Raw genomic sequence first — 70407 nt, forward strand, 5'->3', positions numbered from 1 at the left:
ATGCCAAATAAAATGTTAAAATGCAATCATTTTGACCCACAGAGGGACATCTTACACAAGTACTGAACCTTCTGGTAAACATTTTTTTTGATCATACTTGGCACTTTTGCTAAAATGCGGTTGTCAATGAAGGAGTTTGACATGGAACCGTGTTCTGCTGCATTATGGCATTGATATTTTTAGACATCTACAGACTTCCACCTCTAGAAACCATACGGTTGTAACAGTTTGTGTGTTTTGCAGACAAAAACAAGATATTTGGGCAAAAATATGTTTATTTGATGAGGAAGGAGTGACACGAAAGGAAAAAAAAAAAAGCTTTGGTAACACCTCACATGACATTTCTAGAGGTTTTGAGGATATGCCCGTAGACCGTATATATGCACAACAGTAGCGACATCATGTGGGCTACAAGACAACTGTGAAAATTGAGGTTCGGTTTGGACGGACATTGCGTAAGGAAACCCCGGGACGAGAGACGGAAGTGCTGGTCACACGTAAGCGGAATGGGTTTAATGTGAGGTCCCACCATGGACTGTATGGGTCCCACAAGATACAAGTATTACAGCTTGGCTTTCTAATACTCTGTCAGACTCTATAAGTGCTAAACATTGTATTAGCAGATGAGATTATTTTTCGCTGATGTTATTTTTCAGTTAAACATCTCTTTTCTTCCCCTCGCCCCCCGCCCCCCTCAGTTTACATTCATGATCAAGACAGGTCAGCCCCCCCTTTTCACATAATTAAGATGAGAGCAAATCTTCGTGGCAAACATGGCTACAATAAGTTTATTTTTGTTTATTTTAAGTTTATATATTTTAAGAAGTTCACAGGTGTAACATCTCCTTCAGGTCCGAGAGTGTTTTCTTCCAACACTGTACCAAACTCACTTTGTTCCCTCATAAAGGAGCAAAAACTTCTTCTTCCGTCAACAAGAAAACCATCATTTTAAATATATTTAAATACATATATTTTTAAATACCACATTTATAGGTTACCACATTGTAGTCAATTACTTTACACAAGTATTTTAAAATGTATCCAAATTTGACCTGTTCAAATATCACCTATCAAAACGTGTCCGCTCGTAAGACGTCTTTCCCCGAGGAGTTCTCTTTCTGCGTTTGCTGACTCTTTGTACCGTCACAAAGACGGAAGTACGCACAAGAGAATCATCTCACTTCCGCAAATTACTCTTCGGACCAGTAAATCTTCGTTCTTTCTCGCTGCATATCTCCACCGACACCCGGCATTTGTAATGACCGAGTTTCGGTCCTTTTTTTTTTTTTTTTTTTTTTCCCCCTCTCTCTCTCTCTCTCAGTAGGATGTAACCGTACAGCGTTTGGATGGATCCGGCCTCAGTTTCGCGTGTTTTCAGAGCACAGAGCAAGTTCGTCTTTCGGGCTTCTTGGTTAGCCGACGTTAACGTTAGTAACGTAAGGCTACAGCTAAACGCAGCTAGCGCGTGCTATCGTAAGGCGATGGAGTAAAGTGGCATCAACTTTAATTTAGTTTACAGTTTTGTAGCCTGATGAAGTAAGTTCCTACAGAGCTATCTAGCGGTTTTGAAAACTAGACGGGAATCTCGGCTCTCCTCGCTTTCGAGTCGCTTCCAACAAGCCCGTTTGGCTCAACTGCCCCCCCCCACAAAAAAAAAAAAAAAAAAAAATGATGGACTTCGATAACATATTGGACATCGCCTCGCAAAATCGGGGCCTCGGCACTGTGCAGGTGAGTTAAAGGATGTGCAGGTGAGTTAAAGGCTTGTCTCTCGTGGCCGATCGATGAGGACCAGCGGGGACGCCGCGTAAAAGCGCAAAATGCGGCTAACCGCTAACCTGCAAACTCATGACCCTGCCTGCCGGGATTTGAACACGTTTGCAAACCAGGATCTTTTAAGATCAGTATGCTGGATAAACAACAACAAAAAAAAAACCATTCATACCTCCTGTAAAATAAAATGTCAATATTATAGAGACTGTGCAGCTTCTCCAAATTCACAAACCTGAACTTATCAACGTGTTGTTTGTGTCTCTTTTTTTTTTTTTTTTTTTTTTTAAAAAAAAGCAAAAGCAAAAGAGGTACAGCTTGCAAGCCGGACCACCCAAAAAGGACCCGAAGTCGAAAGGTGTAAATCCTGCTGCTGTGAAGGCGCTTCTGAAGAAGCAAGTCATTGACACTAAAACTAAAGGTACCAGTGACAAAACGTAGCTGGTTTTTTTTTTTTGAACATATTGTACACTGTTCTTCATTTATTATGTCGATATTTGTCTACTTTTTTTTTTTTTTTTTAATTTCCAGAACTGGAAATGAGGAAACAGAAGGATGAACTATTAGCCAAGAGGGTTGAGTTAAAATCCGATCGTAAAGCACGAGCCATGGCGTCCAGAACCAAGGACAATTTCAGAGGCTACAACGGCATCCCGGTGGTGGAGCTTCCTAAGAAGAAGAGATCAAAACTAGAGATGCAGCAAGATAGTGGGATGGATATGGAAAGATTTAGGAATAACTCGATTGACCCAGAGGACGATGAGGACAACTACGAGTATGAACAGACGGATTCGGAGACGGAGCCGGAGCCGGTGAGACCGGGGAGAACCACAAGTGTCGGTGGGAACGGCAGCAGCAAGTCATCTTTTAAAAAACCCAGTGGGCCGCCCAAACCCGCTCACATGAACTTTGCCGACTTACTCAAATTGGCAGAGAAGAAGCAGTTTGAGCCAGTTGACTTAAAACCCAAGTTGGTGAAAAAGGAAGGACGGCTTCGCACCGCTGACGAGATAAGGGAACTGGAGATGGAGCGCAAGGCCAAGAGACCGGAGAAAGACAGAGACGGCAAGTCTCAGTCTACCTCCGGTTCAAGTCGAAAAAGCACTTTAGAGAAGGAACAGAAGAACTGCAGACCGCAAAAGAACCCTCTAGAAAAGCCAAGTCTTCCCAGTGGTTCAGGGAAGAAGTCGCATCCAACACATAGCAGCGATAGAGGCTCGTCTTCTTCTAAGCCGTCTTTTAATGACAGAGAACGAGACAGAAGCAAGACGTCTCACAGCGATAGAGACAGACCCAAGACGAGCTTGTCCAGTTCGTCGGGTGCCATAAGCGGTAAAGTTCCTTCAAAATCTACATCATCTCAGGTTTTAGCCAAACAAGGGGGCCCCAGGCCCTCGTCTAGCCACAAATCCAGCACCTCAAGTGACCTTAGCTTTAAAAAAGAAAGCTCATCATCACTTGAAAGAAGAGCGTCAGGTATTCCTGGAACCAGGCCCTCTGGTACAGCTGTCACAGGCCAGAGGTCTCAACACGGCAGCTCCCAACAGACCAGGCCCAGTCAGGGCAGCTCTTTCAAGCAAGGACCAACAGTTGGAGGCCATAAGACTGGGAGGGGAGAACCGCAGAGGCCTGGAATTAATTCTGCAGTAAAACCCGGTGGTAATTCAGGGATGAGACCTTCGGGTGTCCCTCCTAAGGCAGCCGGTCAACCTCACGCGAGGCCCGGAGGCTCATTCCAGACAAAACCTAGCAGTGTGCCACAGGCCAGGCCTGGCGGGAGTGGCCTACAGGGTCACCCCGGAGGCAGCGGATCCCGTCCCCCGGGGATCGGGCCGGGTCGGCCGGGGAGCGGAGGAATGGCACCGGGACGGCCGACTGGCAGCACGGGATCAGGACCCGGGAGACCCAAGTGTACTGTGGTGTCGGAGACCATCTCGTCCAAGAATTTTGGCGGACCCAGGCCGGGTGTCCCCCCTCGGCCAGGCATGCCACAGAGGCCCGGGATGGCACCTCGGCCAGGAATGCCACCCAGACCTGTGATGAACAGACCACCAGGTAAGAGCCAGAGAGAAGATAGTTATGAAATTATTATTTATGGACCTCGTGTACTAATTTATAGTCATAGAGCACATTTCAGTACAGCGTTACCAAGTGCTCACGTCCAGACAGATGAAGCAACTAACAAGGACAAGACATTAACAGCGGCACTACTAAACTCGTACAAAATTAAAACAATAATCATGTTGATATTCCAAATTGTGGTGAGACAACAAATGGGATAAATATTAAGACCTTAAAGACATAAGTGAATTCAAACTTTGGCCCAATGTGCTTAACCGATCGGGGGTAAATCCGAGCTGCTACGCAACTCGAAAGGAGGCATTTTGAAAAAATGAAGCCGTTTTCTATACGCGTATTTGGTACATTCTTTTAACGAGAGCAGCAAAAACAGGAGCGGACATGTTTCCTGTCTTCCTCAAGCACGTTGTCTGCTGCTGGCTGGTTGTCATGACATTTGAGTCGGCACATTTTTATTCAGGGAGAGAATAAGTGGTTATTATTTCTTGTACTATATCCTTTCTTTTTGCTATTCCATCAAAAAAACATTTTCCAAACAGCCAGGAACAACAATCGGAGGGTTTGTTTGTGTCAGCAACACTCGGCAGCCTTTGTCTTCATTTTGTGGGTCGGAGTGCATCAACCTTTCTCGCAGACATAAACAAAACGTTATTTCAGGGTCGTCTGCCTTCTCGTGTCAAAGTGACTTTTTTTTTTTTTTTTTAAAACTGGAGTTCAAAAGCAGAATTCACAAATCCCCAGACCGCCAGTTTAAACGTTTCTTAAGCGCCCAAAGCACACGATACTGAATTATTAAGGTCTTCACACGGTATGTTTATGTTCAAGAGGGAAGAAAGACAAATAACGTCCGTGTTTACCACCCAGGGGCGACGTTACCACCCATCACATCTGCGTACAAGAGGAAATATGAGGACGAGGAGGACGAGGACTCAGAAATGGATGATTTTATTGACGATGCTGGTGATGAGCAAGAGGAAATTTCCAGGCACATAAGGGAAATCTTTGGCTACGATCGAAAGAAGTAAGTGTTGTCCCCCGTATATTCTGGTCATTTCACTCAATCGTGAACCAAATTCTAAACTCTTTTAAACTCCTCAGATACAAAGATGAGAGCGACTATGCACTTAAATTCATGGAGAGCAGCTGGAAAGATTTGCAGAAAGAAGAAGCCAGAAGGTACAGTCTCAAACTCTTGTATTATATATATATACATATATATATAATACCTTTTGTTCACAGAGTTGTAGCATTTGCCTCGTTTATAATGTATTTTTTGTTTGTATTCCTGTGTTTTCGCTGCTTTAGCCTGAGAATGGCCGTGCAGGAGGATCTGGAGGAGGAGAAAAGAGATGAAGAGGAACTGAAAAGGAAAAACGACAAGAGGAAAAAAACAAACTGAAACTGAAACTTCATTTCCATCGAGTTGACTAATAATAACTTTAAAAAAAAAAAAGAAGAAATAGTCCTTGTGTCCCCCTGAAAGATGGGACAGCCGGTCTACCGTCTTAACACACGAAGCCCACTTTGGTCCATGTTGCTTTTATCTCTGCTTCTTTCTCTGTGTTTGGACAAAAAAAACTGAGTGCAGTGACATGCGACTGTCTCAACAAGAAGAATTTTTACAAAAAAAAAAACCCCGACTTGATAAAGACAAAATATGCACAAATCATTCAGGCATTATATTATTTATTTCCCCCACTGAGTGCAGGGTTTACAGCAGTCCCGATCTGTAAGACGAGTTGAGCTGCGAAGACATCAATAAATATGGAAGTGTGATCTTTTTTTTTTTTTTTTGTTGGTCTTACAATAACATACCATGTCAAGTGTTTAAAAACAGGCTATTTTTGAGCAGATGATGTCGTTGCATATTTTTCCAAACAAACTTTGATTGTAAAGTCAGTTGAAATATGCAGAAAACATTTCCATTTGATAACTTGTGTGTCTTGTCTTTAAAAAGGATTTGACAGAAACGATTGCATAAAGGCTTTTATTTAATTGTCTAGTTTTACTTCCGAGTTTCTCAGTCTTTGACAATCTTAGGAATATATAATAGAGTTCAACTACAAATGTCATCTGTGGCAAATGGTGTGATTTTTGGTTATTAGACAAAGCAATGAAACGTTTTCTTGCTGTAAATTGTGTGGAAAGCGGTTTAATTGTGTTTTTTTTTTTTTTAAGTAATTCACTTGATTGAAAGAAACTTACTGAATGGTGAGCAAAGTTCTGGTGCTAGATTGGATCAGCAGGAGAAATGCTCTGCTTTGTGATTGGTGACGTTGGGGGAGGGGGGGGGGGGCGGGTGAAGGTCCTGATGGTGTTAGTTGAGTGACATCCAACCAATCACAACAGGATAAGAGTTTAGCGTGCATCCCTCCGGCTGATCCAATCTAACACCAACCTGATAAACCTGATAACAACATTAGTTTTAGGCACTGGGTGGAAGAAATATGGAGATCCTTCACGAAAGTACAGATACTGTGAGAGCAAAGAAGAAAAAGAAAAGTTCTGATTCACAAATCTGTTTGTTTTTTTTGTTTTTTTTTATTCTCTCATCTTTGATTTTTGGTGAGAGATTGGATCATTTGAACATGAAACCAGGTGAAAAGTTCAGAGGGGGGGGGGGGGGGAAATCACTTGATGGTGCTGTTAACAACTCATCTGCAATGTGACCCCGACCCCACACTGATTTTTTTTTGTTTTTTGTGAGAGGTCAGATAAGAAACAGGTTAGAAACCACCGGTTTCATATTTAACAAAGTGTGGTATTTCAAAAGTGTAATGGTGTCAAATCTTCATCTTAAAAGTTACTGAAGCGAGTAGAAATGTATTGAAGTAAAAAAAAATACAACAAATGTAGTAGAGGGGAAGTATAAAGTAGCACGCAAGTAAAATACAACCACCTCGTTGTTGTACTCGAGTACATGTACTTTGGTACTCTCTACCGCCGACGTTCGCGTCAGGCACGTTGAGTAATTGCGGGGCCTTTTGTTCCCTCACGGCTGGCCGTACCTGACGTCACAGATGGGCGGGGCCGGACTGCTCCCCTCGCTTCGCTGCCCCTTGAAAGTTTGCGGAAGTTTTTTTTTTTTTGTTTGTATTTTTTTTTCCCCCCAGCAGAAGCTGAAGCCGACCGTCAGGAGGGTAAACATCTGGGGAAACGGCGTCGCACTTGAATAGATGGACCTAACATCAGAGAAGATCCAGCGGATCCTCTCCAAGGTGCGTGTTATTTACCTCGGTGACCAGCTTTAAAAAGCTCTTTTAAGTTAAAAACAACAACAAAGGAAACAAAAAAAAACCTGATCTAGAAAACGCAGGCTGGTTCACGTTAGCCGCTGCCAGCCTTCACCGACTGGCCGAACCAGCTCCGTCACTTCACGTGTTACCGAGAAACCTTTTAATGACGCGAGACGAGGACGGTGTGAAATCAAGATAATAATAATAATAATAATAATAATATCTGATAATCAAGAGGAAGCTCGTTTTCTGTCGTCTTCACTGACTCCTCTAACATCAACCTAAAATAAATTAATTAATTAAAAAAACAAAACGCTTTTAAAAAAATCTATTTGTGTGTAACTGAGGAAAATATTCTACTTTTTTACTTTTTATTCCACTTTATAATGCTTTGAAGATGAAGATTGGACACAATTTAAATCTAGATTATCTAAAAGATAAAAAAAAAAAAAATACAACACATTGTTAAGAAATTCAAACCAGAGTGAACAGCTTCATCAAATAATTTCGAATAATGTTCAAATGATCCATTAATCTGTAGATGATTGATTTGATGATGTTTGATCTTTTAAAAATGTCTGAAGATAATGGTACAACGTCAAGCCGTATTTCCCAGTAATCACTGATAAAAAAAAATTCATATTTTCCCTTGAATATTAGTACAAATTTCACGATGTGGCTGTTGAGGAGCTGCAGAAAATCCACCGGGTGTACCCGGGGCTGAAACCATCCACGGGCACGTACAGTGAGTCGGTTCACTCCGTCTACCTGCTGTAGACTTTCACCTTTTTGTCTTGTACGCATAAAAAAAAAATATATATATACCGATGGCATCTATTTTGAATTTACAGCATACAATGACAGCACCCAGAAAGATCTTGTGAAATTAACTGGTAACATTCCTGTCCAGTATGAAGGTGAGGCCCTCTCTTCTCGACCGATTCGTTTGTCCGAATTTGGCGAGGTCGTTTATTTAGTGCTGATTCTGCGTCCCTGGTCCCCAAGGTTGCTCGTACAACTTCCCCATCCAGCTGTGGCTGCTGGACTCGTTCCCCTTCACTCCCCCCATCTGCCTCCTGAGACCCACTTCGAACATGGTCGTCAGAGAGGGAAAGCACGTGGACGCCCGGGGACGCATGTACCTGCCGGGGCTGCACAACTGGGATCACGTAAGGCCTTAATAAACCTTCTGGGTGAGATTTCAGATTTCAAATTTCAAAGACCAGCTGCTGTGTGGTGTTTTTTTTGTCATCAGTTTTTGTTGCTCCGTTACAGCCCAAGTCGTCCGTGGTGGGTCTCCTGAAAGAGATGATCGCCAAGTTTGAGGAGGATCCTCCGCTGTCCTTGAAGGCCGGCAAAGACGGCAAAAAAACCCACGACCTCCTGGCGTTGGTCTCCGATCTCCAGATCAATGAAGGTGCTCGACTTGACATGCAACTTTTATGATTAATGATCAACGATGAGAGAAGTAAAACGTTAACGAGCTCGCCTCGCGTCCGTTTCAGGTGGAACCGGACATCACGATCAAACGATCAACAAAGTCTCCGTTGTTGGAGGAGGAGATTTAGGGATGGCTTCAGTGATGAGCATTTTATCAAAGGTAGATGTTTATATTGTATTTTAGTCGATGTTGTATATTTTCCCAGCTTCAATTAAAATGCCAACACTTCATTTTTTTTTTTATCTTCTCATCTAGTGTAAAGTGGATAAACTTGTTTTCATTGACGTCGCTGAGAGTTCCACCAAGGGCGGCAGTACAGACCTGGAGATTTTCGATCTGCCCAGGGTCGAAGTGTCCAGAGGTACGTTCACGCTCCGCACCGTCGCGTAGTAATAAAAGAGGGGCCTCTTGCCCGAGTCACGTCGTGGGGAAAAACGGCTCTAAAGACCGAAAGAAAAAAACCCCACAAAACACCCACTGTGGTTGTCCAAAATTAATGCTATTATGGAGAGGATCGAACCATCTCTCCGAGTTTAATGCAGATTTGTCCCCAGCTGATACGGTGAAGATAGTCGTGGTCTCATCATTTTCCAAACCATTTCCAAATAATCCTGAAACGGAAATCTTACAGGAAGCAGCTCAGTTTTCAGAGAGCGTCGTTTGAAATTTACAACCAGGCGTTTGCGGCTTTTGATTTAATTTCATGTGACACATGCAGACACGTGTTGACTGGCCCAGATTGAGTCACATGACCTTGAAAATAGTCTTTGCCACAGATTTTTTTGTTGTTGATTTTTTGGTGAATTTATTGAATTTAAGAGCTAAATCAAAGCAACATGATGATCAATAGATGATTAGCACATGAATAGTGATAAGGTTATTACTAGGTTTGCTTTCTCGGTCATCACTGCTGTCAGATTGTATAAAAGGTAGTGGACCGGCAGTTTACTTTGGGACTGTGCTTGATGACTCGCCTCTCCGACAGCTGTTTACTCATCAGGGATTAATCCAAATTTAGTTTGTGTGCTAGAAACAACAAAGTTTGGATTGTGTGTGCGGGCGCGAGCTGCTGATGACACTTTCCCCTCTCGTGTCAGACATGTCGGCTTCGGCAGGCTCAAGGGTTGTCGTGGTAACTGCGAATTCGTGGAGCAACGAGCAGTCGTACGTCGGCGTTGTTCAGACCAACGTCGATCTGTACAGAGGGATAATCCCAACTCTGGCGCGTATCAACCCAAACGCTGTGATGCTGATTGCATCACAACCAGGTTGGTAAACATAAACAAGACTCTTTTCTATGGACTTTACTCAAGTCTTTACCCATTTTGTATCATCGCCTCCGTTTCCCTCTCCTCCTCCTCCTCCTCCTCCTCCAACATCAGTTGACATCATGACCCACGTAGCCTGGAAGCAGAGCGGCCTGCCTCCGACACGGGTGGTCGGAGCAGGCTGCAACCTGGACTCGGAGCGACTCAGCCACGTCCTGGACATCAACTTGAATACTCACAAACTGGCCTGGGTCATAGGGGAACTTTCAGACGACAAAGGTGAGTCAAAAAGACTCACTTCAATATTTACGCGAAGCCCCCGTGTTCCACTGACAGTCAGGCCGAATCACCGACTCAGCATTTACACGGGCCACTCTTTCGCCCTTTACACAAATGTCTCATCTGCTTTACTGCCCCGTGACCCGTTTTCTTTTAAACGGCGGCCATTGTCCTCTCGTCTGTCCTTTTTTTTTTTTTATTCGTTTCGTTTTGAATTGTATCAGTCTGACCACTAACGCTGCGCGACCTGCTGATCTCGTGCGGTCTCTTTGTCATTTCAAGATTCGTGACGGCCGCCTGTAAATGATGCACACGAATTGAGATCATCGGTGTTTTTGCGTTGCAGTCGCCGTGATGAGCAACATCAGCCTGAGCTCCAAAGGCCAGCCGGAGATCGCCCAGGGGTCCAACGCCACCAAACCATTGTTAGACAGGTACTGGCAATGAGTGTTTAGGGAATTTTGAGGTCAGTATTTCAACCTGGACCCCGATTTGCCGTCATTTTTGGATCAAAGTGACGAACGAGGACGACGGTTTATGAAACCGGTCCAATACTGGGGCACAGAGGGCTGCAAAACATGCTGCAATGCAACTTCTTTGAGCAATTGCACCCCCGTAAATGTACCTCCACTTAAAAGCGCTCGTTTTTGCAGCTGACCGCTCAGACCGAGGACACGCGTCCGACACCACGACGACAAAGATCCCCCAATCGAGACGTCTCCGCGAGAGGACATTACCGTCTCTTGACTTGGGATCCTTTCCGTCATGTTATCGGACGAGTACGTTAAGAATCCCGAGCTTGCCGATGGTGAAAACAAGCACTTTAAATTGGATGTGTATTGATGGGGTGCAATTTTCCCGAAGTATGTTCTGCAGCTGAAGAGCTGTCGCTCAATAGCGGACCAGTTCTATATGTCGTTGGCACTATTTGTCACTCGGACCCGACACGAGTCCAGGTAGAAAATTCCAAGATGTCCCTTCACGACACCCTACGATTTTGGAAACTTGTTAAAGATTCAGTCGGCGGGAGACGAACAACACGGGTGCATCTACTTGACCGCGCTCCGACACGTTACGTAATACATATTTTTTTTTAATCTATTTTTCTGATGCGGATTTTTCCTTTTGTGCCCGCAGAGCGTTTTCGATGCTAAAGAACAGAGGCCAGCGGTCCTGGTCCGTCGGGCTCTCCATCGCCGACATCACAAACAGCGTCCTGACAGACAAGATGAAGACGCACTCCGTCTCCACGCTGGCTCAGGTAAGCGCTACCGAACGTCTCGACGTCAGAACGGCACATCGACGCTCGCCGTCATTTCTTCTGCCGTGCGAATGAAGTCGGATTGGTGCGTGTTGCGTTTTCTTCAGGGCTGGGGGGGCATCGGTGCAGAGGTGTTCCTCAGCCTGCCGTGCCTCATGGGGTCGAATGGTTCCACGCGCCTGGCTGGAGTGTCGCTGGGACAGGAAGAAGACGCCAAACTCAGGGACAGCGTCGCCTCCCTGTCCAACCTCATGAGTCAGCTCAGGATGTGAAGGACAAGAGCGGCGCGTGGACGGTGGACGAGCTGAAGTGGCACGGCGTTTCAGTTTTTTTTCGATTTACCCTGAAGGTTTTAAGTTATGGACAACGCTTCTGCCTTAAAATATGTATAATTAAATGGCGAGGCTTGTCCCGACATTGTCCTCGGACATTGTGCACTAAATCAATAATGATGTACAGATTACCTTTTGTACTTGAAATGATCAGGGCTATGAGAAGCAAAACTTGATACATGAAGGCAGTTCTAGTTTTTGGAAGTCCTGGAGTTTTCTGCAGAAGCATTTGAAGAAACGTGACATTCACAGTCCTGGATAACTGCGTGTTTGTCAATAACAACTTAAGTTTAAGACGTGTGTATTTTAACCCTTCATTATTTTATTGGAGAAAATCAGGGTGGTAGAGAAAGTATGAAATATGCATGTTGTGTATAAAACAAGTTTTAAATGCCTCAATATTTAAACCTCCTTTGCACCTATTTTTGTTCACTCTGTAAAGACTTTGCACAGCTTGATATGAAACTATCAAAGGTATGTACAGGCAGAAGGACTACAGGATTTTGTGGGCGTGCAATAAAATACATGAAAAGGAATGTGGATCGTCTTCGTGGAAAAGAGAAACGTACAGACAACCAAGGTTTGTCTCTTTTATAAAACTCCAAGCGGTTGCAGAAATGCACATAAGCTTTGGTCTGAGCACCGATCGTGCCGATGTAAAGCAGATCCGTAAAGAGAAGGCGTGTACACTTGGTGGCCAGGTCACATGTTAAAATATACTCCAGCAGGCCAAACGTACTTGTTTTTGCCTGTATTTCATCCTGAGTCCAGACCAAAGTTTTTTTTAACTTGCAACTCTCGTTGCAAAAACGAAACAAAACGACACTTACCGAAAACTGCAAAACCTGTTTGTCGTGACAAACGTCAGTGCAAAAAAACAAAACTGATGTTTAGACGCGATATATAATGTCATATGTACAACTCAAAACAACAATATAAACATGTTCAGACTATACAGTAGGTCCTGGTACAGTATATTATGGCTCAACTTCCATTGGTGAAGAACTTTAGCTTCGAGCAATTAAATTAAAACTTGACGGCGAGGTCTCTGCAATGGCTCTGAAAGATGTGAACGAAGTCGTGTGTTTTTCTCTTGGTTTGTAACAGTCTTGATGAAATATGGGATTCGTCCTTCTATTCTACGCTTAACTTTGCTGTATTACGTGCACATTCATCAACAGGCCTTATACATCATATCTGTGGGCAGAAATAGTTACTACATAAGCATCTTGTCCCCGGGCGTGTGCTAAAAATGCCAGGACTTCCATTCGGAGCTCAACTCCCAACAACCGTCAAGCTGTAACCCGTCTGACCACTAGATGGCGCTGCTCTCATTAAAACCAGCCCGTGCCGTTGGATTTCTACAATAAAACAGTCTGAGCAAGTCTGTGCCATAATATGTTTCCATTAAATCCTCATTTTAGTATTACATTTCTACCTCATCACCTTGATACATGCATGTACATATACACAGTACATTAGTGCTGCGAAATCAAGTATTAGACAAAAAAGGTACGACACAAAAATATTCCTTTGAAAAAGACGGCGTCCTAATATAACAAATTCAAAACAAAAAGCAGCAAAATACCCGCAGACTACCCACAGCTACCTGCCTGGTGAACAGCTGACCTGACCAGGGTTCAGGTTAAAGAAACTCGCCTCAGTATATACACATATTGCACCATTCTTCGCTGCTGCTTTCAACTTCCATCAATTCTTTTAAAAAGTTTGCATCCGCACTGCGTTTGTGCGACCCGGTTTAGTGGTCCTATGTTGTCGAGTATTAACCTAAAGGTGCCGTTAAGAAACGAAGTAATAGTAACAGTCTCTCACTTACGGTCTGACATACTGTTAAAAGACGTGCGAGCCCGCTCACAGTTGACGTAAGATTCAGTATGAACGTATAGGCGGCGGCTGTACGGTGATCTGACCTGGCGGCTTCGGAAAGCCCTCGTGTTAAGAGTCGCTACCCTCGGTGCGCCGTGATGAGCTTAAGACACTTTGTTGGAATAAAATGAAGATGAAGGATTGGTGAAGTGCACCGCTGATGTGAGGTCTCCTTGTTTTGTTTTTTTTTGTTTGAATGCGTCTCGTTATTTTTTTTTTTTTTTACGTCGGATTGAAATCGAATGTGGTTTTGTGTACCGACAAGAGCGGGGACGTTAAAGCGCTCGCCGTTTGTGCAGCCGACAGGAACGCAGACGGCGGTATTAAAACAGAAGTTTGACGCTGCTGCCCTCACAGAGAAGGTGCGAGAGTCACAGAAATCTGCACGCATGAACGGACGAACTCCTTACACACACGCGCTCGCGCACGCACACACACACACACACACACACACACACCTTTGACAAACTACTGGCCTTTCACCCCTGACTGGCTTTGAAAATGAATCAAGCTCTGACAGGGAATCAATGTCACGTCGGCAGAATCGGTTGGACTTGAATTGACCCTTTAAAAGGTCACCGATTTGGGGAGCTGCTGTCCACTGGGAGGCATCCTGCAAAAGTCGGGGCTGGATCGAACCGAGGGCACCCCGACCGGTGACTGTCCCGGGGACCTGGAGTGACCTGGGGGAGACCCGGTGTACAACAGTGGTGCCGGGAAGGCAGAGTGATCTCTGGGGCCCCTGGAGAAAGGCTTAGAGTAGCCGGGCGACATGGCTCTGTGTGAGTCTGAACAGCTGGCAGTGGTATACTGGAAGGGAGCGAGTCTGTCGGCAAAATTAGCCGGAGGAGGGGGAACGATGGAATCCTCCACCCAGCTGTTCTCTCCCTCGTAGTCTGGCTCCTTGGGCAGACTGGGGAGAGCGCATTGGGATGGAGGAACAGGGGACGGGGAAGGAGGGATGAAGACCGGAGGTGGAGGCAGAGGGTAGAGAGTAGGGTCATAGTCTCTGTCGATGGTATTTGGTGGGTTGCTGTGCATGCCGGGACCTTCCTCGGGAGTGGAGGCCAGCAGCCTCTCCAGGTAGCGATCGTCTTCGTCGGCCTCGGAAAGGTTGTCGTACTGGGAGGTGTTGGAAGGCCGTCTGTCTCCCGCGGACGCCGGGACGTAAAGAGAGACCGGGAACTTGTTCGGCTTCGGTGGAGGGAGACTGGGAGAGGAGGGGGATGAGGAGGATCCTGTGAAGGCACGGTGAGGGGAGGGTTTTGAGGGAGGAGGTTTCGTCTGTGTGAGGTCGACAGGCGGGGGGCGGTTTTGGGCAGTGTTTTGGAGATAGCTTTGTTTGAGTGGCGAGCGGTGAGGCTGAACGAGGGGAAGGAGAGCGGCGGTGGTGGGTCTGTGGTCCAGGTCCAGCCCCCGGGTGGGATGAATCACCGTCCAGAGGCCTTTGGTCACTCTGCTCAGGGTAAAACAAAGGTGGCGGTGGTAGATCTGGGAGGTTCATGATTTCATCCTCAGTCTGCATGGTTACAGTATCAAAATCAGAGGCCTCATAGGGTGGAGGCCAATCCATAGGCTCTTCGTGGATCTCTGGTTTTCTGGGCTGGTTTTCCTGTATCCTCACATCTTGGCTGACTTCAGGTAGAGACTCTTTCTCATCTCTGACCAACCCTACTTCTGCACAGGATTTGTTTGCTTTTGGAGGCATCGGAGGTGCCCTACAAGGCCTCGGAGAAGGTGTTCCTTCTGTGTGGACCACAACTGGGTCTGGTGAAAGCAAACTAGGTGTGTTTGCCCTGGAGAGGCTCCTTGAGTCCTGGGGTTCTGCAGGAGAAGGGGCCTGATGTGGGGTGATGCCATCTGTTTGCTGGCTCCCTGCATCGGGCTGGCTGTGAGGTTGCAGTTGTATTTTGACCTCCAGATGAGAATCTGGCTTCAACGGCAGAAGGAGGACGGGTCTCTCTTGACCCAGAGGCATCTTTGGCAGCTCCTCTGACTTGGCTAAAAAAGGAAATGGAAAATGGGAAGGAAAAAAAACAAAACATACTTTAAAATGTATCGGACAAAGAGGTGAATGAAGCTTGATATTGTGAAAATATAACATAATAGAAAATAAATAAGTAAAAGAACATAGTTGTACCTGGAGGAGGTTGGTCCAGCTTTTTACTGCGCAGATCCGACATCGCAACCTGTAACTGTTCAACCACCACATCATCAGGCAGGAAGAAAGAATCCGCCAGCTGCTCCTGAAGAAACTCCCTCAGGTCCTCTAACTGAAGCTTCTGCAGGCGCTCTGAATAAACACAAAGAGAGGCGAGTTAACCCGAGGATAAATAAATATCGGGTATTCTCTGTGATACGGTGAACTCTGAACAGATATTATATTGTTAAAGGGAGTGATTTTACACAAGTCTTACTTTGAGACACCAAGTAAAGATTGTTAAAAATAAATAAATAAATAAATAAAATAAAATCAACCAATATGCTGAGACGATGTTTAAGTATGCATCCAATAAAAAGTCGGCTTTTGATTCTTCTCCACAGCAACCGGCCACTCGTGTTATGTAAGCCATCCAGTTAGGAGGCAGCCAACCGAGAGGAAGCGTGCAATGTAATCCCCACAGTAGCACTCACTGGTATAGCAACAGCAGACACGGTTGTATCTGGGCATAAACCTGGTTTGTCTCATTCTGCACGGCACGGCAAAATAGCGTGATCGGCTTCATACTCACTTTTGTGCAACTTGAAGGTTGTATAAGCCATAGCAGTGAGCACCTTCTCCCCTTCCAACACGTAGATGTCCCATAAACGCAGGGTGAGGGTGAAAGGAGTCTGTTAAGGAGGACGCAGGAGAAGACAGTCAGTCTGATCAAAAAAAAAAAAAAAAAGTATAAAAGCAACCCAGATGTAAAATGAGTGCTGCACGGCCATGTACGGATTAACGGGACTCCGTTCAAAACAGGGAACATCTGGAGCGGGAACATCTATGTTTGAAAAGCCGAGGAAATCCAAATACTCACTCTGTCAATGAAGCACTGGAGAAACCATTTGGTGGTGTAAATCCCGGTTGTCATCTGCTCCTTGTCCTGTGGGGCAGGAATTCATCAGAAACCGTCTCCATGGGAAGTTGCTCCTCATCATTTGTTCTCACTTATTAAATCTCACTTTCCAAATACGTTGGGCTCTCGGGAGCAGCAGTAACATCCTTAACATGTGGTCTCGTGCAACATAAATTAATCAAATCATGAGAAATGGCCGGATTAAATCAAGCACAGTCCGTGACCTCCTGAGCGATCAAGCAGCTCGGTGTCTCTTGCACGGACGGAAAGCATCGGTCATACAGAAGTGCTGTGACTCACCAGGTGCTTCTTTAGCTTAGGCAGCATTTTGGAGAGGATCAGCTCATGGTGGGCCTCGAAGCGGTGCAGCTTGGGAAATCCCGGGATGAAGAACCCTGGTGGAGAGAAAAGAATAACTCAGCAGACCATAAATGGTGTGTGGTGATGGCAGAGGCTTAGAAATTGCAAATGAAAGATCATGTCCCTTCATGAAAGAAGTGATAAAGTCACTTAAGGCCACATATATATATATATATATATATATATATATATATATATATATATATATATATATATATTTTTTTTTTTTTTTTTTTTTTTTATTAATTTTTTTGGTATCCTTTTCAGTAAGAACAGTTATGACCTAGACAATAATCAGGCCTGCTTCTTGCGGTCTGTCTACATTTCTTCCTCTGTCTCACCGTGCATGGAATGCTTGCTGTTGGTGAGGAGCTGGGATAGAGCCCAGAAGGCATCTTCCTCATTCAGGTACATGAGCAAGATGGCGGCGATCTGACTCATGCCCTGGCAGTAGCTGACCTCCTGGGGGGAACACAGGGGAAGAAACAAGCTTCAGTTAAACCGAAGGAGCAAATTAAGGGAACTATTCATAATTTAATAGAGCGCGCACGCACGCACGCACGCGCACACACACACACACACACACACACACACACACACACAGAGGGCAAGAGATGAGGGGAGGAGACCGCCTGGATGTCTGATGTAGTCTGAAGGCAGACGGTGGAAGAGTGTGGTTGTACTGCACAGGAGGAGATGCAGCTCTGGTATTATAAACACCAGAACCAAAAGGTTTTTCAAATATTTACAGTAGCCGAACAAACATTGACAGTAATGTCAAGCCTTTGCCTCGAATTACCGTCAACTTGACTCAGCAATGATTCAGTGATTTACACTGAAGTACCCCTTGGCCGGCACAGATACGTATACACAGACGCATACTTGGTATTTGTCCATATTAAGGCAGATTTATTGTGCGGCTAGAAGTGGAGACTCCAAAGTATCCTTTCAAGGAAATACAAATAGGGTTACGGTGAGTTTAAACTACACATTCTCCACATTCTTCTCTACCATCACATAGCCTAAAAGGACAAACAAAGCCCCCCACCCACCCACCCCAATCGCTCCCTTGCTCTTTCTCTCTTGGCTCTCCCACTGACCCAGTTTCTCATGAGCAGTGTGTGAGAAGAGAGGAAAAGGGAAAAGGAAAAGGCACATTCCCATTTCCTCCAGCTCAAACACCTCCACCGCACAGGAATTGAGTGCAGAAATCAGAAAAACACATTGGCTGTGTTTGTGTGTGGCGTGAAGTACTGTCCAAAAGAACCTCTTTTGGTGGGACTATTTCTAGCTTTTCCAGCTGGCAGCAGGCTGTGTTTGGACAGGTATCAAAATATACAGATAAATATAGATCTTACGAAACAAATACATGTTCACACGCATTTAGTGTAGATTTGTCAATGTTATGATTGAAACAAATAATTCCTGCTCAGTTGTAAAAGCAGGATTTAAATTCACAGAGAAACTCTAAAGAAAACTCATTGGGACTTTCAAGTCGATGCAAGCAATTATATTCATGGCTGCCCCCAGTATCCACGACTACAACTCAAATGCATGAATGTAAAACAAACACTTAAGATGACAAATACAAAATAAAATGGTCACCAAAAATTTGTACTTCAGATGGATAAAATGTTTGTCAATTTTCTGAAAGTTTGTCTTGGTTAAAAAAGAAAAAAATGCCAGATTTGTTTTGTTTGAAAATGATTTAAATGATTAATCAATTTTGTTTCAGCTTCAACATTCGTTCTCACCATTTGAAGCATGGGTCGTAGAAAAAAGAGAAACTTAGTCTAACAATTGCCTGGATGTGGGTTTTCACCGGTGGTCTGACTGTTAGACTGTGTTACAGAGCTGCACTCATAAATAAAAGGTCGCACACAAGGCTATTAACGAGAATGTGAATAGACGATGGGTCGAGAGTGCTTGGGCTGTTCTTTGCTTTACGAAAAGTGAACACACTCGATGGACTTGTTGCGCCACATGTGCTGCTTTTTGTGTACACAAAAGGACTCCCCTGTATTGTGTAACACAGTCTTACGTGTGCACACACACACACACGCACTTTCACACACTTACCGTGTTGTAGACCGAGTAAGCTGCTAACACATGAAACAGTGCCTGCTGCCTGCAGAGGGAACAGAGAAACCAGCAGTTAAAACCAGGATGTGATTCCTTAACAACAATCAAACAGTATGTCAAGAGTTTAGTGGAATTAATTGAATGAAAATTCCCCAAGGCCACGCGAGTAATGAACGCTCAACCACCTCATCCTTGAATTAAATCGGCACAGCTGGACTGAAAACGGCTGCGAGTATTTCTGGGGAGGCCGACAAACTTTGGCTGCATAGTATCATCCTGGTGGTGTTTTTATAGTTCCGTGTGTTGTGTGGAGAGTCTCTCCCTCTACCCGGTGAACCTGCTCCTCAGCTATCCAGCATGGCCGATTGCTTGATTTAATGATGCGAATGTGTGGAAGGGCTTCTGGGATCTATTAGTGCCGTGGTGACACTCGAGGATGTAATTTTTAAATAAGACCACATTTTGTTTTTATGGATTTCTGCCTTTAGTGATCAGCAGTGTGACATATAAAGTGAATCTTTTGTTTCGTAGGATTTTACGTACGTGAGCAGATGTACAAGAATATCAAAAAAAAAAAATCCCAGAGATTTTCATCTCATAATATTCTTCCAAAGCATGCGGCTTCCATCCAGATTCTGTGACGCGAGGCAGCCATTGTCTGTGCGTGAATGTATATGTGAGTGGAGTGGGGGCATTAACAAATATAATGTAGATGTAGAGAGGATGTCTCCCATCCAGGCCTCTATAGTAAATACATGTCTTATAGGCAGTGACAGAGACAGGAAAGGAGTTTTAAATAGCTGCCAGTGTCTCGGTATGTGTGTGTGTGTGTGTGTGTATTGTGTGTGTGTGTGTGTGTGTGTGTGTGTGTGTGAGACAGCTGTTGACTCGCAGGGAAAGAGTGGACAGCCAAGCAGGATGGAGCGGTGTTTTGGTCTGTGTGGACACTGTGGCTTTGAATTGAAGGGGAAGTACGTTACAAAGAGCAAGAGGGGAGCACCCCGTTACACACTCAAGAGACACGCCAACTGTTTCACAACTGTCCCAAGGAAATACAATGTAGTTGTTAGTTTGTCTTTTGGAAGTTTTCTTTAGGTATTTAAATGTTGTTCTAAATTTATTAGCATTCTACGGTGTTATTCTGTACGTGTACACTTGATGTCGGTGCACATTTCTGTATGCATGCCATTTCCTGTGGGGCTCTGTGCACTGACAGGAAGGCTAATAAAAGGCAGAGGAGGAAACCACCGCTTCAGTTTTGTGCGAGTGTGTGTGGGGCTGCTTTAAGGTTTAGCCCAGAGGTCACACCCTGCAGGAGCCTCAGTGAGGGCTAACCTGAACATGGGAGGTGACAAAGCAAACGAAAACAGTAACGGTGGAGACGCCGCTTTTAAAAAGAAAGAGGTTATGAAAACTAACTAAACTGTGTCACTTATTTGACCTGCTTCGGGTCGTGGAGTATTTAAATGATCCACAGGAACATCAGCAGTGCGTTTACTTAGATAAATGCTTCGGATAGGTACAATTTAGTCAAGGTTTCGAATGTAACCGTCATTTAAAAGAGAAACTGAAGAAATCATCATGCTGCATCAGTATTTCTTGTAGATGAACTGAAATACAAACTGCTCCACACAGCTTTCTTCTGAGTGAAGAAAAAAAAAACTCACTTGACTCCAAAGCGGTCCATGAACATGATGTGGTTCCTGAAGGTTCTGTTCACATCCAAGTCTATCTGCTTGATCTCGGTGGAGAAGGTACGAGCCTGCTGCTTCATTTTCTGGAGAACAGAAAAATGCCAATTATGTTTTAAAACTAGGCAAGAATTAAAACCGTCACAGTATCCACATTATTGGGATTCATACCTCATATTTTCCTTCGTTATCTCTTTTCATTTTCTCTATATCCAAAAGCAAGGCCCAAGCCTGGCCTCTCAGCTGGAGAGGAATACCTTTATACACGCGCTTCACCAACTGAAACACACGCGACAGACACATATGAACAGAGGGACTCTCTAAACATAAAAAGACAAGAGTTCACCACAGCAATCACAGGACACAGGCAGAGGGGTCACGTATAAATGCTGCTTTAAGGGGTGTCGCCTTCCTTGTTAACTCTCTTGAATGACAAGCACTCCTCACGTACACCTATGTACTTGCTTTAACCGTCTAGACCAGAGAGAGGGGAGAGATAAAGGAACGAGCTGTGCTTAGAAGTGGAATGGAAAAAAGATTGTGAACCAAAATGGAAATAATACGACACATTACTGAGTAGATAACAAGGGAAGCGAGGGCTAAATTGAGACAGTATGTTGGTGTCTGGCGCTTGAAGGGTGCCGCTATGGACCTTTTCACTGTTCTTGTACTTGTCCCATTTCTTCACCATCTTCAGCCATTTCTCCACTCGCTCTATCTCCTGGTGCTTTTGCTGGGAAGAGGGAATGGGAAGAGGGAATGGGAAGAGGGAATATGTGAAAGGGCATAAAAATAAAAAACTGAACTTGCTTTGCAGCAACAAAGTCCATACCTTCTCTTCAAGGGCACTTGGTGTTGGCAGCGCTTCCTCACTGGAAGAGAAATGCATAAATACACAACGTATATTAGAGGTACAAACATGAAGAGGATAATCTAACAAGTATGCAAGACATTATCATAATGTGAGAAATATGAGAGACCGAAAGAGAGCAATTAGGGAACAAACAGACACGACCAAAGAAAGCAGTCAGGGCTTTAAATTTGCTTACTGCAGGAAGCCGAAGCGGTCGGTGACTTTATAGATGCTGTAGTCAGCATCTTCCCATGGGTCAATGTTGACACCCTCCTGCCTGCCCTGAAACAGCCACATGCGGTCCAGATCGTAAGTATTTGGTTAGTTTTGTTCTTAAAGATCCGAACTTCAGAACATTCAGTTTAAAATTAAATGAAAGGAAAGTCCCAGGCTTTATTTGGAGGGTTTGCGTCAAAATAAAAGGAAGTGTGTGGGAGATGTAGTCCTCATAAGACACAGTGCCTAAAGTTTAAGTAATTGGAAAGCTACTCCAAATAATTCATATTTTGTGAAAAATCTTTTTGCCATCAATGATTGCCAGAAGTCTTGGACACAGACATCAGAAGATGCTTTGGATCTTCCCTGGTGATGCTCTCCCACTTCTTTTTTGCTTGGCATGTTACTGACAGTCATCTGTGTAGTTTCTGTGTAGTTTCCTCCAAATGAAGCATGTATTCAATTTATAAGCTACACAGACTTAAAATGGAGCTTGCAGGGAGGCCGTCATCATCGCTGTAAGATGATGATGTCCTGTACACACACTTACCTTGTCATATTTAGAGATGATTTCAGCCCGTTCCTCTGCTATCAATGTGTCTATATCCTTCTTCATGTCAAAATCTAGAAAGAAGCAGATAAAATGCCATCAATAATGGTCAGGATTTGCCTAAATTGGACACATCACCAGTCAAAGCAAGGATTACGTACTAGTGTGTGATCTGCATTATATTTAGTTTTAAAATAAACACCGTATACCAGAAACTATAAGAAGCCGGTGCATGAACACAAACCACACGGACATTGGCTGCTTCCTGCTACAATACCCAGAACTTCAGCTGTGCAAAACATTTGGTGCCAATAGACAAGCTGAAGTTCACAGATTCTCAGTATGATGGGATAGTTAGCGGATATCTGAACATGTCACAGGATTCGAGAGTGTATCATAAGTATTATCAGGGACTCCTTTAAAGGGATGCTGGCATTGTGTCACTTGGTTAACAATCAACAACAGAAAACACAAAATATTTTGTTCTGGTGATTTATGGCAGATAACATCTGACCGTCACTGGTCGCTTTGCCCTTTTCCAGACAGTCCATTCCACTTTCAAATTTGCCAAAATGTTGTGTTGTTAATCCAATTAATTTGTTTGACAGGGGCAGCTCGGGTCAGACTGCAAGTGGATCAGAACAGTTTAGGCTGAACTGCTAAACCTCTCACAATACCAAATAATCTGTGCTGTGAAATGCTTCCAAGAAAGCTTTTCGTCCCCTGTGAAAACCAACTTCACTTTGGGATGCACACATACTGTGTAAAACAGCCCAATAATCCTCTTGTGTGTCTCCAGGCCGATTTACACATTGATCACAAAGTACTTGGGTATTTGAGGGCCAATTGCACAGCAGGTCACCATCTGAAGTGTGAAAAGGATTGACAGTCATGGAGCATTACGCATCAGATTACAACAGTGTGTTGTTATTTTAGATTCTGCATACACAAACTCACATTACTTAGAAGCAAGGAAGTGACCGAATGACCTGAGCAAGAGAGGACAGGAAAGGCCAGGGTACCAAGTGAAACCAGAATTCCCCAACGGTCCTGGAGCCACCCCCCTTCCCCCATTTCTCTAACTGTGTAACCCGGACCTGACTCCGGTCTGACCCTCTTTCTCTCCCCGGCCTGATGTGTTCTGGCAGCATGGCTCGGCTGTTTTGCAGTCGTCACGTCTGAATGGTCTTTCAGCAGAGAACAGCCGCGCTGCCCATTTTGCCAGATCAGCATTTCAGAGCGATGTTTGGACATGAAGACTATGGGAGCTATGCCGAGCAGGCACCGTGGAACGAAGAATCTGGGTTAAGAAACATCTGCTACTGTTTGGTGTTTATTTTAAGCAAGAAGTTAGACAACTAGCCCTTTGTTATGCTGCAACCTTAAATTCTATCATGGGACAGAAGTTGAAGTTCAGGAAATTCAAATTACGTTTTGCACAGACAAGGAAAGAATAAGAGGTTATTTCAGCATGTTTCAACAGAGATCTAAAGAACTCTAAAGCGTGCCACAGCATTTTAAATAAAGTTCATTATAAACTGTGACACTGAGAAAAACAGGACGATTTACTTCAGGAACCGGCTTGTACCATCGACAAGTGAGCCCACTGCAACAAATGACAGCGCACTGAGAAACACTTTTGCTGTTGCTTGAACAACATGTGTAGCCAGCTGAGGATTTAGGCAGCGTGAATGTCCGGCATGCCTACAGCGACAGGTGTGAGGAGCGCCTGCCGCTTCACGCGAAAACCCTTTAACTTTTCCCATCAGAGCCTCGATGCTTTGCGCTGACCGGGAGACATTTCTTTTAAAGCGATTTCCCCAACACAATCTACACGCTGATGCTGAAACACGGGACACACAAGAGATAAGTTAGGAGGGTATCAAACGGAACGATGTCATTTGTTTCTGGGTGTCCATGTTTGTGTCTGTGTGTGTTTACACGCATTAAGGACACGCATAAATCTCCCAGCAGTATCCAGTGCTGTTGATATACTTGTCTGAAATATAATTAGTTGTACACATTGTTAATCCCCACCCCGCGCCTACAATCAGACCTAATCTTTGACAAATGTTAACCGCAGCTTTTAAAACAAACAGCTGAGTCTCTTGTCTTAACAGGTGATCAGTGAAACCAGACCAGAGAGTAAATACACTCGGTTTTCCTTTTTGAAATTTCCCTTTTCTCGACTTGCTCAGGTCAGGCTGTTTCAGGGCTTTTCAAGGCGTCAGTGTAGTTTTCTTAACAGTTCAGTAAGCAGTCCATGAAGCGGTGCTATTAACCCGGCTCTAATCTTGCACCTAGCACATGAACAGGGAAAACCGCCTCCCAAAAAGCGGATTATTGACAAATACTGTATATTAATAAAAACTTAAAATGTTCCCATATCACAGTTTGCACAAACCATCACCCTACAAACATGTTGGTTAGCAAATGCAAACCAAGTAAAAACCAAACATTGGGCCTTTATTTGTTTATTAGGCCTTTGTTTATGCTACTTGTTAATAAAATTAAATAACTACAATTTTTATTTCATATTCCAATCATCTTGCCGAGTCAGGACCTGACCACAAATGACTGAAAACGTGACTAACTTCACTCATTCACGTGTTTTTCACTCAAGCTGCTCCTTGCAGATTGTGAACCGTTTTTAAAATCACTATGTACAAGGTGAATTAGTAGAAAAGGTCTGTTATGCTTCATCTTCAGGTTCCAGATACTTACTTCCTGTGTTTAGTCTCCAAACGGCTAATACTATTGTGTTGAGGTCAGGAAGAAAAGGAAACCAGTAACTGCCACTCCTTCAACAACAGGTTTGACGAGAATGGCAGAAACAGTGTGACAACAAAGTGGGTCTTCCTCCAACCAATGGAGAAAAAAAATAAATAAAAGGCCTAAAATTATCCAGACTTGGCATTTGTAGTCAGCAAGAAAGACGCGGGTAAATCATAGGGTGGTCAAGTCACATTAATACTGCTGGCGTTCTGCTCGTGACTCATAAGCAAAACACCAGCAGAAAACAGGCTGAGGCTGTCCTCAACAGAGCATTCAGGCTGGTTTCAAGGACTTGAGCAGTTCTTCTCAAGTGGTCAAGGAGGTAGGTGGCTTGTTAACAGATCGAAGCGAGAAGGAAAAAGTTAGTAAGCAGCTGAAAGGTTCACTGAGTAGCAGAGAGCTCACGCAAATATCACACCTGGGGGAGTGTAGACTTGGTCGGCACTGAGGTATGAGGAACAAAAAAAACCGTTTTATTTAGGTTTAAATTATTTACCGCTTTTAAGAGAAACAAAATGGGGGGGAAAGATTAGATGGACCACACGGTGGGCCAGAATTTCAGCTGGTTAGAGACGCTGAATGCGCAGTGAAAGAACACTTCCCTGTCTTGCCAGATATTGAAAACCTGGTTGCTGACAGGATAGAAGACTTTGCGCCCGGTGCTTAGGTGACATCATTTCCTGTTATGACAGAGCTCTAAATCTAGCTTGGGTATATAAGCTCTCAGTGCACAATTGTAACCGCAAACAGCTCGCATGGCATTCTGAATCACACTAATTACATGGTTGAGTCAAAACTTCCTTTACAGAGTCATCACCAAGATGTCCTACCTTTAAATGTACTGCATCTCGGTGCAATATTCAGCCAGGAAATGACCCACACTGTCTGAGACGCATAAATAAATACATAATTACACTTTTATGAAGCAAAATCATTTGGACAAGTAATGCTGTTAAAGAGACTTCCAGGAAATAAGGTTAAGATGGTCTGTGCGCTGGCACCCAAAAGGCCATTTATTTCCATTTCAGAGCCTAGTCAACTGACAGTGCCAAAAAACAAAACAAATATTTAAAAAAAATAAACTTTATCAGTCCACAGAGGAAATACATTTTCTCTGTCACGCAAAGGCGACTAGAATACAATGCTTGACTGCAAAAAGATCAACTCTTGACAGTTAAGCCATAAGTTTTTTCCTTTCTTTTTTACATCTATTTTTTTATTTTTTATTTTTTCCTTGATCCATAATCATCTCTCTTTTGCTTTATAATCCATCTTAATCTGAGTGGCATCCGATTTAAAGGAGAGGATTATACAAGAGCAAAATAAGAATGAAAGCCCGGGATTAGAAGGAGGCCGACAATAGTCGACCAACTGTGGGAGCCTGGGAACTCTGGAGTTCTGTTGTTTGGTTAGATACAGAGCGATGCGTGTACACTACTGTATGAGTGTATAAGTAGGCTGACATCTTGACTTGAAATCTTCAAGTGAAATTACCTCTGGGTGTGGAACGTTTACAAGCAGAGGGCTAGAAGGAAGCGGAGCTGAAGTCGCTGCAGTGGAGACGCAATTCTGTTTCATCTATAAAGTGTGTTACAAACATTGTACAAATGTTGCACTGAAGTATTATTATTATTATTATTACTGATATCTGATCAAATTTTTGTATTGGACATCTCCGATGTGGCAGGCAATCAAAGCGCAAACCCCAAATTCCTGATGGCCTGACAAAGCAGAATATGCCAGATGTTTAGTTCTTTTTACCGGCGGATGATTAGTCACCATCCTGCATGGTCAGCCAAAGGATCCGAGTCTGACATCAGACCATCTCATGCCAAGGACTCATTTAACCTGCTTAACCTCGCAGAGCACGGCCCATACCCCGCCTCTCCTATCATCTGTACTCTGTGGACCGTAACCCATCATCTGTCCTGCACAGGCTGATATTGCTTCGCATTTGGGGTAGACAATATTTTGCGCCAATTTCCAAAGATTGTTAAACCGATTTTTTTTTGATGATGCCAAAACTAAACATTTTAACGTTCTAAAAAAAAATATAAAACATCAGAGATGTCTAATATTAAAGAAACGACTCCAAAGGCTACATCAAAGGGCTTCTTACAAAATACCCTCACTGCATGCTTTTCATTTGTGTGACTAAGTTGTGCTCCGACGCGTCTCAAGTATCCCTAAATCCCATGACATCACCGTTTCTATTTGCAGTTGCACAGATCGTCTTCACATATCGCCGCACCGAAAAAAATTGCAACTGTGATTTTATACATTTGTTGACCATAGTCATTGTTGCAGTAATTACTACAGTCATTACGAGAACAATTTACGTTAAATCAGTTCAAAGAATGTGCTACACTACAGTGTATATGATTATCCCTGTCATTAAATTTGTTTAATTCTGTAGGTTCATGGTGCTTGTGGAGAACAAGCATATCATTCCAGTCCAGAAAAGAGAGGCTAACAAGCGACCACATGGCTTCGATTTCCACATCAAGAAGCCTGAAGTCCCAGATGGCTTCAGAGCTCCAGTTCTGTAATGGGTGTCAGACACACAGTGTGTGCATGTAAGCGTGCATGTGTCTAAAAGAAGAAGAAGAAAATAAAATGTCCAAAAAAAAAAAAAACAGAAAGAGAGTGATGAGGATCACAAGGAAGTGTTTTTTTTTTTCTATTTTCAGCAGGGGTAAGGTATAGGTTAATAGCTGTTTCAGGTTCACATAATCCTGACACAGATTAGAATCAAGTTCTTCTGAAAAGATCTTGAATTCATTTCCTCTCAATAGTTGTCAGTTTAAAAAAAGGATGTAATTAAAAGGGAGGGCTTCAGAGACCAGCAATCCCCCCCACAGGGAACCGAAGCAGACTGGTACAAGATGTTCAACAGCTTTATGGAGTCTAGATGAAACTTCAGAGATACTGAAATGCTGCTAAAATGTTCTAAATGTATACTCAAGGTTATGGTATAAGTAAGGGAGCGATTCAGTATTAGTTCATTTTATTAAAAAAAAAATACATTGTACTACTTAATCATATCTTGTTTGCCATCTTCAAAACATGCTATACTTAATAGCCCATAATTACATACACATTGATGATTTGATTATGTAAATAAAGCCCATATGCTTCAATACCATCTGGACCCTTCAGACATAATAAGGATGCAAATGTTGAAGCCCCATGCTACCAAACATTTTGTGCAGGTGTGACGGTGAATGGACAATGGACAATTGTTTGCCCTCACCCCGGCGGTTCCTTCTCAGGACGACTGTGGCTGCTGATTCCCAGCAAAGCGAGGCAAACAGTGTGCTAACTTGATCTCCTCTTGACTAAGCTGAAACGACCACCGAGACCATGTAAACTAGGAAATCAAAGTAAACTTTGGGAGAGGACATATCCACCTTAGGCCAATGAGCGACCATCGTACCGCTAGTAAGCCTTGATGGCCGGCCAGTCTCAACAAGAGAACCGCTGCCTTTCTTGCTGTCTGAGCCTCTTTCCACTCTATGTCCCTTATTTTCTTTGGCTGTTGAATTTATGCACAGAAAATAGCAGTGACACAAGACTGTGTGACTTGGGGCCAAACCATCCACAGAACAAGAACAGGGGAAAAGCAGAAGGCTCAGAATAGCTTGTTGTCCCCAAAGGGTCTTTCTGTCCTGCTCCACTCTGCATCACCACTGTCCCTCCTCCCCATCTTTTTTCCAAAGCCAAACACACAGATTCAAAAACAACAACACTCTTCATCCCAAACTACATAACCTTTTATCAGACTTGACAAAGGAAACGAGATGGGAGTCTGAGAAAAGAGGGCTCACCTCACCCTGCATCTGACCCACTCTCAGAACGGTCTCTGGACATTGCTGCTGCCTGGGAGAGGGGAGATGGTGTCTAATTATAACAATGACCGCACAAAGTTTTGGATGCTGGAGTAGCAGGCCTGTCTGAGAGGCCTCGTTTCCCAGTGGCAGCACTTTTCGGGGGGGTGGTATGAGGAGGACAGGAATGTCAAGGGAACAGTATTCATAAACACAAAACCACACGATGCTGCTGAGAAAGCCACATTCTCAGAAATGGACCGTCTTCCTGGCAAGGATGCAGTCACAACACAACCGGTGAAGCCACAGGAAAGCTCTCATTCAGAGTTTAAATTACTACGGTTATTACATTCGAAAAGATTGTAAACTCATGTTTACATATGAAGTGGAACAATTAATATTACGCAGTTCAGAAAAGCACAAGGGAAACACGCAGTGTTTAGGGAAGTTGCAACATCATGCTGACTGTCATGCTATTATTAAGTTTCATTTTGTGTCTAACCATTTACAAAAATATCTGTCTAGCGTTTTCTGCGTAACAATCCTCTTCCACTGCACCAAAAACAATGTGATCAGGTCATCGGTTAGCTCACAACATAAGATCTGACGCAGCTTCCACTTCTTGTATATACCACTACAATCCACTCACCACGGCACAGTACTGATTTTTACAAAGCCAAACACATTAAATAATTTAAGCAAGTGAGCACACAGAGAAGCTTTCACCCAATGAGGAGGGCCCAACCAAGACCAAAGTCAGCTGGTCTCAAAGCAAAAAAAACGAAACAATAATGGTGCCAGATTCACTGATGCACGCTCCACTGGTGATTTGGCTGTCATAGTTTTCCTGTTCAAATTATGTTTACAAGGACAGAAACAGAGGATTATGGTACATGGAAAGGGAGCAGCCTTTCACTAGAGAGGAAACTGGAACGTCACCACGGTCCAACAGCAGAAGGAAGTTAAGTATTTGGAGCAAAAACTAATTTAATGTGGCATCTAAAAAAAAAAAAGACTCAAACGCGAGACAATCATTGAGGGGAAATTCCAAGATAGCCAAATTAGGCTTTAGACAAATGGCAAAACAAAAAAAAACTATTTGGCTACTATCCCATGGAGACATCACTCATGTCCTCAGCTCAGAAGCAGTTTTCAGCCTGAGTATCAAAATACAGTCTCAACAGTAGTGACCTCAATTTCCCTAATGATAGACTGTGGGAAATAGATTCAGGAAATGTATAGACAAACTAGCTCAGTCAAATGTCACATAGGTTTCTGGCAAAGGTTCATGAACGTGATAAACTGACATGATGGTGAACTCTGAGTCACACTCGGTGGCAAGTAAATGGTTATTTTCACTGTCAACTGACCTGCCATTTTATTAAAAATCAATTAAAACTTAATGATGTCGTCATCGTTAAGCTGATGAAATGTAAAAAAAAAAAAGCAGGTGTCAAAGTGGTAAAAATAATGACGTTTTTAATGTATGCGTTTTGTCCCACCAATAATCCAAACCCGAATCAAAATTATGTCAATTAATTTTCTTTTGATTGACTAGGTGATCATAATTTTAACACTGGGAATTCTAAAGAGCTAAAATGAGGGGGGGAAAAACTACTTCTGCAACATATCAAACACATACCACTAGAGCTGCTTAATAATTTCATATACTGTAACATGCTATGAGAAAACACTAATACATTGTGGGATTTTGACTTTTTCAGTAATGTGATAGCTAAAACGGTATCTTTTGTACTTAAGAATTGCTAGGTCAAATGAAAACCAAGGCTTCTACCCACAAGGCCATCATAACTGCAATACTAATTAAATTAATATTATGTTTTAAAATTGCAGTGTGAATATTATAGTGCCACCATACTATATTGTTTTGATTGGCTGTACCTGCCATTGTCATCAATTCACTTTTTATATTTCAGTAATCGGCTTCGTATATTTAAATTGTTATTAATGTCATACATGCCCTGTGCAATTATTGTTAACAAAACTAAAGGGCAAACAGAAATTTCCACTTTTCCATGTTCAATGCAAATAAATGCCTCTCCTTCCTCATAAGTTATTATCAAACTATGATTGGACTTATACTATAATAGTGGCATAAAATGAACAGAAAAAGACAATAAAATCATTCATCTCAATTATTTGGATGACAACTAATCATGACAGCCGCTAGATAGGCTGTAGTCCACTGGATAGCTTTGGGTTTGTGCGCAGAGTTTGCATGTTCTCCAATGAGCTGCAAAGGTTTCACACATGCAGGTTTGGTGAATGGGAAACTCAAAATAGCAAGCTTAAAAGTGACTCGGGTCAGGCAGGCTGAGCCTACTCACTGGCCAGTCATACGATTTCAGCTCACAACTCAAAGGTAAAGAAAAAAAACAAAAACAAGAGAAGACACGCCTATGGTACGATCAGTTACACCATGTTATCAGTGTATCAAATCAGTGTTTCAACATCTAACAGTTCTTCAGAGTACACGCAAATGGACATTTCAAATCAAGTAATATGAATGGACTACAACTGTTGAGTTGAAGCAAACAATTGTGAAACACAAAACATTGGTATGAGTGGGACAATGTCTGTCTCTACTGTAGTCCTGTAAACTTATGACTTGTCCAGGGTGTTCTCCTGCCCACCTCCCAATGTGTGGTGACATATTAAGCTTCAGGATCTGGTCAACAACAACATAAGCAGGGATATGGACACTATTTCAAAAGAGATCTGAAAAGACAACACTGAAACTCTGAAGAGACATTTCATGAGTCACACAGCAGGGCAAAAGCCTTTCTGTCCTTGTAATGGTCGGGGCAAGGCTTCACTATTTGGTGCATTTTGTGATACTGGTACGTTTGGGGGCCTTTGACGTCCATCATAAAGCCGCCATTCAGGCAGACAAAAAGGCTACTGTTGGCTCTCTGCTTAAATAATATTATGACAACAGAATACAATGAATGCTGCTGATTGAAGCGTTATAAGAGAAACATAAATTAACATTAAATATGCTCTCGGAGTATGACTACGATTTTGCGTTAATTTCTATCCGACTAACTACTAACTTTTCTCAGTTGGGTTAAATAAATAAATAAATATTGAAATACTGTTGCGAAGCTATCCAGTGGGGATTAACAACAGAAAAATTAAAGACAATCATCCACTCAGAGTTAAAAAAAAAAAAAAGTAAAATGCTGCTGACTGAGACACATTCACAGGCACAAAAACAAAACGGGGGCTCACATGCTTTGCCTCACACGTGGCTGACATCCTGCTGATATCAAAGAGTGCAATTAGATCATTGTTCATGAGCAAAGGCATCTTCACAACCATTTCTTAAAGTCAAAGTTGAAAAAGTTTAAGGCTTAAAATGGATTTGGTAATGAAGAAAATATGGATTAAGAAGAATGTAATCATGACTATACTGATTCAATAAGTATACAAGAGGGGACACAAGTATATCTGGCTATATTTTTTTCAAATGTCATACCCTAGTTGTAAATAGGCACTGCAGAAGGTTTAATGATTTGTATGGGTCAGAAGGAATTATCCAGTGGGAGGTTGACTCATTGGGGTGATTGCTCATCAATCTTTTAACCTTTGAAAAGTTTCCTAGGTTAAACAGAAATCAAACCAGTTGACAACAATAATAGCAAGGCAGTGGGCCACAAATAATGAGTCAGAAATGATAAGGCATAGGTGGGCTCCTCACACTGTACAGTATACTCATCACGCCAAACTACATCAAGAGTGCTCAAAGTTATTCATCCATTATCAAAATAGTTGGCAATTATTTTTTTTTTAAACTGATCAACTAATTAATTAATTAACTAGTCCTTGCAGTTCTGTCAGAAACAATAAAAAATACAAACTCTAAATGTTGTTATGCTATTGGGCTTGCAACCGTGTCCATTTACTGCTGAGGAAAAAGGAACTCTTTGTTCTCATTGTTGTAAAGAAAAAAATAAGAAGGCGGTCTGGTGACTGGACAGTAAATTATTCAACCCTGTACATCCACAACTTCGACTGCACACGCGTGTACACAAAGGCACAGCACACCATGTCTACTTCCACCTCCCACAGCCTTTACAATTGTGAACACCAAATACCAGCAGTGCACATGTAAAATGTGGGGAAAAGGCAGACTAATAGTGCGCAATTGCCAATAGCACCAATTCAGATCTGCCACATTATATTGACAACAAAACACATTGAAGGCGAAACGTGACAGCAACGCAAAAGACAACCAGACATCTAATGGACAACTGGAAGCAAGATCCTGCTGGAGGTCTTTCACTCAGACTGTCTGTAACCTCCCCCACTCCCAGTTAACCTTCCAGAAGGGACCACGCATGGCATGACATGACACACAGACCAGTTCACTGGCCTACTTCTGGCTGCTGGAGAGTCTTGTGTGGTGGGCCGTGGAGAGTATAATACTCTATATAACTGTATAATAAGTGACAATATGTCTCCTTTTGGAAATCAATCCGAGGGCAGTCGTTTTGATCACAACTATAGTTAATACATACTGCACGGACACATCGACAAAACGCGTAACTTCAGGCTGTCAGGGCTAATTGAGGTTCATGCGGGCACGTCGTCGCACAACAAGTAAACAGATACTTGTTTGTTATTGTGGATAACCGGAGGGTCGTTTTCCCATCATAAACACACTTCTCGCCGTCATTTAAGTGCTGGAAAGCCCGTGAAGAGTGATGCAAAGTCAGAAATTCCCCAGGAGAAGTTGCTCATTCACTGTCCTCACCACAGAGGGGTTTGTTACACTAATCTGCTCTTACAGTAAACAGTATCTGTTCCTAAAATAAATAATAATAAAAAAAAAAATTTAAAAAAAAAAAGCGTGCAAATATGAGCACAAACGTTTCCCACGACCGTGCACGTGCGTGTAGTCGTTGCAATTAGTGGGAATTGAGTTCTTTAATGGTTTGTAGTGGATTAGGGAAGTTGTAAAAAAACAACAACAACAACAACAACAACAACAACAACAACAACAAAAACGCAAAAGGACCGCTAGATAAAGAGGCAAATATTTTGTACGGCCGAGCACATCGCGCTTCCAGCGCTGATCACTACAAAGACGCGGACGACTGAACAATGCGGTGGGGACGCTAACGTTGAGTAGCAAACCGCCGTCGCTCACCGCTTACCTTTTCGAGCGACTTCTCTTCTGCTGCGCTGAACCTCCAAGTAGAAACGAAATCCACTATTCTCATTCTCTCCCTCGCTGTCAAAGGGGGGGGAGGGGGGGGGAGCTGTCACACAAAACGCCGTCCGCTACGATGGAAAAAAAAAAAAAGGGCTTGTCCTCCCGGCTGTCGACTGGCGTCGCTGAAATCGATGCAGGTCGGACGGACTCACCCCGAAGTCCAGTTCCACATGCTGCGAGCGCGAGAGAGAGAGAAAGAGAGCGCGAGCGAGCGAGAGAGAGAGCGCGAGCTGTTTGCAGCTGTTTCTGGCTACACTGGTGACAGTACGACGCACGCGCGCGAGCAGCGGACGGGAGGAGCGTCTCTACGAGTTTGAACGTTTTTTTTTTTTTTTTTTTGATGTGCAGGAACTGGGCTGAAAGGCGGTAGGTTTTCATGTCTAACGTGTATCATACTTAAAAATAAAAAAATAAAACAAGTAAGGGAGTTACTGCTTCTTCCTCCATATTTTGTATGGGTGTTTTAAAGCTACGGTTTTGCAAGTTGATTGGAGACATCTATCCAAATGACGCGATGAGTTACAGTTAACTAACAGCTAGTCTATTGTAACATTTGCTTAATAAAGCTTTGGCACATTCATGTTTTTTTTGTTTTTTTTTTGGGGGGGGGGGGGGTGTGGGGGGGTATTTGACACCACCTAACTAGTTCTCAACCTTTAACTTGTCCACAGTTACTTGAAATAAGATATGTTGCGCCCTCTGTTGGATAAACATGAGACACGCAGGTGATACTGGGATATTACCTTACATTTCAAATCCATTTAAAGTTTCTTTCTTTTCTTTTTTTTTGACACATTTGGAAAAGCAAACATTTGATTTTTCTTTCGAAAACTAATAAAGATTATACTGTCAAACAAACGATATATAACATTGACACTCCTTAATCATTTTCATCATTTAAATAAATAAAATAACAGATCAGTCATATGGAAAAAAAAATAAGTACAGGCCTACATTTATCACACCTTCAAATCCATGAAATTCAAAGCGGGAGCCGTAGGAAGCAAATTCTGCCAAGAAGCACACTGTTCACGAAAACTTCATGAAAGGTTCTGCAGGTATCTCTTTAACCTTCGTGGAAATGTGACAAGAAAAACTCTTTACGGTCCAAAAATAACATTGGAGCAAAACAGTTTGCCAATGAACATATGGCAAAGAGCAGGCCTTTTTGAGTTGTGTGCTCTGGACAGACAAATCAAAGACAGAGTTATTTGGCCACAGTAACAGTAGACCTATTTGGCACGGTTCAAAGACGGTTTTTAAGGAGAAAAACCTCAAACCAATTGTGAAGAACGGTGATGGATACGTTATGAACTGGTGCTTCCCTGCCTCAGTAACTGGGCAGCTTGCAGTCATTGATTCAACTACGAATCCTGCATCGTATCAAAAAGTGCTTGAAGATAATGTGAGTCCATCTGTTCGAAAGGTGAAGGTGAACCGGAGGTGGGCGATGCAACAGGACAATGAGCATTAGTACACCAGCAAATCCATCAAGGAATGGCAACCAAAAAAAAAGACGACTTGGAAAAAAAAGCACAGATTTGAAATGGGCAGTACATGCAAAAAAAAACTCTGAACATTTTGCAACTGAGGGGGTTTTACATTGAAGAGTGGTCAAAAATCTTAGCTTGCCAATGTCTAAAAACTGTTGGCCGTTAATGCTAGTATTGCAGAAGGAATTTCTTCAATACTAGCCTTGTGCTTACTTTTTCCATGGAGGAATAGTATATCTATTTATATATATACTTTTTTTACAATAAATGATTGAAAAAGCTAATTTACCTTGTGTTTTGTTTATGTAAACCACCTTTATGTGTGGGCTCGGTTTCAAAGAGGATCAAATGTTTGTCCAAATATGTCAACGCTCACAATGTGAACTTTCAGGTTTTTAATGACTAAATAATCATTGTAGGAAAGTACAGCTGTAAAATGGGCCTTCAAGTATGAATGACTACTTCCTAATTACGACTAAATCCTTGAAATGAAACGGGACAGAAAATTAATGGCAGCTGAATTACAACTGTCGTGGCTTACTGGGACACTTGACTGGAAAGGAGCCATTGGTAATTTTAGCAATACCATTCACTTTTAAAAGGTCAAAATGTCTGCCGTTTCGGACATCACCTTGACAGGCGCCTTGGATCTGTTCCCGTTAACAGCACCTGCAGCTTGGCACTGCATCTTTATTTTTTTGTCGCATCAGGGTTATAAGTGACTCACTGTGAGCTACTGACTATTGGCTTGCAAAAAGACAAGCGAGGTCAGCAAGATCCCTCCCAGTGAAGGTCGTTGCAGGCAGAAACACTAAAGCGTCTGACAAGATCAGAGAAAGCATATTATTGTCTACTCTATACCATAGACGGCCTATACCTCAGGCCACAGTGTCGGCTGCTGCATTTAGGAGTTTCATTTCTTAGACCCTGGTATTTTACATGCTGGCTGATTGGGATGCCGCTTAAATGGAAGAACCGTCATTAATGTGATTAGTTACACCTGTGGTGTTCTTTCCATGGCATGTCAGAATATTCGCATTGTAGAGGACATCTTGACATTAACCCTTTCTACTGCAGACATTTTGACTTGTCTTCGGGAAAGCAGAGGTGAGGCAAATTATACTAACGATGACTCGGTTGCATTAAGTTTTCAGTAAGCCATTACAGTAAGCAAGACTTTACAATATAAGGATCGTTAAAGTAGCTTACCTAAAGGGGATTTAATTATCTTTAATGTTATCAATTACACCTGTGCTTTTCATGCTGTGAGAAGCCAAAAAAAGGTGTGAAAAAAAGTCTATTGGTGACCAAAGATAGATTAAAAAAAGGTCTCATCGGGTCTTGTGGCGTGTGCTTGGTTTGCAGTACCTACCAAAAGTAGTTCACCTATGGTGAGGACAGGTGAGGAGCCCCTGACAGGGTCATGAGCAACCAAGGTTCACTTAAAGGTTCTACTATTAACATCTTGGTGCCTGGTACCAAAGGACAACTTCAGATGTCGTGTGGACTCCGTAGTCCGGCAATAGTAGTAGTTTTATTGGCTCAAGGAGGACCTACACAATATTAGGAAGGTGGTTCCAATGTTGTGGCTCATCTGTGTGCATGCTGATTGAATTTTCTCCAAAGTTGTCATTTTAGACTGCAGGGTCGGCTGATATATTAAAGAAACAAATAATAAAATGTTCAATCACCAGAGATTTTGCCTTGCAATACATACTGTGGTAGCACTCCCTGTAATTTTTGACTACATGCCATTACATTGTTGGGTTAAAATAAATAGATATTCAAATTTTATCCATGAACTGTTCCACATGAGCACGGAAATTTATCCATTTCCGTGATATCACTTCCTGCGTCAAGTTTTTTTTTTTTTTTTTTTATTTTTTTTTTTTATTATTATCCCTGGTGTCCTCATGCAACCTTTCCTATGGCATAAGTGACCTCAAGGTGGTGCTGTTTCGACCATGACTTGTTGTGTGTATGTGTGTGTGTGTGCGTGTGTGTGTGTGTAGGACACCAGAAGCAGGAAATAAATGTGACGCAGCAAAAACGGGGCAGTCCGTGTATACAAGTCTGCGCTCCCATTCATGCTGAGTTTACAGCGGCAGCAGCCGACAGCCGGGCCGTGTCACACCCTCGTTAAAACAGAAAGCTCTGCTCTCTCACACCGCTAGAAAGCCTCGGTGAGTCTTCTCTTTTACTGCGAGTCATTTCTCTCTCTCTCTCTCTTTTGCTGCTATTTCGGAAGTAGCTATGCAAATGTCACTGCAAGGTTTTTTGTTTTTTTTGGGGGGGGGGGAGGGAGGAGGATGAGGAGGGAGATAAACATTCAGCCTCCAAAAGCTAAACTAAAACCAGGCTGCAGTGATCTTTGCGCTTTAAATGCCAGTTGGTTGCATTTCCCAGTCGGCGCGGTTGTGCTTGAGTCGGGCTGTGTTTACGTGTACACAAAATTTGTCTTGACATCGTATTGTCGTAACCGTGAAGGCTTGCGTGCTTGTTTGGCCTGTCCGGCAGCAAGAAATCAAGTGTATAGTTGAAGATCACGGTCGTGTCTCGGGGACAACGATCCGCTGCGTTCACAGCAGGTTATGGGAATAGTTGTTGAAAAGACTTCTATGAATATATTCATTAGGTTAAACATTTCCCCTTTTTATGATATTTTTTTTTTAATTTTTTTTTTAATATTATGGCGATCTTGTATTAAACTCCTGAGGTGTTGTTCATAATACGGATGTAGGAGAAAGTCCCAAGTAAAGGTCATTTATTGGCCACCACTTGGCAGCTCCGTTACAATACATATTACTGGGTCATCATTTAATATGGTATGCGTGTGCCTGACAGGGCCCTATTGTTTGTGATTTGTATTAAACTATCCAATGAGAGAAGGCTACAGGTATGTGTGTGAATGTCACCTGCAACGTGAAGGTCAGTAAAAGCCGGCTCGTCGTGGTGTCCTTGGGAAGAGCTTGACTTCATTGGAGATAACAACATGTAGGTGAGACTGAAAACGCTGACAGCTTAAATGAAATAAATAGCACTTAGTTTACACGCATATCACGTGGGCTGGATATTTGATATGGCACCAGACATGTAGCCTATATATTCACAGTTGGTTTTTGAATATGTGTCTGATGTTTAGTAAGTGATATCTATAAAAAAAAAAAATAATAATAATAAAAAAAATGTTTTTATTATGTGGGATTTGCGGTCACAATCATAATGCAGATCGTCAGCACTAAGCGTGTGAAAACCAGAGGGTAATTGACATGACTAATGGACAAGGTCTTGCATGTTTTGAAGTACAGAAATGGAACAAACGCCGATTACACGATATCCAAAGCAAACAGTACGTTTTCGGTGGCTTCATTTGTAGTCATAACTGACTACTTGCTGGCACACGATGATTTGTGTGTACTAATGCTGGCAGTTTTACACGTTTTCTTTTTTTTTTTTAGCCGGTATTTAAGCGGCGCAGCGCTGCGACCTTTCCCCCAGTTTCTGCAGCACAGGGTGGATCATGTGATGCTGGAAAGTAGCTGGGGGAAGGGACTGGCTGCTGAAATGCTTTTTTTTTTTCTTTTTCTTTTTTCCCTGCTCCGTGGATGCTGCTCCTTCCGAGGACTACAAACGTAGAAACGACGTGTTCTGCTTTCAGAGTGCCTTTTGTTGAATTAAATAAGAAACGAACTCTGCAAATAAAAAGGGGTTCCTTCTCGGATAGGAAGTCGAGCTTTGCAGATTAACGGAGCTGCCTTTGGTGAAATAAAGACCGAACTAACTTGATTTATAAATGAAGACATGTTCCTGTAAAACCTGAAATATGCTGGTCATTTTGCATGCTTAGAAATCCCGCCATATTCATTAGGAGGGAAAGCGTCAGTTGTATTAGGAGGTAACATATTTCTGAAATCATCCTTTAACATGGTTAGGGAAGTAACCGTGTTGCAGCAGCAGTTCCCATGACAACTATGCACGCATAACCTACACAAACAGACCAAAAATAATGCCAAATTCAAATAGAATTGAAGATTGAGCTCTCACTGTGCAATTTACATTTGAATGAAGAAGAATTCCAGAATAGCTTTTCAAATATGCCTAAAATTATTATTCTAATATGTGCAACTCGTCACAGGCATATTCATGTCTCACTTAAAGTGATGCAGGGCTTTCAATCGCTGTAATTTACTTGTGCATAAGGAACCAATACATTTATTAAATATTTAGCCAAGACCTTTGCAAAAAAAAAAAAATACAAACAGGATCTTAATATTAGTAGCCAGTTACAAGACCATCAAGAGCTGTGCAGTCTCAGGTAGCAGGTAAGGTAAGCACAGAGAAGATCCACTTGCTAAAATACAAGCTTTAGACCAGACTCCTTTTTGATCAGGTTTACTTCCCAGAGCTTCCTTTTTAAATGAGAAGATTTTGTATCAAGAAGTGTGCAGTGCAAGAGTAGACATTGTCACGCCACCTCTAAAAGCTTAAAGTCTGTCTCCACTTAGCTCTCCTTTGATTGCACACCATCTTCCCCTCTTATCTACTTTACCTTATTAAATAAATAAAAAAACAAAACATCTCATTCCTTGAACACCTTATCCAAACTTGTAATGACTAGAACATTCAGATTTCAAATAAAAGGGAGCCTCGAGTCATATTTTGTTGAGCATCAGCTCTCTTGGAGGGATTTATAAGATAACACATCCACCTAACCAGTTCAGAGATGAATGGCGGGTGTTACAACACAGTCTCCTCCCAGTGCATCATCTTTGGAGTCGGCTTGCAGGAACCAGTTTCGTTGATATAGTAACTACATGCAAAAATGTGCACATCAAGCTCATTAGTGAAAGAAATTTATTAAACCACAACGTTTCCTAATAAAGGAAATGCAGCTTTTGTTATTGTTGAACCACTCATTGTTGATAATCATCATAACGAAGCATTTTTAATGCAGGAAAACAGAAAACTCTGGTCATTTGTGTAGTGCTTAGGTTACACTCTGTACTTCTTTGGTGGATGTGATGTTGTGTTTTTTATTAATATTTGTGTGAGTGTCAGTGCTGCCTCACATGACAGCTTAGTCAAGTGATTGTGCCATAGTTGTGTCTTTGACTGCTCCTCACTTAAACCTTGCAGAAATTTTGTCTGTACATGTTCATAATGTGAGTAATTGTGCAGTTATCCGTCTAACTGTGTTAACTCTAGTGTTGTTCTAAAAATCCAAGAAGAATCTTTTACCACTCAGTGGCCTGAAACTGATTAAATGTCAGACATCAGGTGACCATCAGTGCTGTCGATGAGTAAGGACTTGTGATTTCAAGGAACAGTGACGGAAGCCGATCAGAATGAAAGACAATTCTGATATTTATTTGACAGCAGTTATGCACAGTGTTATCTAGATATCAGCATGTGGTGATCGGACCTTCCTATTTGTTGCGACGGGATTATTATTAAAGTCGGCAACCATTTTAACCCAACTTTGTGAGCAATTTAAGAGATGATGCCATCCACGTGGATTCAAAGTGAGAAAATGTTATGCGAAACAACGACTGAGATGAGGATCATACATCTTCCTCGTATCGTTTGTCATAGATATTTTGAGACTTCCCACGTGGCTAACGTTATTATTTTGCACTTTCCTCTTTCCCCTCAGTGACTCTATACAGTAGTAGCCACCATGGCAGAAGCGCACCAGGCTGTGGCCTTTCAGTTCACAGTCAGCCCTGATGGCATCGACCTGCAGTTGTGCCATGAGGCTCTACGCCAGATCTACCTGTCTGGCCTCCACTCTTGGAAGAAAAGGTTCATTCGCTTCAAGGTAAGAGGTGTTAAACATATGGAAGAGCAAAGGCTTTCTGTTCATTATGGGAAAATTTGTTCAGCTTTTACTGAGTCCTTATATTAGTTTTGTTGCCTGCTAGTATCTCACAACAGTTACTGGTCTTTTCTGTACAGTTAATAAACTACAGCATAAGAACACAAGAAATGTTATCTATTTGAGTTGATCGCTCCTGTCCCGTACATTTGTTTATTGGGTTGCATGAACTTGTTCACTGTAAAAGGTCAACGACTCTCACACATGGTGTCACACAACAGTGACGGTAACCTTCCTGTCTGTTCTAGTCTTTGGCCTAGTTGTCTGTTTACACACAGTCATACTGACTAACTCTAACCCAAAAGACCTACTAGCGTTTTCATGCATTCCTATTTTGTTCAATGACTGCAATTAATGAAAACTCACATGTATCTGCATTACCCAAGACCGCATGTTATGAAATGTGTAATTTTATACATTCTTCTCCACCTGAGACCCTGAATGACCTTTAGTAACCCTCCGTTTGGCTTATATTTCCACAGAATGGGATAATGACTGGTGTGTACCCGGGCAGCCCGGGTGGGTTCATGGTGGTGGTTGTGTCCTACATGTCTTTCAATAGATATAAACAGCTGGATCCATCTCTGGGCTTCATTGCCAAGCTGGGCCAGCACATACCCATCAGGTAAGGCCACTGATGTCATGAGGTGCTGTCCCAGGATGATATGGTTTATGTTTTATTTTCCCTGTTTTCTAGAAGCAAGATTAAAAACGTTTGTATTATTATTATTTTTTTTTATAATGCAAGCTGTATTCAAGTGTAGATATAAGCACCATTTGTTTACAAATTGGCACAGGGTTAGTGAGGAAATAGCTGAACAAATACAGAGGGAACTAACCCATTTCTGAATCAGGAGTTTGGCTAGAAACAATAACATGCATGGAAGAAATGTTTTATGTGATAAGAAAGATTCAGCTTGACAAATGCATAGCAATGACTGTGGAATCACGCTTTTATAAAATGTTTGCGTTACTGCACAAGCCTCCTGCGAGTCTGTTTTCTCCAGTACCTTCTTCAGGGGCAGCTTTAGGTGTAATTAAAGACTGTGAAATAGTCTCTTTCCAAATAATATTTTGTTCCAACTACTCACCACACCTCATTTTAACGTTTGCAATTTTTTTTTTTATCATGTTTAGTAATATTGTCTCTCCATACAAACCTTTTAATGCTCTTCCGTTCAGCAATTCTGGGGATTTTCCATCAAATCAAAGGCGCTGCTTACGACAGCGTTATTAAAGTTATAACCTTGAGGAACGTCTCACGTTTCAGTAAAAGTTCCTTTTTTTGTGAAAGGTTAGAACACCTGTCTGTAATACACTGGAATTACAAATTAAAGCCATGTTACTTATATATAATGTATTATCAGTAAACATGGCTACACTGAGTAATTAAGGTTTGGGACTTTACTGTTGACAGTTAAGCAATCACAATGCGTGTGGGTGATATAACCCTGTTAAGATAAAGGACATGGGTTGTTTATTATTCATGATTGTTATATAACCGTTATTGTCCTGTGTTTCCACTGTGTTGTTATAGTGCAAACTCTTATATTGCTCATTTGTCCAAGCTTGATAATGAAATAGTTCCCGTTATCACTTTGAGTCCCAGTAAATATAATTTTCCATCCTTTGTGTCCAGTGTACAGCTAATTGAGTTACAGTGATGCTTTTCTTCTGTTGTATTGACTCCACTTCACTCTCTTTCGCTGTCCACAGCCGATACATGTCCACAGACAGCCAGAGGATAGTTGGAGGAGTTCTGGTGGGCACAGGCCTGTGGGTCACCATAATCATGATTATGAGGAATGTCCTGAAGTGCCTGCTGTCATGGCATGGCTGGATGCATTCACGCCATGGCTCCGTGTCCTGGTCTACTCGTGTGTGGATGGTGAGACAATGATTGTGCTCCTCTGTTCAGTATAATGTCACAGCGGTATTCTTATTCACATTGAATTTTACGTCTGCATTCTTTAGTACTTGATAAGAGACAACTGTTGGAAGAAGTGCTACTTTGCCCATTTTTACTATTAACCCTCAGGTTATGTGTTTGGACTTTGCCACATGACTTGTAGGTTTCCCAGTGAAACAAAAAAATAACTTCCAATTCCCTTTGCCCTCTATCTCCCTTATCTGTTCTGCTTGTCCAGGTGCTAGTGAAGGTGTTCTCTGGCAGAAAGCCAATGCTCTACAGTTTCCAGAACTCACTGCCTCGACTACCCCTTCCCTCCGTCAAGGACACCTGCAGAAGGGTAATTTCTACTTGTCATTGCCTTTCGGAACCGCTGCTTATTGCACATTTATGATTGTTCATAAAGGACCATTTGATTTTCAAAAAAATGTCTCGTGTTTTTAGTACCTGGAGTCGGTGCGCCCACTGATGGAAGACGAGCAGTATGAACGGATGAAGGGCTTGACTGAAGACTTTGAGAAGAATCTGGGACCCAGGCTGCAGTGGTACCTCAAACTCAAGTCCTGGTGGGCATCCAACTATGTGAGTTAGAAAAGAATTCCTCTCCCTTTCACTCCTCTCCACTCTTTAGTCACAGTTTTGGACACTGTCCTGGGTCTTGAATCAGCCTCGATCTGAAAAGCCAGTAATGTCACTCTATGTTCCTTTCTCCTTTCTCTCTTTGTCTGGCACAGGTCAGTGACTGGTGGGAGGAGTATATTTACCTGAGAGGCCGTGGACCGATCATGGTCAACAGCAACTATTATGCCATGGTAAGACATCCCTTAGTATCTCTCTTTGCAAACAGTGACATAGCCCCCTGTTTAAAGATTAAGCAACATGATTCCCCACATCAATTGTGACTCAGTCTTTGAAGGTGTGTAGTGTTTATCATGACGCTGGAGTAAAGTCCAAAAGCCTTTCAATACTTTGACCGCCATGTGAGCATGAACCTTTTGCCAGCGCTAGAAAAAAATTACACGCACGCACGCACGCACGCGCGCATACACACAGAGCTGTTGAAATTTGTGAAAGGCTATTATGCAGTCATTGTAGCTTTGCCAGCCAAGATGCTGAGAATCCCGAGACTGTAAGACTTTAGCTGTAATGAGTTCCCCTGAGAAATTAGCAAAAAAAGTACATTTCAGCTCACAGATGCCTTTGGGTTTATGTTGCCAAGTGGAAATCCTTACCTTTTATATAGAAAAACATTTGCTACCAAACTGTACACAGCTTTCATACACTGTCGTAGAGTTATGCTGCAAAAATGTTCCTTCTTAAAAGCTAAGTAAGACTTTTAATAAAGCTTTCTAATCTGTCCAAAACTAAACAAATGCAAAACAATATTCTGTTCAATCAAAGTCAAATGAAGAAGGTTGAGTTCAAATTTGACGAAGTTCAGTTGAAGATGAAGCTGCAACAGTATTTACATGATTTAGGAACAATCAGCTCAAATAAGATGGTTAGGTTTTTGGTACAGGTACGATTTGTTTCCAATATGTGTGGTTATAAGTTACATATAAGTCTAGAATGTCTAAAATATGGCATAAAGTGGCAAATTTTACTATATTTAATTTACAGTGTAATAAATTGGTGTGTCAACTCTGCAGCTTTAGTGACAAATGATTCAAAAATTACACATAAAGAGTTCATAATTAATAAGATGACAAGTGTCTTTATTTTGTGGTGCGTTTGATTGCTCCAAATCTGTGTCAGATTTGTGATCGTCACCCCTGTGAACTTGGCAGGATCGCTAACCACAAGTCAAGCCTTTGTATGTTTTTGCCTGAATGAGAGAGAAAGTAGGGGAGGGTCAGTGCACCCGTTTGCCTGTTTGCAGTTGTCAAACAGACTGTGTAACTGTGACATTGTTATTGCAGCACCATCAAACTTCATAGCACAAAAAATGGATCCCTGCTCTTGCTTTTCACATCCATATCACAAAAACACTGCAATTGAAAGCGGTAGACTTGGTATGGGGTTCAGTGGAACAACACTCGACATCCTTGAAATAGCAGGTCACGATAGCTGCTGTTTGTATGCATACAGTCCTTGACCAAAATAACAGCAAAGAATCAACTGATAGATCAAAGAGGCTCACTTAAGGTTTCGTACGGGTATAAATAGATGTTGTTTACATCAATGTCGATCATATGACTTTGATGACCTGAACCCCATTTCTGTGTCCTCAGAAGCTGCAGTTCAACTTGCACCTGTGTTTTAGTCTGGACATGGTCGTTGTGGCCTCTACAAATAACAAGCTCCAAATTCCCACCGCAGTTTCACTTTATGCTGCTATTGTAAAATTGACATTATATTGATACATCAATATATATTGATTGGTAAGTTAAAAGGAAAGAAAATGGCAAATGTGTATGTTATGATTGTAAATATTTAAAACTGTATTACTTAATCGACTACTCGGCAATCAGAAGTGCAAATACAAAAAATAAGGTTTTCAGATAAGACGGAAATTTGGCTGCGAGATGGTTTAATGTGATTCAATGGTGGAACTAAAAACTTTTTTTTTTTAAACTACTAACACTTTTCTTATCGAGTTCACCTTCTCAAAACATTTTTATTTATTTTTCTCCAGGATTTCCTATACGTGTTCCCCACCTCCATCCAGGCTGCCAGGGCAGGTAATGCCATCCATGCGATCATGCTCTACAGGAGAAAACTGGACCGAGCTCAGCTCAAACCAGTGAGTACAGAGCTCCTCTGTCTCCCTGCTTCACTGCTTTAATGATTTAACTTAGTTTAATCCACATGTAATATAAAGCCCATTCGAATATATTCTATGTAAATGTTTAACTTCCTCACTCATAATTCACTAGTTAATAATAGATGTTATCTCAGTGTGTTTGTCTTTTTATGTTTACAATGGGAGCTACTTATCTTTTACAAGCTTTTCTTGTATAGTTTGAAGTAAGTTTGTCGTCCGCAATCTCCCTCGTGATTATGTAGCTGCCTGATATCATCCTCAGCTCGTTGTGTCTACCTCTGACTTTGTAATGAGCCAGTCCTTGCTTGCTGATTGAAATACAGCTTTGATTACCGGCAAAGCAAGGTCACAGGTGTTTTCTGAACGTGTAGTGAATAAGGCTTTATGAATGCTGGTGCTTTAACTGACAATGTAGTGTCATCTTTTCCCGCACATCCATCAGTCCTTTTCCTTTACCAACCTGCATGATGCTCCAGTGCAAATTTTTAATTAGATTTGCACATTATGTTGTGTAGATGCACACTTTACTCTCTTGCAAAGACCAGCTGTATGCATTTATACAACAGATGCATGAGCTCACTCTGTTCCACACTCACCTTCGGTTGTCTCTGTTTTACTGTTTTGTCCTTTCGCCGTGTCGGACGCTGCGTTAGATTTACTTGCTGGCGAACAAGGTTCCTCTGTGTTCGGCTCAGTGGGAGCGAATGTTTAACACCTCCCGCGTCCCTGGTGTGGAGACAGGTAAGAGGAGGGCACCTCTCCGCCGTGCCCTCTGACCCCTCTCGTCCCTCTTGACTCCTCGACCCCGTGACCCTAGTCATTGCTGTGGCAACAGCCATTGGAAACCATGACTCCTATACTCATCGTCAACAGCACAGCCCTGAAACAGTCCCAAATTTGATTGGATTTCATAGCTATAAATATGTAAATGAACTGAAGTCATTTGGTAAGTCCTAAAATTACCTGCATTGTAGTTAAAATCCTGCTGTTACATCAGGACTTTGCTGGTGGCTATTGAAATGGCAACCCAATGGTTTCTGGACCCTGCTCATGTCTCTCTCCCTGGCAGCCTTCTGAGGTCCCTCTTCCTTCCTTTAAGACTGCTTATCAAATCAATCATTCATCACTCCGTCTCCCCTGCATCCATGCTCCTGTCCATGTAGATGTTTCTGTCCGCTGCCTCTCTCTGGGGATTTTAGTGAATTAGTTTGTCATCTCTTTGTGTTTGACTCTCCCCTTTTGCTTTTCAGCTCATGCTCCTACACACTATTCCCATGTGCTCAGCCCAATACGAGCGTATGTTCAACACGACTCGTGTCCCAGGTGTAGACACAGGTAGAGTCTTTAGCAGTGCCGTCTCCTCCACACTACTCCTACTGTACTTCTCCTTGGGACGCGTGTCCATGTGTTTGAGTTGGAAGGAATCTGATCTCTATGAATGAATAATGCATGTGTGCTGGTCCATGCGAGGACTAATTTGCATGTGACTGAAATTTAGTTTTGGGGTTTTAGAAGACAAGTCGGTGACAGTGTTCAGGTAAGACCTGGAACTTTTGGATTAAATGGGCCAACCTTAATACATAAAAAAAATGTCACAAAATAATCAGATACTTTGTACTTTGAGTGTTTTTATCGCTGCCGTTATAGAGGACAGAAGAGATTTACAACTTGTTTGAAATTTTTCAAAATGCATAAGACAGACAGTGTTATTCAGTGTTTATTCTGAAAACCTTTTGCTTTTGTATTAAATATATGAAGCATTTCTCGATTTAATAAAATACAAATGTTATGATACGAGTTTGAAGTTTACCCGTCAGGTTGTAATAGGTGGTTTTAAGGCTTTTTGTAAACCGAGGGATGGGAGTTGCTTTGTTAAATTGAACTAAGCCAGAGCCAATTCATTTAAATATTGGGTCCATATTTATAGTAATATTGCTGGAGGTGTCCTGACAGTAAGGAAGCACAGTAGGCTAAGTATTATCTGGATGTGAGGTTGTTCTTTTGGTTGTTCCTAGCGTGAGTATTTCCTCTTCCTTGTCTGTAACAATGTCAATGCTTGTTTGAACACAGTGTCACCAAAAATAATATTAGGAATTTGCAGTTAAGATAACAAGTAAACAAAGCTTGGAATTGGTTTCTCTTGGTTGTGCACAGTGCTGCTCAAACAAGCATTGTCTAAGTTCATTGTTTTCCCAACCACATCCCTGATCCCAAATTACTTTCCTTTTTCATCTCACTTCCTGCACTTCCCATTGCTTTAGTTCCTGAACTGGATAGTCTCTACCAGCACACGGTACACTACAAAAAAACAGCACTCAAATAAGTGTTTGCTCTTAACAGAATTCTGTGGATATCACATCATTTTATTAGTGGGGCAAAGAACTGGTTACTAGCACCTGTACTTTTCCCAGAAGTAAAACGATGCGACGTCTGTGCTCCCATTTGAATTGGTTACTTCAAAGAGACATGAGTTTTTGATTTTATATACCCGTTATTCACAAGATATGTGGTGTACACGTTTTACATTGCACAAAGACACATGCACTAACACATGAATATACTCTACTTGTCACCAACCCCAACACTTTGCCAATTGTCTTTCACGTTTTCCTCTTTTTGTCTTTCCTTTGGTTCGTCTCGTCTCTCCCAGACATCCTTCAGCACACGATCGAGAGCAAACACATAGCTGTGTACCATAAGGGCCGATTCTTCAAGGTGTGGATGTTTTATGACGGTCGGCTGCTGTTGCCACGGGAGATAGAGCAGCAGATGGCGAGGATCCTGGCAGACAAGTCGGAGTCCTTGCCAGGAGAGGAGAGACTCGCTGCACTTACTGCAGGGGACAGGTGGGTGGTATTACCGAATGAGCGAGCAGCAGCCACACAATGCACATCGTGTACTCTAACCCGAGAGGAAGTAAGGAGATACTCTCTGTAGATGGACATTTATTACAGTATGTTCCGAGGTTGATTCCGGGAGGTTTCTGGTCTTTGTAAAGCAGAATAACTTAAAATAACAATTATTGTATGCATTACAATAATTGTTATTGTGTATTATTTTAAGTTATTCTGCAGAGTCATCAATATTGCAGTTTTCTGACAGATGTGAGCTGTTGATCATCTTCTCACTTTTAGGATGGAGATATTTTTTGTAAGGATCACTTAAATTTGACTTTTAATAATATTTTTAGGAGAGCTGATTGCAGCCAGTTCTAAGTTTTTTGTTTTTTTGGTGTTTTTTTTGTGTGGATGTTCTGTAGTAAAGCATGTGACAAGGAAAGAAATGCTCACGCTTGAATTGAGAAACTTGAATGCACTTCAGTAGCTGTAAAATTCCCCAAAAGTCCCATTTTCTGCTACAATAAGCCCTGCATTGACTCCTAGTTTATTAAATATATTTTACAATCATGCAGTTGCTTTTTGCATTGTATCAACAGCAGATTTTCTTTTCTTTTACCTTCTCTAGGACCCCTTGGGCAAACGCCCGCGAGACGTACTTCATCCGTGGTAAGAACAAGCAATCTCTGGATGCCATTGAGAAAGCAGCCTTCTTTGTGACCCTCGATGACACCGAGCAGCGTTTTGAAGCTGACAACCCAGTCAAGTCTCTGGACAGTTATGCCAAGTCCCTGCTCCACGGAAAATGTTATGACCGGTAGGGTAGATAACTTGATACATTTCATGGCTGATTTTCCATGAGCTTGTAGTAATATGAACTTAAGGTGTTCATTTTTTTGTTTTCTTTTAGCTGGTTTGACAAGTCTTTTAACCTGATCGTTTTTAAGAATGGCACTATGGGACTGAACGCAGAGCATTCCTGGGCAGATGCTCCCATCGTTGGCCATCTGTGGGAGGTACGACTGCGTAATGAATTTCACATCTTTGCGTTAAACCAGCATCTAATTATGTCACAAGGAATGTTGCATGAAATTAATATTTCAGTATACCTTCTGTCATTGGCGCAAGGAAAACACAAGTAATAAATTCAACTAGAACAACAATCGGAACACATGAAACATGAAGTAAGTAATGGTAAAACGTGACTCTGTTGCAGCAAGTGCTTTCCATGGACCCATTAAAGCTTGGATATACTGAGGAAGGTCACTGCGTTGGGGAGCCCCATCCCAACATGCCAGGTCCTCAGAGGCTGCAGTGGGAGATCACTGATGAGGTCTCATACTGTACAACACACTTTGATTTTCACAGACCGTGGCTTCCCTCTGCTGGTTGCTTCAACTATGTGCACCAGTGTTGACGTTTATTTACTTCATTTTAAAAATGTAATGTAAAAAGTAATATTTAATATGACTAATGTTTGTCTAATAATTGATCTAGGCCTACATTTTATTAATCTGACTTTTCTTCATAAAATGTTTTCTAAATATATTGACAATCATGCCAAGTTACATTTTCTAATTAAAACAACTATATCACGTTCTCCAGTGCCAGGAGATCATTGACAGCTCTCTGACAGTCGCCAGGACTCTGGCAGATGATGTGGACAGTCACATTTTCCCCTTCAGTGACTTCGGAAAGGGGCTGATCAAGAAGTGTCGCACCAGTCCCGATGCCTTCATCCAGATCGCCCTACAGCTGGCCCACTACAGAGTAAGTGCCTTCATCCCACTGCTTTCTTGTTTGTCATTTAAAGTATATTGTGTTGCAGAAGAATTGTATTTACGTTGTATGTTGCTTTATTATTAAAGATTTAAACAACAACTTTGTGGGGTTTGTGCCAGAGCTTTCTGCTGAGCAGGGACTGATACCTTCCAGTCACACTCCTCCTAATTTCCAGCAGAGGGCAGTAACAACTAGCCAGCCATCATTTCACTGAAGACAGTCAAACATTGTCAGTGAATGGTTTTATCAAAACATTGTTCAGCTATAGTTTGAGGCTGTTGCCCTATTCACTTTACAGTTAATTTGATGATAAAAAAAAAAAAAAAATTGCTCAGTAAAATTTACACATGGGATTTGGTGTTGAACTTCAGATAGTTAATTTACTGTATGTAGCGCCTTTGGTAATAAAAGTTCAGGACTGGTATTGCAGTCTAAATATGGTATTTCTGTTATTTAGTGCCACCGTTGAGTCTAAAAGTCTCCTAAAAGTCACTTACAATTATGAATGTGTCAAAAATCAACTATTAACTCATTAACAATTTGTAAAACAGCTTTCTCTTTTATAATGCTGATCTGTCTTCTCTTTTAACAGGACAAAGGGAAGTTCTGCCTGACATACGAAGCCTCCATGACGCGTCTGTTCCGTGAGGGTCGTACAGAAACCGTGCGCTCCTGCACCATGGAGACCTGTGCCTTCGTTCGCTCCATGATCAGAGATGAGACAGTAAGTTTAAATCTCGGCAACGCACCACACCTCTGACTACCATGCTACTGATTGTTGTTGACTGACTTGCTATTCCAGTAGGCAGATCATGCTCTTCAGTGATTTGTCACGCTTCACTTTTATTTCCTTCCCATCGATGCAGACAGAAGAGCGTCTCAAGTTGCTTAAAGGGGCGGCAGAGAAGCATCAAAACATGTACCGCTTGGCAATGACGGGACAGGGCATCGATCGCCACCTTTTCTGTCTCTATGTGATTTCCAAATACCTGGGAGAGGACTCGGCCTTCCTGAAGGAGGTATGAGCTGTTGCTGCAGGTGTTTGTGGGATCAGTGCTCTTAAAGCTGTCGTAGTTGCTCTTGTAAATCATCCCCCCCACCAAAGTGATCGACCAGTGTGACTCGGCACATGATGTTTTGTTATTTATTTTTGAAAAAGAGGCGATGTACAGAGGGAATCTGCTCGTTTCTTCATACAGTAATGAAAATACGTAGAGTGGTCGACTTTGACAAAAACTAACTGGGCTTAGGAAGGTTTGTGTTTCCCCTGAGCAGTGAGTTTAATGTGTCTCCTGTATGTGTAGGTCCTGTCCGAGCCGTGGAGGCTGTCCACCAGCCAGACTCCTCTGCAGCAGGCCGAGCTGTTTGATCTGGTCAGACACTCAGAATATGTGTCGTCCGGAGGTGGATTTGGTCCAGTAAGTTCTTTATCAGCTTTCACAGTCATTTAAAGACGGTGTAAAGAGGGTTACTCAGCCTTCCTATGTTTATTTGTTTCACTCTGATTAAAGGATAGCATGTAACACCAAGTATTTTTCCATCCACCGGTTTTTATGTTTTTTTGGGGTAAATTAAAAGTCTATTGGTACATGTTAAAATGTCAGACTTATTGGAAATATAGTAAGAAATGTTGTAAAAACGGTGACTACGGTTGAGATTAAAATCGTACCTCTCTTTTTTTCTTTGTCCACAAGGTGGCTGATGATGGTTACGGTGTCTCCTACATCATTGTTGGTGAGAACCTCATCAACTTCCACATCTCCAGCAAACACTCAAGTCCAGAAACTGTAAGTTCACTAGTTTTTTCATATTTTTTTTCTGGCAATTCTGATTCCTCTATGTCCATTGTCATATGAACAGGCTTTCTAAAATCTCCTTCTTTTTTTTTGCTTTATGTCAGGATTCACATCGTTTTGGCGCCAACATCAGACAGGCCATGCTGGACATCCTGGATCTCTTCCAGCTCGACAAGAAGGCCACCAAGTGATGGTGCTCTTTATTGGTTGAATAAACATGAAAAAAAAACTGTTTTAGCAAAACATATATTCTTCCTGAAGCTTGTACAGAATCAATTGTTGGATTTTGGGTTATTTTAAAGTTAATTGATGTTTCAGAAATATGGATGATTGAAAGGTTCTTCGGAAACGATGCCGTCATTTTGTTAGTGAGGCGGTGATGTGTACTGTATCTAGAGGCAAGGTGAGATTCTGGTGGTGTTGGGTACATTTAGTGCACAGAACAAAGTTTTTATTTCCAGGACTGTTTGCACCGGTGCCTTAGTGATCCACTCATGTAAAAAAAAAAAAAAAAAAAAAGGGCAGAAAGGGAGGACAAAGGTTTAGTTTGTGATCAAGTCTGTATTAACACATTTCAGCTGAAGGTTTGTTAAGTTGCATCATCCAATATTTGAATCACATTTTAAATTGCGAGATGGTGCAATATTTCTGTCCATAGCCTATGTATATATATATATATATATATATATATTTTTTTTTTTTTAGGTTTTTCTAGTCTTTTCGATTGTAGCGCCAGAGTCCCATATAACTGACCAAAGCAGCAAACTTGATTTTAAATATCATCAACAGATTGCATGATGCGTGGTGTCCACTAATTTCATATATATTAGTTAAACTAGAAGCTTAATAGTTGTATCCACTGATCTCTTACCTACAGAAACCCCCAGGACTAAAATAATTCATCTGGTAATTGTAAATATAGAGTTTTGATCTGAAAAGTGGTTCTGTATCGGTGTGATGCTGAACACCAACACAGGAGGCGGTTGTTACTGTCCAATCAGTGGACCTCCATTGCCTTTCCGACTGTATGTGTGTTGACTTCTAGCTGCAAGGATTTTATGATGTAGCGACAAAGGCGTGTGTGTGTGTGTGTTCTCTCATACTCAGGTTTTGCTAACTTGGCCTGTTATCCTAGGTTGCTGGCTACTACATTAAGATTATTGCATATGCTGGCATGTACATGTGCAACCATAGGAGAAAGTTGAAATGCAGTGTCATGGCATGTGACCCCAAATGAGCTGGTAGGTAGTCGAGCATGGCGTTTGCTGTGGACGTGAGGATTTGCAGGGCCGTGTGTGTGTGTGTGTGTGTGTGGCCAACGGTGACTTTAATTCTGTTTCCTAAACGATAGTGGGTTATCCCTACTTAAACTCTGTTGTGCACTCCATGACTGGCCCTATAGTTCAAACTAACCCGTTTCTGACTACCTTGGTAGCCTTTTGTCACATCAAGATGAATTGTAAACTTTTACGAGCTGTCTGTCAGGTCGTCTGTTGCTGCCTAGTCGAGATTAAGTGCAGAATTTCTTAGTGGCCTGTTTGGCCTCTCCAGGAGAGTAGGAAGTAGTTGTTTCTCCGAGTTATTCTTTGGAAGGGCAGATAAAGAGGAGCTGTCATGCGTAGGAATGAATTTTTTTTTTTTTTTTTTGTATTATTATTATTATTATTATTATGTACATGTTGTCAGTTCATATTTATTTCTTCTGGGTTTTAATCGTTTTACTCACACACAACATGCATATTTAGCAGCTAAATATGGCGATTGATGAGCACTAAATTTAAGCTTTGCTAATTTATGAAGGACAAAATGCATCCTTTTTTTTTTTTTTTGACATGATAGTTTTGTCCCAGACTCTGCCAGTATGTTGTAGTTCTACGACTTTTTATCTCGGTAGACCTCATGTTTACACTGCTGCATGTTTTTTTGAAGATGAAGCTGTATATGTTTGCCCTTAATTTAAAGATGTGTAAAAAAAAAGACAAGCAGCTGACAAACCAAACAAAGTTTTAACATTAAAGTGAATGTCAGACAGCTGCATCATCTGAGTTTGTCATTTCTTACTTGCAATGGATTCTTTTTTAGATAATTTAATAACTTGGGACAGATAAGCAGTGTATTCACCAGCGTTAAAGGTACGCTGATGACTGCAATCAACAACATAATTGAATTTTTGATTAATCTGAAATGACGTAATACATTTTTACGTGAGGCTATTGACAAAGAGATAACATGATGCTAACAGTTTGGATAATTGTTTGATAGATCTAATTTTTTTTCTTGGCAGAATATTATTAGGTTTTAGTTTGTGGGCAGAAAAAAAATGTAATTTGAAGAATTATGATGGTAATTCAAAAATAATTGTCACATTTATCGATAATGAAAACGAAGAAAAATATTTTACATCAATGCGTCAATGTCCCCACATGAGATAGTACTGAAACACTGCGGTGCTTTAAGCTAAATGCTAAGATCAGCATGCTAATATGCAATTAGTGAAAAACTAAAAACCAAAGATACAGACCCTGTGAAAGCATGAGAGGAAAAAAAATAAAATAACGGTGAATCACCAAATTCAAGCTTTGTCCGTCATGCAGGTCATGGTCATCTTCAATTCAGAAATGAAGAAGCCTTTCGCATAAGAGGTGAAACGTCTTCAAGAATCTCAAGCAAGTCCAATTGCCGTTTAGGTTTTGGGTGCTCATCTGTCTCAAAGTGGATCACAGCTACCGTTTATCAGCTTTTCTTAGTTCTGATAATTTGTAAACCACTTGAAACTGGTCTGGTGTGAAAACGAGATCTTTCTTTCCTTAGTTCAGTGTTTATTTAATCAAAGGGAAGCTGTCTGATGGCATTAGCCTGCCAATCTGGACAGGTGGTTGGGCTCAAATGGACAGCACCAAAGAGCCTCTGAGGGTATTAATAATCCCTGCACTAAGGCTGTTGGAGGTGTAATCAGTGATTAACCAAGATTGAACGGAAGTCATTTAAAGGCGTCGCGAGGTGACAGATTTTCAAAGAGGGCAGGCCGGAAGTGATTACATGGGACTGATTTCCTTCTAGCTCTGCTGCACCAAATTTCTCTCCCACACACAACTTTCACAATGGTACACCTCCCCCGATGTCACCCTGCCCCTGGCTTCCCATAGCAAGCTAACTTTTGAAGACAGCATTCCTGAGGTCTGCTTTCACCATGAGAAAAAGCGCCAGTTTCAAAAGCCAGTTATTTTGTATATATCTTATGTCCTTTTAAAAACATGAAGTGTGTCCTGGCTCTCTGTGCATTCAGGGAAATCTGATCAGTATTTAAACTGAGACCAGAGGCAGTTTCTTTGTTCAAAATGCACAATATTCAGGTGAACTGATGACAAATCTGCAAAGTTTCAACCTCTGGCTTCTGCACAACAAGCCTTTAAATTGTGCACCTAATTGGCAAGCTGGAAAACCCATTCACTCAAGAGCAGACATTGAAACTTAAAACCTTGACTTGCACTTTCTAAAAGTAGACTTTGGGAGAGATCTGCAGCCTCCGCTTGTCAACAGTTTAATTCATGTGCCATTTGCTCCACAACACCCTCGAAGAAGAGAGGGAACCCAGTGTTGCCTATCCTGTTTTATAAGCTATTCATTCATGCAGGAGTAGTGATGATCCCATTTTGTCTGATGGTATAATCACCAGTAGTTGTTAATGGAGGAGAATAACATTGTTCTAATTGCTGCTACTGTATATAGATCATTCGCGTCATTCTTGATTTGGGTTTTGGCAGGACAATTTGTTTTTCCTGCACTGCAGGACAACTTACATAAGGCTCTGTTATGCTCCCAAACTAATTGGGTTGAATGTTACATGTTTATTCAGTGAATGAGGAAAAAATAATTGGACCACTGTGTCCTGCTGCTAAATGTTAGTTTAAGGGTGGATGTCTTTGACCGCAAGATTCCTGGAAGGAACTGTGCTATTGTGCTGTGAATTAACATTGAAGTGGAGCTTACAGAGGGAGTTTCACTGCTCATAATCGAGGATCAATATTAAACATACAACAAACAGATTTATTGTACTGTGACATTTCGAAGAAAATTATATTTATGTTGAATTCTGTAAATTATTGCCTATAAACTGAAATAAAGAGATCATGATGAAGGTCATTTAAGGTTTTGCACAGAATATGACCCGCCACCAGCTCTCTAACCTCTGCTGTCCCCTGAAGAAGAGTCCTCTCAGGTCTCCAACACTGTAACTTCATCACCTCACAAACCATGGAGCCACACTAGTATGTCTTGGGAATTTTATCTGGCTGAGAACTGGACTGAGATTTTAAAAAGTGCCATATGAATCTAAGTGATTAAAACGAGGGTGTAAACGGAGAGGGTGAGCTCGGGGGCTGGCATGGGGGGACTCTGCATGTCTGCGGCCAGCTGCACCTGTCTAACTGCTCTGAAGGAGCGGGGACACGGGGCCCCAAGGTGGAACTCGGCCAAGTGGCAGCAGGAGAGGAAGGTAAGGAAGAGAAGCTCAGCGAACGTTGGGGCCGAATGTGATTCCCCTGAGAATCTCTCCCACCGCATGCTCACCAAAGCTATAAATAACTTTTATGAGGTTTGAGTGGAATTAGTGCAGATGTTAGTCATAAGCATGCTCATAGATATGTAGGTATATCTGGCCTGAGGAGAAGAAAGAGGGTAAAGTGTTAATAGCACTGGTGAACAAAAATCTGGCCCATGCAAAAAAAAAAAAAAAAAAAATAAATTCTATGCACATTTGCATGCTGAATCCAAATATGTTTCCAGAATATCATGTTCAGAATTAATCATCTATAATTTTTTTTGTTCCAGTGTACACACATGGACATGGAAAGCAGACACAGACATGGGTGCAACAAATATCACAAGTAAAAATAATTATTTTACATTCGGAAATTCTTATATTTTCATTTTCCATATTTCTGCTTAGTGTTTGTTGTTTTGAAGCCTATTCCACAATCCTTTGTGGCAACTAAAGAACCACTTTGGCAGGTCGCAAGTCCACTCCATGGATGGTCAAACGCATATTTTGGGAAGTAAATCAACATGAGCACAGACAAAAAACACATGCAAACTCAAGGACAGATTTGAACTGAGGACATTCTTCTGTGCAGCAAAAAATAGTCCAGATGTTTTCTGGCAAAATTCATTAAAGTCTGGGCCCCACCACTTGAATGGTAGTCTCCCTATACTTAGAGAGGACCTATTATGCTTTTCCATTTTTCCGTCATATACAGTGCATCCGGAAAGTATTCACAGCGCTTCACTTTTTACACATTTTCTTATGTTACAGCCTTATTCCAAAATGGATTAAATTCATTTTTTTCCTCAAAATTCTAAACGCAATATCCCACAATGACAAAGTGAAAATAGTTTGTTTAAAATTTTTGCAAATCTATTAAAAATAAAGAACGAAAATATAACACATACATAAGTATTCACAGCCTTTGCTCAATACTTTGTTGAAGCACCTTTGGCAGAAATTACAGCCTCAAGTCTTTTTGAGTATGATGCTATAAGCTTGGCACACCTATTCTTGGGCAGTTTCTCCCATTCTTCTTTGCAGGACCTCTCAAGCTCCATCAGGTTGGATGGGGAACGTCGGTGCACAGCCATTTTCAGATCTCTCCAGAGATGTTCAATCGAGTTCAAGTCTGGGCTCTGCCTGGGCCTCTCAAAGACATTCACAGAGTTGTCCCGAAGCCACTCCTTTGTTATCTTGGCTGTGTGCTTTGGGTCGTTGTCCTGTTGGAAGATGAACCTTCGCCCCAGTCTGAGGTCCAGAGCGCTCTGGAGAAGGTTTTCATCAAGGATGTCTCTGTACATTGCTGCATTCATCTTTCCCTCCATCCTGACTAGTCTCCCAGTTCCTGCCGCTGAAAAACATCCCCACGGCATGATGTTGCCACCACCATGCTTCACCGTAGGGATGGTATTGGCCAGGTGATGAGCGGTGCCTGGTTTCCTCCAAACATGACGCTTGGCATTCAGGCCAAAGAGTTCAATCTTTGTTTCATCAGACCAGAGAATTTAGTTTCTCATGGTCTGACAGTCCTTCAGGTGCCTTTTGGTAAACTCCAGGTGGGCTGTCATGTGCCTTTTACTGAGGAGTGGCTTCCGTCTGGCCACTCTACCATACAGGCCTGCTTGGTGGAGTGCTGCAGAGATGGTTGTCCTTCTGGAAGGTTCTCCTCTCTTCACAGAGCAATGTTGGAGCTCTGTCAGAGTGACCATTGGTTTCTTGGTCACCTCCCTGACTAAGGCCCTTCTCCCCCGATTGCTCAGTTTGGCCGGGCGGCCGACTCTAGGAAGAGTCCTAGTGGTTCCAAACTTCTTCCATTTACAGATGATGGAGGCCACTGTGCTCATTGGGACCTTCAATGCTGCAGAAATTTTTCTGTACCCTTCCCCAGATCTGTGCCTCGATACAATCCTGTCTCGGAGGTCTACAGACAATTCTTTGGACTTCATGGCTTGGTTTGTGCTCTGACATGCACTGCCAACTGTGGGACCTTATATAGACGGTGTGTGTCTTTCCAAATCATGTCCAATCAACTGAATTTACCACAAGTGGACTCCAATCAAGTTGTAGAAACATCTCAAGGATGATCAGTGGAAACAGGATGCACCTGAGCTCAATTTTGAGTGTAATGGCAAAGGCTGTGAATACTTATGTACATGTGATTTTTTTCATTTTTGATTTTTAATAGATTTGCAAAAATGTCAAAAAAACGTATTTCACATTGTCATTATGGGGTATTGTGTGTAGAATTTTGAGGGAAAAAATGAATTTAATCCATTTTGGAATAAGGCTGTAATATAACAAAATGTGGAAAAAGTGAAGCGCTGTGAATACTTTCCGGATGCACTGTATATAATGTTACAACGTCAGATGTTAATATCAAATGTTGCCAAAATGTCAAACCATGAGGTAAACATATGCAAAAGAAATTTCCTTTGAGAAAAAAGCTCAGACTGCTTGGAACACTCTTCACGGATTTCTTTATACGGTCATCTGCTCCGCCACGACGCAGAGCCTGCAGGCACCATCCATCCACTTGCTCAGTCTGACGGTAATACCAAAAGCAGTTATGTTCAAGCAAGGATATTTCAAACTAAAAGCCTGTCAAACTAAGGTCGAGTTCATTTCCAACCCATACACCTATTGAGACGGGCATATATAGAAAACATTTTTATATACAGTTTGGGACTGAAAGACTATCTCCACCCTTATGTAACACAATCAGTAGGTAATGAGTGTGATATTGCTCAAACGACGTGTCAAGTCTCTGTTGCTGCAGGTGTCCGTGCTGTCCACTCTCTGGATTTTCCGGACCGGATTTGGGCACGAACATTTGAGAGGTTTTGAGAATTTGTTATTTCCAATTAAGAACAAGAAATTATCTTTGGGGGTCATGAGCTGCCACACGTCAAACTTCCAGAAAGTTGACCAATCAGAAGAAAGTGGGCTTTTAGGGAGGAGACAGGAACTAGAACGGTTTGTTTCAGACAGGATGAACTGAGGGGCTGCATGAAGGGACGGTATAAGATAAATAAAACGTTTTTTTTTCTGTTTTGTTTTTGAACATTAAATCATGCAAAGCTACTCAAGTAGAATCCCAGGATTAAAAAAAAAACTGTAAATAAACACAGTAGGTCTCCTTTTATAGTCCACCCTGCTGCCCCATTGTGTTGTGAAATAAGCGTGAGCTTAATGATGTGAGGAAGTGAAGTAAGAAAATGTAAACTTTATTGCAACTTTGTCATTCTACCTTCTCTGATTTACAGAAGAGAAAAACACTTATAATGGCACAGTCATCGTAATATGTACATTGCTGATACTGCAATAATCCAGACACTTGTGTTGTCCAGATTTAAGAGTGGCATATTAAGGCACATGGTTCGCTCAGTCTGTAGAGGGAAGGAATAACACATCAAAGCTTTTCCTGCAACATATTATGTGAACATACCACAGCGTTTCATAAAGGCATTACAACAGGAACTTGAAAAGCTCCTCACTCAAAGGGCTGTGGGAAATCACAGTTTGTCCATTGTGCATTCTGCTCTAGGAGAGATTAAGACGTCAATGTGTTCACAACATACTGCGTTGCACTAAGACATTTGGTGATCTGATAAGCTTTCATTAGACCTGAGTGTTTGAGTTGATACAGTAAACTAGTTCGATCAAAGTTTCACAATCAGTTTAGTGGTCTAAGTGATAAGTTTCCAGAGTCTGTATCATCACTGCTGGCCAGCTAAGATCGCCTCGTGAAGAACAAATCAATGAAGAAAAATACTGACAAAGAGCACTGTCGACTAACCAACCATATATAGAGCAATGCATCATGGTATAAAGATTATTACATTTCTTCATGGGCTGACTTTGAATATAATCACAATCATTTACATGTCATTCGCTTAGAGCATCAAGTCAGTGTTCAAACAACATGAGATATTCTGTTACATCTAAACTAATAAACTGAAGAAAGCTACGTGTCGCTACAAGCACAGTTCAAAGAGTTGGCTAAGTCAAGGTACACCTGAGGGCAGAAACTGAATTACTCAAGAAGGTTTGTGCCAGGCGGCCACTGCACCTCTATCATTTCAAATGTCAGGTCATGCTTTGGACTATTTCAGGTAAATCGAGCAAAAATATGTCTTTTTCTTCTGTAGCAGGGCTGAATGCGATGCTCTCATATGCAAATAAGAGGCATAATTTAAGAGAGTATTGTATTTATGTATTTTCGTTCAACATTTGGGGAAATAAGTTTTGATTTGATGTTTTGCTGAGAGTTTGATGAGAAAATTGATACCACTCTCTTATGTACCTGCAGTAGTTCGCTGAAGTACCACAAAACAATTATCTTAGCCTAAAAACCTAAGAATTTTCCCTCCAAGAAAAAGTCCCGTAGTCTATGTAAGCAAACAGAACTGCAAGTTGTTGTCTTTACAATTTGTTTTTGTTTTTGTTGATATTAAGCATTATAATGAGCATTATAATGCTTAATATCAACAAAAACAAAAACAAATTGTAGTTTTACAAGTGTTGGTTGCCAAACTCCGTTAACTTTGGACCAGGCTAGTTGTTTCCCTGCATCTCTGGTCTTTACATTGAGCTAAGCTAACCGGCCGCTTGTGGTAGCTTTGTATTTACAAAACAGACAGGAGTGACATCAGTCTTTTAAAAATAAAAAACTGAACGTGTGTATTTCCCCAAATGTCAAGCTTTTTCGTTAAAATGTCCTTTCCACTTGTGACGTGTCATCAGCAAGGCTTTCTTCAGAACTTCATTTGGCTCCCATGAAAAAGCATTTCAACACAACAACAGTCACATAGTAAAAAAATTTTTTTTTAAAAAAGAGCCACCTATTTAAAAGCCCTTGCTGTAGCAGGTTACTAGGAAGGTCAAATTTAATCTAAATATATGTATAGTTACAATGGCAGCGGCTTGGCCTCAAAGTCCATCTGGCGGGACATGTATGTCCAACAGAGTGGCACGTCAATAAACTAAATCAAAAAATAATCTAAGAATATGTGTTTAGGGGTTACTGCAGCCCCTTCTCATTCACAGGGTGTCAAGTAGCCTAATTCTGTTTTGTCACAGCCGTGGGTGTCCGAGTGATGCACACATGGTGCGTTTTGTGTTATGCACAATGTGACAAGGCCGTTCGAAGCAGGTCATAAGGAGGAGATCTGGGGTGGCTGGACGGAACAAACCCGGGACTTTCTCTCAGGAGTTAACATGGATTTCATTGAAATAATCCAAACCATGTTCTTTTCCAAACCCCAATCAATCATTTTTGTTGCATAAACCTGGCCAAAAGGCAACCGTGTCAAATTTAACCCAATCCATGACCTTTCCCCAACCATAACCATGTGGTTTTTTTTCGTGCCTAAATGTGAGGCACCTTGTGCGGCTTTGAAGAAAGAAAACAGCATTATTTGATTCCCTGGGAATGAGAACATGTTGGTTATCGTGTGTCTGATGAATTTGTAAAGTAGTGAAAATCCATAACTTGAGGTACATTCATAAAATATCAGCCTTTCAGCCTGATAAGTTCAAGTAAAAGCCTTTCCAATGAGTAAGCGTGACATACACGTCTGTCCCCGTGTGCAGGTTTCTGTGACCTAGTTTCATCCCAGTCTGTATTTCCATCGAAAAAGCCCTTTTAAACATCGTCCTTTGTCTATCTATATGTTCATTTGGTCTTCTTGAGAGATTCAGATTCTTTTAAGCAAACAAAAAGGCTTGCTTTGTTCCTCCTTAATCAAGAGAGCCAGCAGCAACAAAAAAATGTAAAGACTGTAGAAATGCAGTATGTAAACACACAGATTTCTCCGGAACTATACAAAAAAGAAAAAAAGAAAAAGAAAAAGCAGAGCGGATTAAAAAGTCCGGAAACAAATCAGCCAAGAGGTAAAACAGATTAACATTTTTAAAAAAGGAAGAAAAAAATACAAATACTTTTGAACTGTAAAGTGCAAGTATAAAAAAAAAATTCTTTCTACATATCAACTCAAGACAGAGCCTTGAGACAGGGTCAATGGTCTTTAGTGGAAAAGTGCAAGTTGAGAACAGCACAAGTATTTTCTTTTTAAAAAGAATTTGATTAAAAACAGTATCAGGATAAGTCACTGACATAAGTGACTCAGCTTCTCCGTAAGAAAACGGCCACCTCTTCCAGGGGCACGGGGTAGTCCTGTAGAAACGTCCCGCCGTCGAACACCTGCGCGTTCCGGCTGTCCTGCCATTGGAAGCCCCCGTCAGGTAAATAAATATCCCTCTGCACTGCCCCCTTCTCCACCACTGGTGCCACCAGGACCTGGAAACACACACACACACACACACACACACACACACACACACACACACACACACACACACACACACACACACACACAAGCTGCAGTTCATTTCTTCACTATCGGATGCCAAGTATATCAGATGCTGACTGAAGGAACTCAATCCCCTCCCATCAGAACACCATTAAGTCACCTCGTCTCCGATGAGGAACTGGTCATCGATGGTGAAAGTCATGGGGTCACTGGGACTGAGCCACCACATCGGCCGGTAGATGGGGTTTCCCGTCATCTGCCACTCCTCTGCATACTTTTCTATCAGCGGTACCACATCCCTCTGGTGCTTCGCTATGTAGGTCCGAGTTAGGTTTAGCACCTTTGAGAAAAACATCATAAACTTCATGAGGAAAAATGAGTAAGAAGTTTAGTCATAGAAGGACGGATCATTGTCTGCCTTTTTGTCAAACTGTATTTTCACTCAGAACCATTTATTGTATGCCTTTTCAAGAAATCTAGAGCAACAAAAAAAAAAAAAATGGAAGCCCTTTCCTAAACTAAATCATCTACCACAAGTATTTCAGGAGAAGAATAATATTGACAATGAGGTCTGCTAAGGACATTTGTGCCATCTCTATATGCAGACATGCAGACGGAACTGAATAGCAGCTCATTGTTGACACAGTGGTTTTAACACTGTTCAAGTCCTCCTCCTGTCTCACTCTGGCCAAACTACTCTGGCATTCCTAGAAGGGTCACATCCTCTTCAGCGTCCCATGACAAAAACAAAAGTTGACCGCATCTATAAAAAAAATGTATTTTTATGAGTTGGGATAGAGAACATTTGTAGGAATGAGCTTGAATCACAGCCCGGGTTTGAGTAGATCTGTTCTCTAATTGAGAAGTCAGGCATGTGTGTGGGTTTGAGGTTTTATTGCTATTTGATTCCAGTGTGGTCGCTGCTGTGACCTGTCTGTGACTGAGTGAAGTCTCACACATTCTGGAAATAAAGGTGCACCACATTTAAACGACAGTAAAATGCCCATACAGGAGTCATTTATCATGTGCAGTGCAGCAGTCTATTCTCCACTAAACATCTCCTCAGTCTCACTTCATCGGGGTTTATAAATTGAAGGCCATGCAAGAGACCAAAATGGAAAACATTGCTGCTGTCAAACATCTAGCTATCCAAAAGGCCTATTTTTTATCTTTGTCACGCAACACAAGTCACAACCAATATATTTTGCTGCCTGCGTCCTCTCCTAGTGGAAAATAAATTCAGTTGATCACTCCCACTCTGTCTTACTTGTCAATTACTCATGGAAATCTTAATTGCCTCAATAAAGTATTTTTCCAAGACTTGTTCTCAAATTCATTATCATTCCTGCTGAAGTGGCCGTTGAGAGTGAGAGTGAGCCATAAATCTAGAATAAGGAGAGTAATTCAGAACAGATGGACCCTTAACCACAGGTGAATGAGATGAGGAAAGGCGGGAAGGGCAGGGGGAAGGGCAGGGGGAAGTGTGTGTGTGTGTGTGTGTGTGTGTGTGTGGGGGGGGGGGGGGGGGTGTTGGAAGGGGGGCTTTATCCTCTCAAGAAACATCAAGTGTCTTTCTGTTCAGGAACCTGAGCTCTGGTACCACATTGTCAAAAGTATCAATTCATGTCACCGGAGAGGGCAGGCCTTGTTTTCCTGCTGTGCACGGTGAATAGCACATTCCTGATTTCCAGCAGAGAAGGACAGGGTTGAGTCCTGCCTCTCCTACCAGGTCTGAGTTTGGATAGATCAGGTCTCAGCAGCTCCTGAGGCTCCCCTGCAAAAGTATCGGTGGGAACTTCTCGGCACTGACCCTCAAAACTGACGGGGAAGGCTGCTCGGTCAATAAACTACTTCTCTAATGTCTATTTTTCTTTTTCAAAAGCAGTGTGTGGAAGGAAAGATAATCTCCCACTCCCTTTTAGAACATCTAATTGGCAGCTTTCACACCTCACTTGACTTGGTCTTTCCACAAGTGAAAATCTTGTTAACAAGTCTGGAAAAGAACGTGAACCTACTATGTTGTTCACATCGTAATTACATCGAATGTGGATGAGGCAGCTATAATGTCACTCAACTCAGTCTGACTGCTGGTGGGCTACATGAGGAGCTCTGACTGCGTTGTAATGTGTGTTCAGTTCATGGTTGTGTACCTGGTCCTCCCCGCAGACCCAGGGTGGTGTGTGGAAGCTGATAACAGGGAGAAAGGCTGCGATCTCCAGCCAACGGATGAACAACTCCTCATCTGTGACCAGATCTCCAGACAGAGAGCCGCCTGTGCAGAGGGACAGAGCAGGGACAACGGCAGAGAAAATCATGAATTAAACAGTTGGTACACTTCCTACCTAATTTTTCTCTGTGGTTATTGAAATGGGCAAATATAAGAGTAAACAGATTATGGGATATTGGTCCTCTGGGAGAAGTTAGTCCTATTTTCTTTTGTTCTGGGTGCCAATCCATGAATCAAAAAGATGATCAAAAATTAGAACAATTCTATATTTTTGTCTGAAAGGAAAGCAAAATGGACTATTTAATATTTGATGATACATTCTAATCAATTTGGAGATAGACTGAAGCAACTATTGCACTTAGGTTTTCTTAATATTTTAATGAAAAATAAATTAACTAGTTTATATGCTGATATAAAAAAAATATGATTTAAGACATGGATTAAGAAGTGATCCAAATGCAGCTCTCACAACTGTCACAGTAATGGATAGATTAAATTCACAATCTAAAATGTTTTATGTGTAATTACAGTACATCAAACGATCTCTTCTGTCTGTGCTCCTGACAGCTCCCTGTTTTCTCCACTTCAAAGTAAATAGTTTTCTCCCAGACATTGTCTGCCTGTCAGCCTGCCTGTCAGCCTGCCTGTCTGTCTGTCTGCCTGCCTGCCTGCCTGCCTGCCTGCCTGCCTGCCTGCCTGTCTGCCTGCCTGCCTGCCTGCCTGCCTGCCTGCCTGTCTGTCTGTCTGCCTGTCTGCCTGCCTGCCTGTCTGTCTGCCTGGTTGCTTGCCTGTCTGCGATCCACCATCAGAAGAATTTGGAATATTACAGGAATACACTTGATTTTTGTGCCAGAAACCAGAAGTTCAGATCAAATCAGAACCTTTTTTTTTTTTTTTTTTCATGTAAAAGGCAAAATTTCATCATAATACTAGAAAGGAGAAAAATTACTCAAAGGCTGTGGTATTACCTACTGCATCAGGAATGAGGAAGTTGTATCCCAGCAGAGTGTGGTGCAGCAGGGAGGGAATGATGGCCTTCAGGCCCATCGGGCTCCAGTCCGACTGCAAGGGGGTCATCCTAACAAACAGCGGCTTGTGACTTGACCTGAGACACAGAAAGAAAGAATCGTTACAAACATGAGCATACCTTAAAACGAAAAGCACACTGAAGGAGCAATGTCAAGATAATGAAGATGTACTGGGAGAATGCCTGTTGATGGAACATGTTTGCGGGCCTTACCTCATCCCTGCTGTCACGATGGTGGAGTCTCCTATCCTGGTAGCCAGGTCAGCCAGCAGGCTGATGTACTTATCTCCGCCCAGACCCTGTGGCGGCCGCAGCGCCTGCTCCTCGAACAAATTTCCCTCGCCCCCCTCCAGCAGGATGTACTCCATTCCTAGATGGGCCTGCAGGGATCCCACCCTGTCCAGGAACCAGCTCACCGCTCCTGGGTTTGTGATGTTCAGCTTTACACAGTACTTTCCTCGCCACTGACTCATCACAGGGACCTAATGGATGGAAGAACAGAGGAAATGGATTTTAATTGGAGTTTATTTTACACTGCTATTAGTTTGTCTGGGTAATTAGTGCCTCTTTCTGTTGCAATTATAGATTTTCTGGATTAGGCCATATTCACACTGCTCTGCGTTTTATCAAACTGGAAGTGGTGAATGAAGAGAGGTTGCAATGCAGATGGAAAGTATCATACTTGAAAAAAAGATCTGTGTCTGGATTCTTTTTGACAGAGTACTCGTAAGTTCAGGAAAGTTCATTGTTATGGAGAACTGCAGATGACATGGAAAATGTTTTCCATTATGTGAACACATCACAACAGAAAGAATGTGGATATTTTTTTGACTATTTAGGGGAGGCAACTCTGTACCAAAATGAAAATACAAAATGCCTCGCGGGTCTCACCAGCTGTCCCTGAGGGGCCGAGGGGAGACTGAGCCAATAGGCCTCGGTGCCGTCGATGAGGGAGGTGTGGAACTGCGTGGTGTCCACACCCAGGAAAGGGGACAGGGTGATGGAAATGTTAAGAAGCTTGACAAGTGGGAGGTCCCTGGTCAGTCTCTTGGACATCCCCCTTTTCCTGCTGTTGAGGTAGTCATGGTCCTGCAGAGACACAGACAGATACACAACAATACTATATGACTGCAGGAACAGACCATGTGGGCACTTTGCTTTGCAAACCTGTGGCTGTGACAGTATGACCTCTGTCGGAACCATTTGACATATATCATAATCCTCTGGGATTTACATGCTTAAATCAAACAGAGATTTCAGATTCCATAACTGTGCAACAAAAACTCTTCAGAATATAAATGCTGACCCTAGAAGGTGAAATAGCTTTGGGAAGAAAGGGCAGATTAGTACATATTGTGTAATTTCTCAAGTTTTGTTCTGATATTTCAATTATTCTGCTTTTTTTTTTATTAAAAAGAAAAAGAAAAATACTGGAAAAGAAGAAAAAATATAGGCTAGAATATGGCCTTTTAAATTACATTTTTCTTATTTATTTAATTTTTTTTGCAAAAAGCTACTTCATTTAGTGTCTAAGTGATAAGTGACAAACTTATTAGTAAGTCAAATTTCCCAATGCCAGCAAGTCATTCCATGCTAATATGGAAACTGGGAAAGAAAGGTCATAGTGTGACTGATAATTTATGAATACTTGTAAAACTGGAGTGAAAGAGAGGATCATTGTTGCCAGTCACACTTCTGCAGAGCCTTACACTTCATGCACAACTTCAATTCCATAAGTTTCCATGCAGGACTATACACTTGACTGGTTCTTTATAGCACTAAGTGAGGGGAACAGGGCGATGCAGAGCCAACAAAACTGGTGGTTAATATCTTTGATGTACCAGAAAACCCGAGATTCTGGGTAGGAAAAAGAAACTCTTGTTCACTGAATGGTATCCCTCAACTGACATGTGTTATTCCTCCCATTTTCTCCCCCTCTCTCTGTTCGTTCACACCTACAGAACTGGTAATGGGAACATACTGCTGCCATTGTGTCTGTGTATTGAGAGTTGCCTAAATTTCAGCTCGCTGATTGACGTGATTATGTGAAACTCTGCTGCTTTCTCTCCTGTTTCACTGTCCGGGTCAGATCGCAGCATCGAGCTGGTGTCAGGATCACCAGCTAGAGTTGGTCTTGGCTGAGATCCCTTCAAATCTCACCACACCCAGTTCTTCACCATCCTACAGTTACCACACTCAGAGCAACCGGAGATCTATTCAGAGAGGCTCTGTTTGTCTTCTCTCAAATATATTTGTTTTGCAGTGGAACATCAGCAGGTGTTGACACGGATCTACTTGACTGTGGTCCGGCGGTCTTGTTTCTGTATGCTTCGCAATAACATTCAAAGGAAGTAACTGGAAATGTAAAGCAATAACCGAAAGCACTGATATCGCAAAGAGCAGAAAAATATCACAAGCCCTTCTGTAATGAAAACACACTCACAATGGACCAAAATACAGCCAAGTAAGTTTAGAATACCTCAAATAATACTGCATTTACAGTCTTTAACATAATTCAAAATGTGTCCTGCAGGTATGCTCTTTTTTTAACATGAAGGCAATGGGGCCTAAACCATCTTTTTTTTTTTCTACATTGTGATATTTCAGTGCACCTGTCCTCCCCCTTTTCTTCCCTGCCTGTTTCCAGCGCTCTGGCGATCCACTTAAGAAAACTCTTTCATCTCTATTCCCGGCCAGTTGTGAGCCTCTGACCGATGAACCCTCACCAGCCTCGCTGCCCTGATGGTTGAAGACGAGGATTACGAGAATCAGTGGCTACACGGTGCATGAAATGTCTGACAGATGATGGTTGAAATTTGAACTTCAACGGGAATAGCAAAAGAACCAATATGCGAGATAACTAACAAAACTGCACTACTTCTGTCAAGACTTGGTAATTAATGCTAAAACAGACTATTCAAATTATACATAACGCAAGGAGGGACATTTTTAATTTAATAAAATAACTGGCAATTAGGGAGAGGGACACTTTAATTTGATTGTAGAGGAGGAGGCCGATTGCTCCAAAAATCTGTGATGGTTTTATTAGGTATGTTTATTTTTATTTACACCTTCTGGTTTGCCAAAGTGACCACTGAATATGCAGTTAGTAAAAATTATAGGATTCTTTTATACTTTACCCATCCTTAAATTTAACTTCTTTAGTTAACTCATGATAACGTCTTCAATTTTGGAAAGTCAACACTTGAGGGTACCAGATCAACTTGAGTTGCAGCTTCAAGCCTCTGGCTACATTGAAATTTAATGACGAATGGATTGTTTTGGCTACCTGGCAACCATCCGCCCAAGTCCTCCATCTAACATTAGACAGTAAAAATTGTATTCTTGGATTGGGCATCCTTAAGGTGTAACTCAACCAGTGAGATTTTATCCAGAGCAGGCCTGCCTTTGAAAAATAATTGCCAAACTAGAACTCAATCTGTGATAGACTTTAAAGGCTGGAAGAAGAAACGGTGTTGAATATATACCATATCAGAGAGGAGGGTGGTGGAATGTTCATTGAGGCTGATGACTCCCTCCCCCAGCTGGTGTCTCCTCAGTCGATTAGAGAAGGTCCTCAGCTCCCTCTCCACCTTCGGCCCTGAATCAACGGAGGCAAGCAACTTCCAGAACGGCAG

General features: G+C 42.0%; 5 protein-coding genes across 9 annotated transcripts in view; 3 read left to right on the plus strand and 2 right to left on the minus strand.

Moving 5' to 3' along the window:
- Nucleotides 1-1192: 1192 nt before the first annotated feature.
- Nucleotides 1193-5857, plus strand: spty2d1 (SPT2 chromatin protein domain containing 1). The gene is made up of 6 exons (XM_069161946.1): nucleotides 1193-1731; nucleotides 2068-2191; nucleotides 2302-3825; nucleotides 4714-4870; nucleotides 4948-5025; nucleotides 5155-5857. Exons 1-6 carry the CDS (start codon nucleotides 1669-1671, stop codon nucleotides 5246-5248), a joined length of 2040 nt encoding a protein of 679 aa, XP_069018047.1. The 5' UTR covers nucleotides 1193-1668; the 3' UTR covers nucleotides 5249-5857.
- Nucleotides 5858-6866: 1009 nt separating this feature from the next.
- uevld (UEV and lactate/malate dehyrogenase domains) lies at nucleotides 6867-11870 on the plus strand. Of its 2 annotated transcripts, XM_069161947.1 has the most exons (12): nucleotides 6867-7067; nucleotides 7746-7830; nucleotides 7937-8002; nucleotides 8091-8254; nucleotides 8361-8502; nucleotides 8591-8685; nucleotides 8782-8887; nucleotides 9624-9794; nucleotides 9909-10073; nucleotides 10420-10507; nucleotides 11211-11334; nucleotides 11442-11870. In XM_069161947.1, the coding sequence occupies exons 1-12, from the start codon at nucleotides 7026-7028 to the stop codon at nucleotides 11604-11606; spliced, it is 1413 nt and encodes a 470-aa protein (XP_069018048.1). In that variant the 5' UTR covers nucleotides 6867-7025; the 3' UTR covers nucleotides 11607-11870. The 2 variants fall into 2 exon arrangements, with proteins under 2 accessions (XP_069018048.1, XP_069018049.1); XM_069161948.1 differs by lacking the exons at nucleotides 7746-7830; nucleotides 7937-8002 and having other exon boundaries at nucleotides 6870-7067.
- Nucleotides 11871-11968: 98 nt separating this feature from the next.
- LOC138205744 (USP6 N-terminal-like protein) lies at nucleotides 11969-34447 on the minus strand. The gene is given in 15 exon segments (XM_069161945.1): nucleotides 11969-14852; nucleotides 14854-15554; nucleotides 15694-15846; nucleotides 16286-16385; nucleotides 16574-16639; nucleotides 16913-17007; nucleotides 17314-17434; nucleotides 19052-19100; nucleotides 20722-20831; nucleotides 20917-21024; nucleotides 21398-21478; nucleotides 21578-21617; nucleotides 21795-21880; nucleotides 22365-22438; nucleotides 34147-34447. Coding segments are annotated over 14 exon segments (2508 nt in total). The 5' UTR covers nucleotides 22431-22438; nucleotides 34147-34447; the 3' UTR covers nucleotides 11969-14120.
- Nucleotides 34448-37750: 3303 nt separating this feature from the next.
- cpt1ab (carnitine palmitoyltransferase 1Ab (liver)) lies at nucleotides 37751-54698 on the plus strand. 2 transcript variants are annotated; one of them, XM_069162028.1, is made up of 19 exons: nucleotides 37751-37881; nucleotides 41352-41516; nucleotides 42056-42198; nucleotides 43290-43461; nucleotides 43721-43822; nucleotides 43927-44064; nucleotides 44217-44294; nucleotides 46118-46225; nucleotides 46900-46987; nucleotides 48897-49092; nucleotides 49712-49900; nucleotides 49994-50099; nucleotides 50300-50416; nucleotides 50689-50853; nucleotides 51458-51589; nucleotides 51732-51884; nucleotides 52170-52283; nucleotides 52560-52652; nucleotides 52766-54698. In XM_069162028.1, the coding sequence occupies exons 2-19, from the start codon at nucleotides 41376-41378 to the stop codon at nucleotides 52850-52852; spliced, it is 2322 nt and encodes a 773-aa protein (XP_069018129.1). In that variant the 5' UTR covers nucleotides 37751-37881; nucleotides 41352-41375; the 3' UTR covers nucleotides 52853-54698. The 2 variants fall into 2 exon arrangements, with proteins under 2 accessions (XP_069018129.1, XP_069018130.1); XM_069162029.1 differs by lacking the exon at nucleotides 46900-46987 and adding an exon at nucleotides 47497-47581.
- Nucleotides 54699-60407: 5709 nt separating this feature from the next.
- LOC138206480 (SITS-binding protein) overlaps nucleotides 60408-70407 on the minus strand; it is a 23342-nt gene continuing 13342 nt past the window's right edge. For 2 of the 3 annotated variants that reach the window (XM_069163221.1, XM_069163219.1), the window contains 7 exons: nucleotides 70258-70407; nucleotides 67661-67858; nucleotides 66983-67251; nucleotides 66711-66847; nucleotides 65666-65787; nucleotides 63676-63855; nucleotides 60408-63502 (listed from right to left, as the gene is read on the minus strand). The exon at nucleotides 70258-70407 is cut by the window's right edge and continues 1 nt beyond it. In XM_069163221.1, coding sequence (XP_069019322.1) covers nucleotides 63329-63502; nucleotides 63676-63855; nucleotides 65666-65787; nucleotides 66711-66847; nucleotides 66983-67251; nucleotides 67661-67858; nucleotides 70258-70407 — 1230 coding nt within the window. In that variant the 3' untranslated portion in view covers nucleotides 60408-63328. Of the gene's footprint in view, nucleotides 63503-63675; nucleotides 63856-65665; nucleotides 65788-66710; nucleotides 66848-66982; nucleotides 67252-67660; nucleotides 67859-70257 lie in introns of those variants that run through there. The other variant, XM_069163222.1, reaches the window with a different exon arrangement.

The sequence above is a fragment of the Embiotoca jacksoni genome, unplaced genomic scaffold (genome assembly GCF_022577435.1).
Source record: "Embiotoca jacksoni isolate LCO1_2020_lvr unplaced genomic scaffold, fEmbJac1.0.p SCAF_3, whole genome shotgun sequence".
NCBI classification, from domain to species: Eukaryota; Metazoa; Chordata; class Actinopteri; family Embiotocidae; genus Embiotoca; species Embiotoca jacksoni.

Excerpts from the sequence above, each read along its gene's own strand:
- spty2d1 (XM_069161946.1), top strand. The coding sequence starts at position 1,669 with ATGATGGACTTCGATAACATATTGGACATCGCCTCGCAAAATCGGGGC. Across the intron at positions 1,732-2,067 it reads GGGGCCTCGGCACTGTGCAG|CAAAAGCAAAAGAGGTACAG; the intron begins GTGAGTTAAAGG and ends TTTAAAAAAAAG. Across the intron at positions 3,826-4,713 it reads TGTGATGAACAGACCACCAG|GGGCGACGTTACCACCCATC; the intron begins GTAAGAGCCAGA and ends TTTACCACCCAG.
- uevld (XM_069161947.1), top strand. The coding sequence starts at position 7,026 with ATGGACCTAACATCAGAGAAGATCCAGCGGATCCTCTCCAAG. Across the intron at positions 9,795-9,908 it reads GCTGATTGCATCACAACCAG|TTGACATCATGACCCACGTA; the intron begins GTTGGTAAACAT and ends CTCCAACATCAG. Across the intron at positions 10,508-11,210 it reads ACCAAACCATTGTTAGACAG|AGCGTTTTCGATGCTAAAGA; the intron begins GTACTGGCAATG and ends TTGTGCCCGCAG.
- cpt1ab (XM_069162028.1), top strand. The coding sequence starts at position 41,376 with ATGGCAGAAGCGCACCAGGCTGTGGCCTTTCAGTTCACAGTCAGCCCT. Across the intron at positions 43,462-43,720 it reads GGTCTACTCGTGTGTGGATG|GTGCTAGTGAAGGTGTTCTC; the intron begins GTGAGACAATGA and ends CTGCTTGTCCAG. Across the intron at positions 43,823-43,926 it reads TCAAGGACACCTGCAGAAGG|TACCTGGAGTCGGTGCGCCC; the intron begins GTAATTTCTACT and ends TCGTGTTTTTAG.